This window comes from Salmo salar, chromosome ssa01, assembly GCF_905237065.1.
Source record: "Salmo salar chromosome ssa01, Ssal_v3.1, whole genome shotgun sequence".
NCBI classification, from domain to species: domain Eukaryota; kingdom Metazoa; phylum Chordata; class Actinopteri; order Salmoniformes; family Salmonidae; genus Salmo; species Salmo salar.
The window spans coordinates 138796467-138852758 of record NC_059442.1 but is presented as its reverse complement, the minus strand read 5'-3'; the positions used below and the strand labels follow the sequence as shown (position 1 = coordinate 138852758).

Here is a 56292-nt window from a genome sequence, read left to right as displayed (position 1 = left end):
TCCAATTAACAACCCAAATTGCATTTGTAACAGTAATCAAAATGAAATCTAAACATACACTACCGTTCAAAAGTTTGGGGTCACTTAGAAATTTCCTTGTTTTTAAAAGAAAAGCACATTTTTCGTTCATTAAAATAACATCAAATTTATCAGAAAAACACTTTAGACATTGTTAATGTTGTAAATGACTATTGTAGCTGGAAACGGGTGTTTTTTATGGAATATCTACATAGGCGTTCAGAGGCCCATTATCAGCAACCATCACTCCTGTGTTCCAATGGCACGTTGTGTTAGCTAATCCAAGTTTATCATTTTAAAAGGTTAATTGATCATTAGAAAACCCTTTTGCAATTATGTTAGCACTGTTATCCTGATTAAAGAAGCAATAAAACTGGCCTTTAGACGAGTTGAGTTCCAACTAAAATCAGGTTCCATTAAAAACAGCCGTTTCCAGCTGCAATAGTCATTGTGTATCAGTGGCGGTCACCTTGTTCTATTATATCATATTGGATGACTGTCATTCATATTCCATTCACCCAGCTCAATGTAACATCGATAGGTTTAGGCTACTACATAATACTCAAATTTTCCCTTCTAACCTATGAATGAAAGTTTACAATGAAGGTAAACAGGTCGAGAGAATTTTGTGTAATCAATGTGACAGATAGTGACACATTCAATACCGCCTTGTATCTTGCCTGAATCTTGCCTGAATCTAGCTGATCTAGTGTGTAGTTGCAAACAAGAGTTTTGTTCCGTTTGCTTCTGTTAAAGAAATGTTTTTCAACAGAATCGGCGCAATGAATACACACCTGATCACACGCAAACACACTTTCCTTTCATTGCAGCCACATACAAACAGCTTGTTGTATATACAATTCCTTCTCGCATCTATCTACTTCAGTGCACAACACATCAGCTGTCTGTGACCAGGCAAAAAAAAACTTTCCAAACCAAACCTTCATATCCTGACCGTTAACTGCTACACACAGCCTATATTGTTGTCACCATATTAGCTAACTTCATAGTCAACATAGCTACTTGAACTAACATGCTGACCAGACCGCTCGCGCGCGCGCGCGTCTGCGTGCGCCAACTCATGCATGTTGATTTTGTCCACCCACACCAGGCGCGATCAGGACAAGCAGGTTGAATCAACTATATTAATTCCAAGCCCTGAATTAATCTCTCCTCCTTCAGGCTTCTTCTTCTTCTTCTTTGGACTTAAAATGGCATTTGGAAACCAACTTTAAGGTGCATTACCACCACCAACTGGACTGGAGTGTGGACCTTAGTTAATCTTTCAATCACTCACATGGGTATATGCTCCTAAAAACCAATGAGGAAATGAGAGAGGCGGGACATGCAGCCAAGTTCTATTTTAGCCCCTGGCTATGCAGACGCTTGTTGACACGCATGAGCAATCTGGGTGCAATGATTGAATAACATGTATGTGTACATTTATTTTGCAACGCTCATGCACACGACACGAGTGGAGTGGTCAGCATGTAACACGTTAGTAAAACCGCTACAATCATGCAGTATAGTGTACCGTCAGCAGAAAGCAGTTTAGTAGTTACACCGGCAGGCCCCAGTGGCAATACATTAATAAAACCAAAAGCTTACCTTGACTTAGAAGAGTTCCAGTGTTGGATAGCCATAGCCAGCTAGTTAGCATAGCATCCCTTTCTGTTTGAGCCAGGTGCATTCAATGCTAGCTAAGTAAGTGAAAGTGAAAAAAAACATACTACGAAATATCTCTCTCTCTCTCTCTCTCTCTTTGAGTCAACAACTCATCACATTGTATGCACTGCAGTACTGGCTACTGTAGCTGTAGCTTATGCTTTCAGTCAGTGCTTAATTTGAGCCGGATCCTGCCGGAACAGGATCCGGCACCTCTCAGATTTGACTTATTTTGTTCTGGCACCTATTTGCCCGGAACCAGTACCTCTCGCAGCATGATTTATTAATTGTTTTACTGTTCGCACTGTAAACATTTTAATAAAAGCGATCAGAGTTAAATCAAGTTGCCTCCTCGTTATTTCTCTCCCCCCCCAATGAAAAACCATCATGTAAAAGAGCGGGGATCCTTCTGTAGTGAATGATTTGTCCCAAATACAATGCTTCTAGTTTTATAAATATATAGGGCTAACTTATTCCTTGCCACCAATTCTGAAACTAACTGCAGCTCTTTGTTAAGTGTTGTAGTCATTTCAGCTTCTGTACTAGCTGACGTGTATAGTGTTGAGTCATCTGCATACATAAACACACTGGCTTTACTCAAAAGCCAGTGGCATGTCGTTAGTAAAAACAGAAAAAAGTAAGGGGCTTAGACAGCTGCCCTGGGGAATTGCTGATTCCACCTGGATTATGTAGAAGAGGCTTCCATTAAACCCTCAGTAGAGTTGAAAATGTGATGGACACCCATTTTTTATTTGATACATGGGAATTTAACCTAAAACGTTATTTTTATATACACGATATCATCACGCACAGGCTTTTATTTACTATAAGTCAGTTCGATGGAAACACATTTCTGGTGGAAAAATGCGCATATTATCTTATGCAGATGTTAGAATATTTGCATGAAAATCTGTCGCAAATTGGATGGAAATCTAGAAAATATCTGATTTAAAAACATTATGGGTTCAGATAGCAGTTTTCTGCTCCATGAAGGCTTGCTTGCTAGCTAGCCAAGTCATTTGTTGTACATCCTTAACATGCTTTTTCCTAGTCAATACATGCATTCCGTGTCTGATTACTATCAATTCAACAACCTCTCTGTATTGTGTTGCACCATTGGATTTAGGGGCTATGTTACCGGCTAAAGATGCACTATGCTGAAATCGCTCTTCCATTTCCTGGTTTCTAAAATTCTAATATTTTGCCTAATTTCAGTTTATGTGACAAAACAAGCACGTATACTGTAGAGAATTGTACCATCTAAATATCTTTTCCATAACCAAAAATATTGTATTTTCAGCTGTTTGAAGCTGGTGTACAAAACCAAAACTTAAGAAAGGGAAGCATAGAAACGGTACACATAGAACATATCTTCCACTTCTTAGAAATGTGTATTATAGATCTAACAAGTCTACGTGAATTTGGTCTGGAGAGAGAAGAACAGTCTGTGCCAAGGGTGTCTGGAGTCTTTGACAATTTTTAGGACCTTCCTCTAACACCGCCTGGTATAGAGGGCCTGGATGGCAGGAAGCTTGGCCCCAGTGATGTACTGGGCCGTTCACACTACCCTCTGTAGTGCCTTGTGGTTGGAGGCTGAGCAGTTGCCATACCAGCCAGCGATGCAACCAGTCAGGATGCTCTCGATGGTGCAGCTGTAGAACCTTTTGAGGATCTCAGGACCCATGCCAAATCTTTTCAGTCTCCTGAGGGGGAATAGGTTTTGTCGTGCCCTCTTCACAACTGTTTTGGTGTGCTTGGACCATGTTCGTTTTTTGGTGATGTGGACACCAAGGAACTAGAAGCACTCAACCCGCTCCACTGCAGCCCTGACGATGAGAATGGGGGCGCGCTCGGTCCTCTTTTTCCTGTAGTCCACAATCATCTCCTTTGTCTTGATCACGTTGAGGGAGAGGTTGTTGTCCTGGCACCACATGGCCAGGTCTCTGACCTCCTCCCTATAGACTGTCTCGTCGTTGTCAGTGATCAGGGCTACCACTGTTGTGTCAACTGTTGTGTCATCAGCAAATTTAATGATGGTGTTGGAGTCGTGCCTGACCGTGCAGTCATGAGTGAACAGGGAGTACAGGAGGGACCTGAGCACGCACCCCTGAGGGGTCCCTGTGTTGAGGATCAGCGTGGCGGATGTGTTGTTACCTACCCTTACCACCTGGGGACGGCCCGTCAGGAAGTCCAGGATCCAGTTTCAGAGGGAGGTGTTTAGTCCCAGGGTCCTTAGCTTATTGATGAGCTTTGAGGGCACTATGGTGTTGAACGCTGAGCTGTATTCAATGAAAAGCATTCTCACATAGGTGTTCCTTTTGTCCAGGTGGAAAAGGGCAGTGTGGAGTGCAATGAAGATTGCATCATCTGTGGATCTGTTGGGGCGGTATGCAAATTGGAGGGGGTCTAGGGTTTCTGGAATGATGGTGTTGATGTGAGCCATGACCAGCCTTTCAAGGCACTTCATGGCTACAGACGTGAGTGCTACGGGTCGGTGGTAGTTTAGGCAGGTTACCTTAGTGTTCTTGGGCACAGGGACTATGGTGGTCTGCTTAAAACATGTTGGTATTACAGACTCGGACAGGGAGAGGTTGAAAATGTCAGTGAAGACACTTGCCAGTTGGTCAGCGCATGCTCGCAGTATACGTCCTGGTAATCCGTCTGGCCCTGCGGCCTTGTGAATGTTGACTAGTTTAAAGGTCTTATATCGGCTGCGGAGAGCGTGATCACACAGTCTTCCGGAACAGCTGGTGTTCTCATGCATGTTTCAGTGTTATTTGCCTCGAAGCGAGCATTGAAGTAGTTTAGCTCGTCTGATAGGCTTGTGTCACTGGGGAGCTCTTGGCTGTGCTTCCCCTTGTAGTCTGTAATGGTTTGCAAGCCCTACCGCATCCGACAAGCGTCATAGCCGGTGTAGTACGATTCGATCTCAGTCCTGTATTGACGCTTTGCCTGTTTGATGGTTCGTCAGAGGTCATAGCGGGATTTCTTATAAGCTTCCCGAGTTATAGTCCCGCTCCTTGAAAGCGGCAGCTCTAGCCTTTAGCTCAGTGCGGATGCTGCCTGTAATCCATGGCTTCTGGTTGGGGTCTGTATGTACGGTCACTGTAGGGACGACATCATCGATGCACTTATTGATGAAGCCAAAGACAGATGTGGTGTACTCCTCAATGCCATCGGAGGAAACCCGGAACATATTCCATTCTGTGCTAACAAAACAGTCCTGTAGCTTAGCATCTGTTTCATCTGACCACTTTTTTATTGATCTAGTCACTGGTGCTTCCAGCTTTAATTTTTCTTGTAAGCAGGAATCAGGAAGATATAATTATGGTCAGGTTTGCCAAATGGACGGCAAGGGAGAGCTTTGTATGTGTTTCTGTGTGTGGAGTATAGGTGGTCCAGAGTTCTTTTTCCTCTGGTTGCACATTTAACATGCTGATAGAAGTTTGGTAAAAACTGATTTAAGTTTCCCTACATTAAAGTCCCCGGCTACTAGGAGCGCCGCCTCTGGGTGAGCGTTTTCTTGTTTGCTTATGGCGGAATACAGCTCATTAAATGCTGTCTTAGTGCTAGCCTCTGACTGTGGTGGTATGTAAACAGCTACAAAGAATACAAATGAAAACTCTCTCGGTAGGTAGTGTGGTCTACAGCTTATCATGAGAAACTCTACCTCAGGCGAGCAATAGCTCGAGACTTCCTTAGATATCGTGCACCAGCTGTTGTTTACAAAAATACATAGACCACCGCCCCTTGTCTTACCAGACGCCGCTGTTATATCCTGCCGGTACATTGTATAACCAGCCAGCTGTATGTTGATGTTGTTGACTCCGTGAAGCATAAGATGCTGCAGTTTTTAATGTCCTGTTGGTAGTTTAATCTTCCGTGTAACTCGTCGATTTTATTATCCAAAGATTGCATGTTTGCAAGCAGAATGGAGAGAAGTGGGGGTTTATTTGATCGCCTGCGAATTCTCAGAAGGCAGCCGGACCTTCGGCCCCTTATTCTCCGCCTCCTCTTCACGCATATCACGGGGACTGGGGCCTGTTCCTGAGGAATCAGCGTATCCTACACGTCGGGCTTGTCAGTTGAAAAAGAGGATTCTGCTAGTCCATGGTGAGTAATTGCAGTCCTGATGTCTATAAGTTAATTTCGGTCATAAGAGACGGTAGCGGCATTATGTACAAAAATAAGTAATGTACAAAAATAAGTTAAAAAATAAGTTACAAACACCGCAAATAAGTGTTTAATAAAACACAATTGGCTGGGGGCACGTAAAACGTCTGCCATCTTCTACGCACCATTTTTTTTATTGTGTAAAAATGCACAGTTGTTATGATGATGGTTCAAGATAATCTTATAATTGTTATGAAAACAAAATGTGAAGTATGAAATTACTAATTAAAAGTTAATCTGAGACAATTTGATCATGCTTATGAATATGTAAAACAACATAATGATGGCATATTGAAGTGCCCAAACAATACATTCACTGATTCACACACATTGACACACCCTGTCAATCTATTCACACACATTGACACACCCTGTCAATCTATTCACACACAGGGAGGAAGTTAGCGAGTTATCAGGAACAGCAACCGTGTGCTATTGGCTTGGCTTTCTGTGTAACAAATGGTGTGTGCTGCCCAGTTGACATATAACTCCATATTTGTATTATATTCCTACTGTTCCCACAGAGCTGTCCATTCTGAGTCAACCTAGAACCATGACCCCACTTGTCCTGTTCTACCACTGACCAACTGCTTTTAGACCCTACTGCAACTCCCCACTTGTCCAGCTATCGTTTCTTTCAGGTCCTTCCTGAGTTGTTTGATTGGACTGCTGACTCAGCCAAGGACCAATAGCAGCGTTTCCCAAACACGGTCCTGGGGACCCCAAGGAGTGGACATGTTGGGGTTTTGCCCTAGCACAACTACACAGCTGATTCAAATAATCAACTCATAATCAAGCTTACATAGATCTATATATTTCAATTATGTGATATACATTTCATGTTCAATAAATTTAGTTCCATGTTGCTAATTGTAGGCTACTGCCTGTAATTTGTGCATCAATATATTTAGTGATGTGTAACAACATGTGTGCAACAAGGTTATTATAGTTTGTGGGGTGGGGAGGAGAGGAAAGGGGAGGAGAGGAGAGCTACAAAGTCTCCTGAGAGACTTGAAAATCGGGAGATAGCAGACATTCATACACTACAAGGTATGTGAAGACTGTTATTCCCTTTCCTTGGGAGAAGAAAAACAGATACAGTTGAAGTCGGAAGTTTACATACACTTAGGTTGGAGTCATTAAAACTCATTTTTCAACCACTCCACAAATTTCTTGTTAACGAACTATAGTTTTGGCAAGTCGGTTAGGACATCTACTTTGTGCATGACACAAGTGATTTTTCCAACAATTGTTTACAGACAGATTATTTCACTTATAATTCACTGTATCACAATTTCAGTGGGTCAGAAGTTTACATACACTAAGTTGACTGTACCTTTAAACAGCTTGAAAATTCCAGAAAATGATGTCATGCTTTAGAAGCTTCTGATATGCTAATTGACATAATTTGAGTCAATTGGAGGTGTACCTGTGGATGTATTTCAAGGCCTACCTTCAAACTCAGTGCCCCTTTGCTTGACATCATGGGAAACTCAAAAGAAATCAGCCAAGACCTCAGAAAATAAATTGTAGACCTCCACAAGTCTGGTTCATCCTTGGGAGCAATTTCCAAACGCCTGAAGGTACCACGTTCATCTGTACAAACAATAGTACGCAAGTATAAACACCATGGGACCACGCAGCCGTCATACCGCTCAGGAAAGAGACGTGTTCTGTTTCCTAGAGATGAACGTACTTTGGTGCGAAAAGTGCAAATCAATCCCAGAACAACAACAAAGGACCTTGTGAAGATGCTGGAGGAAACAGGTACAAAAGTATCTATATCCACAGTAAACGAGTCCTATATCGAGTCCTATAACCTGAAAGGCCGCTCAGCGAGGAAGAAGCTACTGCTCCAAAACCGCCATAAAAAAGCCAGACTACGGTTTGCAACTGCACATGGGGACAAAGATCATACTTTTTGGAGAAATGCCCTCTGGTCTGATGAAACAAAAATGTAATTGTGAAAAACTGAGTTTACATGTATTTGGCTAAGGTGTATGTAAACTTCTGACTTAAACTGTATTTGTATTTATGGATCCCCATTAGTTGTTGCTAAGGCACCAGCTACTCTTCCTGGGGTACTCTAAGGGCCGACTATAGTACAGTTTTAAAATGAGCTCATTAATTAATCATGACTTATACGAGGGTAGGAAATCTAGTGTTGCGTGTTTGTTTCGTGTTTGTGTATCCTTCTGTTCAGTCACATTTAAGAGAATATTTTGCCTAGAGTGTGCAGTGTCTAAAACATTCATGACGAGCGAGAAGGTGACAATTGCTAGTGGAACATGGAATGTTTGTAAGCATTCAGAGTGCTACATGTAGTCTGATCTCCCTACACAACACAGAAATCAGGAAACTGTAGAAACACAACGTCTGATTTAGTGCATCACAACACAGAAATCAGGAGCGATTAATTCTATTCAGGTTTTTTCATTTTTTTCAAATGTTTTATTTTGTGTCAGTTTGATAAAAACATTTATATTTTGTTTTTATATCTATTTATTTCATTTTCACTTTTGGTGTTAGGGACAGAAAGTAGCCTTATGCGTAGGAGGCTAGGAGCCATTTATGTGTTGTAGGCCTATAGATTGTTTTGACACTAGGGTGCAATGATATTGTATAAGGTGATGGGACAGGACCATAGACTTGGATAGACATACCATCTCTGTATCTGTGTCATAATGGCTGAGGTGAACTAACATCCCTGTACAGTTCTCCCTCATAACTGATGCCGTACAAGACCTGGATAGTTCAGCCCTGAGCTCCACTGTGCTCACTAAGTATATATATAACTATTCTGCTTTCATTCATGGTTAAATTGCAAGGCAGATGGCTGTAGACTGTATCATGTCTCAATGCTGTCTGATCTTGAGGATAGAAACTAAGAGGTCCATTATTTTAGGCTTTTTTTCACTCACATTTCTCATTCTCACATACCTATGTTACAGTTGTCTAACAATATCACAGAGAGATGATTTGCTTTTGGTATCACTGAGACTGTAGCTTCTTGTCATCAGTTATTTTTAAAATAGAAAGCTGACCGACACAGGAAGTAGTGGCGATGCCGCATGCTCGAGTTTGTGTTCTGAAACGACTGGTGACAACTCTGTCCCACAACTCTGTCCCACTTTAAAGTAACAACTTATAAAGCATTAACGGAGTCTTCATAAGCACTATATAGATGCTTTACAACTAATTTATAAGCAAAATCATACCACATAAAGGGTAAAATAAAAGGTATTTACACTTGGTACTTTGCCAAATGTGTCATAACCTCCTTGCCACCCTTAATATAGCGAGACATTTTGGGACAGACAACTCTGTAGCACTGAGGGTGTATATTCATATAAAAAGATCAATAACAGGAAAGGAGAAAAATAAAGATACATTTAAAAAGAGTTTATCTTTTTCTCAGACTTCCTCATTCAATATCATATTCTATTTACTTCTCAACCCATCTTTCACTTTCGTCTTCTCTATCGGCATGGTAACCTTGCTTCTCTCTCTTCCTGTCTGTTATGGAGTTTCTATGAATAATAAGCACATGCATTTGTGTCATGTTCATTATGGAAGGCCATCCTTTACTGACAGGTTCTTTCAGCCCGTTCCTACTACATATGCTTGTCACGTCCTGACCATAGTAAGTGGTTATTTTCTATGGTAGAGTAGGTCAGTGCGTGACAGCGGGTGTTTGTCTATGTTTTGTATTTCTATGTTCAGTTTCTAGTTTGGTATTTCTATGTTGGTTTTGTTTGGTATGATCTCCAATTAGAGGCAGCTGGTCGTCGTTGTCTCTAATTGGAGGTCATATTTAAGCTGATGTTTGTCCAACCTGTTTTTGTGGGTGATTATTTGTGAGTAGTGTTTGTTTCTCCTTTGCGTCACGGTTTGTTGTTTTGTAAATTTCAGTTATTTGATGTATTGCATAGTTTCACGGATTAAATAAATATGTGGAACGAAACACACGCTGCACTTTGGTCCGATCCTTTTGACAACCGTGACAGAATCACCCACCACCAAAGGACCAAGCAGCGTGGTATGGATCAGCAGGACAAATGGACTTGGGAGGAGATATTGGACGGGAAAGGACCTTGGAGGCAGGCTGGGGAGTATCGCCGTCCTAAGGAGGAGATCGAGGCAGCAAGAGCAGAGCGGCAATACTACGAGGCGCTATGTCCACCAAGAGGCAAGTGCGAGAGGCACCCCCAAAAACTTTTTGGGGGGGGGGCACACGGGGAGATTGGCAGAGTCATGTTGGAGACCTGAGCCAACTCCCCATGCTTACCATGGGGAGCGAGTGACCGAGCAAGCACAGTGTTATGCGGTGATGTGCACTGTGTCGCCAGTGCGCACTCACAGCCCGGTGCGCTCGGTGCAAGCTCCTCACCGTTGCCGTGCTAGAGTTGGCCATCAGCCAGGAAGAAGTGCGCCGGCTCAGCGTATCTGGTCTCCAGTGCATCTCTTCGGCCCAGGTTATCCTGCGCCTGCTCTACGCACAGTCCCCCCCGTTCACCAGCACAGCCCAGTTCGTCCTGTGCCAGCGCTCCGCCCTTGCTGGGCTCAAATAACCATCTAGCCAGGACGGGGTGTGCCAGCCCTAAGCTCCAGACCTCCAGTGTGCCTCCACGGCCCAGTATACCCTGTGCCTGCTCTGCGCACCCAGTCTCCTGTGCGTCTCCCCAGTCCGGTGAGACCGGTTCCAGCTCCATGTAGGAAGCCTCCAGTGATGATCCATGGCCCGGAGCCTGTAGGGATGATCCATGGCACGAAGCCTCCAGTGATGATCCATGGCCCGTAGCCTCCAGTGATGATCCATGGCACAAAGCCTCCAGTGATGATCCATGGCCCGGAGCCTGTAGGGATGATCCATGGCACGAAGCCTCCAGTGATGATCCATGGCCCGGAGCCTGTAGGGATGATCCATGGCACGAAGGCTCCAGTGATAATCCATGGCCCGGAGCCTCCAGTGATGATCCATGGCCCGGAGCCTGTAGGGATGATCCATGGCACGAAGCCTCCAGTGATGATCCATGGCCCGTAGCCTCCAGTGATGATCCATGGCACAAAGCCTCCAGTGATGATCCATGGCCCGGAGCCTGTAGGGATGATCCATGGCACGAAGCCTCCAGTGATGATCCATGGCCAGGAGCCTGTAGGGATGATCCATGGCACGAAGGCTCCAGTGATAATCCATGGCCCGGAGCCTCCAGTGATGATCCATGGCCCGGAGCCTCCAGTGATGATCCATGGCACAAAGCCTCCAGTGATGATCCATGGCGCGGAACCTGTAGTGAAGATCCATGGCACGGAGCCTGCAATGACGCTCTCCAGTCCGGAGCCTCCGGCGACGCTCCCCAGTCCGGAGCGTCCGGCGGCAGCCCGCAGCCCAGAACCTCCGGCGGCGGCCCGCAGCCCAGAACCTCCGGTGGCGGCCCGCAGCCCAGAACCTCCGGCGATGATCTACAGTCCGGTGGTACAGAAGCAGAGGGATCAGCGGGTGGAGCTGGGGTTACGCCCCGAACCTGAGCCACCTCCTCCACAGGGGGATGCGCTGCATAAGAAGGTTCTGGGTACTGCACCTGAGCCGCCATAGACATTAGTCACCCACCCTACCCTCCCTTTGTGTTTTTTTTTTGTTGGGGGGGTTGTTGTTTGGGGGGGTTGTTGTTGTCTTGTGTAGGTGCAGTCGGAGTCGGCACCTTTGGGGGGGTACTGTCACGTCCTGACCATAGTAAGTGGTTATTTTCTATGGTAGAGTAGGTCAGGGCGTGACAGGGGGTGTTTGTCTATGTTTTGTATTTCTATGTTCAGTTTCTAGTTTGGTATTTCTATGTTGGTTTTGTTTGGTATGATCTCCAATTAGAGGCAGCTGGTCGTCGTTTTCTCTAATTGGAGGTCATATTTAAGCTGATGTTTGTCCCACCTGTTTTTGTGGGTGATTATTTGTGAGTAGTGTTTGTTTCTCCTCTGCATCATGGTTTGTTGTTTTGTAAATTTCAGTTATTTGATATATTGCATAGTTTCACGGATTAAATAAATATGTGGAACGAAACACACGCTGCACTTTGGTCCGATCCTTTTGACAACCGTGACAATGCTTGCCTAAACCATATAGCACCATTATACATCACCTCCAAGTCTCTTACTCATAATTTTTATAATGCATCATTCAACAACAAAAAACATTCAACAAGAACCTTGGCGTGATCCTGGACAACACCCTGTCATTCTCCACTAACATCAAGGCGGTGACCCGATCCTGTAGGTTCATGCTCTACAACATTCGCAGAGTACGACCCTGCCTCACACAGGAAGCGGCGCAGGTCCTAATCCAGGCACTTGTCATCTCCCGTCTGGATTACTGCAACTCGCTGTTGGCTGGGCTCCCTGCCTGTGCCATTAAACCCCTACAACTCATCCAGAACGCCGCAGCCCGTCTGGTGTTCAACCTTCCCAAGTTCTCTCACGTCACCCCGCTCCTCCGCTTTCTCCACTGGCTTCCAGTTGAAGCTCGCATCCGCTACAAGACCATGGTGATTGCCTACGGAGCTGTGAAGGGAACGGCACCTCCATACCTTCAGGCTCTGATCAGGCCCTACACCCAAACAAGGGCACTGCGTTCATCCACCTCTGGCCTGCTGGCCCCCCTACCACTGAGGAAGCACAGTTCCCGCTCAGCCCAGTCAAAACTGTTCGCTGCTCTGGCACCCCAATGGTGGAACAAGCTCCCTCACGACGCCAGGACAGCGGAGTCAGTCACCACCTTCCGGAGACACCTGAAACCCCACCTCTTTAAGGAATACCTAGGATAGGATAAAGTAATCCTTCTAACCCCCCCCCCCCCTTAAATGATTTGATGCACTATTGTAAAGTGGTTGTTCCACTAGATATCATAAGGTGAATGCAACAATTTGTAAGTCGCTCTGGATAAGAGCGTCTGCTAAATGACTTAAATGTAATGTAATGTAATGTAACAATGAGCTAACTTAATTACACCACTGATAACATGTAAATAATTTCCTACAGATTCACTTGAAACATGCCCAGTGAAATGCAGCAGGCTGAGAAGAGTGATAGGCAGTAGGTAGAGAGAGAGAGAGAGAGAGATGAGCGTCATTCAGGGGGTTCTGTCGCTTTCTGACATTAGCTTCTGACTAGAGGCGGATGATTCTGATGGCCAGAGAGAGCGAGAGAGAGAGAAAGAGAGAGAGAGAGATGAGTGTCCTTCAGGGGGTTCTGTCGCTGCCTGCCAGTAGCTGCTGACTAGAGGCGGATGATTTTGATGGCCGGAGAGAGCGAGAGAGAGAGAATTATAAATGTATCTCACTTCGCTTTAGCAACAGTGGCCTTGTCATTCATGCTAATAAAACTTGTCTGAATCTGAGAGAGAGAGAGAGAGAGCAAGAGAGAGAGAGAGAGAGAGAGAGAGAGAGAGAGGAGACAGGGAGACTCCAACAGAGAGAGATTTTGGGAGGGGCAGGAACTAAGATGTGGATCCCAGACTGAAAACCCCTGTCATTGTGCCCAACCAATGCCAACGTGTAATGCACCCAGATACAGACCAGTATCAAATGAAGGGGAATTGGACAATTATATCAATCTCTACACTATATATGATCTAGGAAATACAGTGAATATTCAAAACATTAAGCTCTTTCCATGACATAGACTGACCAGGTGAATCCAGGTTAAAGCTATGCTCCCTTATTGATGTCACTTGCTAAAGCCACTTCAATCAGTGTAGATGAAGGGGAGGATACAGGTTAATTAAAGAAGGATTTTTAAGCCTTGAGAGAATTGAGACATGGATTGTGTATGACACAACTGTGGGAAGCATTGGAGTCAACATGGGCCAGCATACCTGTGGAACGTTTTGACAGCTTGTAGAGTCCTTGCCCTGATGAATTGAGGCTGTTCTGAGGGCAGAAGTTGGGGGTGCAACTCAATATTAAGAAGGTGTTCCTAATGTTTCGTACACTCAGTGTATATGGTGGTGGGGGAAATGGTAGCAAATGGACCAGATCAACATAGAAACTTTGGCTCCAGTGAGTAGCTTCACGTATCCTTCATAACGTTGTCATTGTCATATCCTTCTTTGTTTTATGCTAGGATTCTGGAAGCTGTTAGCTATAACTCCCTCCATTTCTCCGTCCCTGATCACAATAGTCGTCCGGGTTTGGCCGGGGTAGGCCGTCATTGTAAATAAACATTTGTTCTTAACTGACTTGCCTAGGTTAAATAAAAATAGAAAATACATCTTCTGCTCAGTCTGTGGGCCAGCTCTGACTCAGCACTCTATTAAAAGCCCAGTGCAGTCAAAAAAGTGATTTCCTATGTTTTATATATATTTCCAAACTTGTTTGAATAATACTGTGATATTGTGAAGATGATAATAATTCCCTTTTAGTGTAAGAGCTGTTTGAAAAGACCGCCTGAAATTTCAGCCAGTTTGGTTGGGATGGAGTTTTGGCATGCCTGGTGACATCATCAGGCGGTAAATTAGTTAATAGACCAATAAGAAAGAGAGTTCCAAACCTCTCTGCCAATAACAGTTAGTTTTCAGTTTTCCCCTCCCCTCCCCACACAGACCACTACCAGACAGTTATAGCAATTGTGGCTTGAGAAATTGCAACAATTTGCTACAAACACAGTAAGGTACTTAATTGTTACCCAGAAATGATTTTATACTGAGATAAAAATGGCTGCATTCAACTTTTAATACTGCCTGGCTACCTGCCAGATCCTATAGAGCTCCACAGTGGAGGTGTCATAATACCCATAAGACCTAGTGGTCAAACAGGGAAATGGTTTCAATCATTTTTCCACCATTCATTTTTCACATTGAGGATTTTAGTGTTTCGTGTAGGCTTACCCTGGTGTGACGTTTTGATAACCGTGTAAATCTCTCAAGGTGACTTTTATCAAAATATTCGGCTCTGTTTACTCTCAGATGAAAAAATGGTAATAAGCATCAAAGTATACATCATGCACAAGTACAAATCCCTGCAAGCTCCTGCATGTCATCTCTAGCTTTTGAGAACAGGTATTGTGTCAATTTAAAACTAGTACAAGACAGTTCACAGAATTGTCCATTAACAGAAATTAAGCCAATTTATTCATTACTACATTTAGTTAACATTAGATAGTTAATCCAGAGATTCTTACCTTTGCCTCAATTTGTCAGTCTCATCCAGATTATCATGGTATTTGTAGTTCTTTATGATAGCCACATTAACAGCTAATTAGCCATTCATTTTTTTTGGGGGGGGAATACAGGCAAATATATTGATAAAAGTCACCTTGTCCTAGAGAGATATACGCGGTTATCAAAACATCATGTGAGGGTAAGCCTACTCGAAACACAGCCCTTATTATAAGTGTTTCTTAAATCCCCTATGGGCAAAATTAATGGTGTAAAAATGATTGGAACCATTTCCATGTTTGACAGCTAGGTTTTATGGGTATTATGACTCCTACTGTGGTACTCTATTGCTCTTTGCAGTCTGTCCAAACTGGAACTGGCATCATTGTCATTGGTTGTCATAACATGATGATGATGATGGTAATGTGATAGTGAGATTGATGACTGTGATGATGACGATGATGATGATTTTGGTCAGCATAGTTTTGATGATATTGACGTGATGATTCAAAGATGTGCACAGTGCACTCTACTTGTTATGTAACTATGTACTATTGCTATACTTGTGTGCTGCTGCTAATGTTAAACATTAGTATTGTACATATTTACATCGATGGCTGTCAGCCCATGAATGATGTACAAGTCCATTGTTATTCAGTATCATTGTGTATGTGGATTTTACATGTTTCTTATGTCTCATATGCTCCTCTGCTGCAAAACCAATTGCCTTCTGGGACAAATAAAGTTGAAACTTGAACTTGACCTTGAAAGGGTCTGATATGTGAAAAAATACTTCATTTTTAATCGAAATCTCACAAAATGGATCAATATACAGGGGTGCTAATGTCACACATTTTTACGTGTTCTATGATTAAATAAGTGTTTAATAAATACTTAATAATTAATACTATCCTCTAGAAATATACTTCTCAAAAAAATAAAGGGAACACTTAAACAACACATCCTAGATCTGAATGAAAGAAATAATCTTATTAAATACTTTTTTCTTTACATAGTTGAATAATCAATGGAAATCCAATTTATCAACCCATGCAGGACTGGATTTGGAGTCACACTCAAAATTAAAGTGGAAAACCACACTACAGACTGATCCAACTTTGATGTAATGTCCTTAAAACAAGTCAAAATGAGGCTCAGTAGTGTGTGTGGCCTCCACGTGCCTGTATGACCTCCCTACAACACCTGGGCATGCTCCTGATGAGGTGGCGGATGGTCTCCTGAGGGATCTCCTCCCAGACCTAGACTAAAGCATCCGCCAACTCCTGGACAGTCTGTGGTGCAACGTGGCGTTGGTGGATGGAGCGAGACATGATGTCCCAGATGTGCTCAATTGGATTCAGGTCTGGGGAACGGGCGGGCCAGTCCATAGCATCAATGCCTTCCTCTTGCAGGAACTGCTGACACACTCCAGCCACATGAGGTCTAGCATTGTCTTGCATTAGGAGGAACCCAGGGCCAACCGCACCAGCATATGGTCTCACAAGGGGTCTGAGGATCTCATCTCGGTACCTAATGGCAGTCAGGCTACCTCTGGCAAGCACATGGAGGGCTGTGCGGCCCCCCAAAGAAATGCCACTGCACACCATGACTGACCCACCGCCAAACCGGTCATGCTGGAGGATGTTGCAGGCAGCAGAATGTTCTCCACGGCGTCTCCAGACACTGTCACGTCTGTCACGTGCTCAGTGTGAACCTGCTTTCATCTGTGAAGAGCACAGGGCGCCAGTGGCGAATTTGCCAATCTTGGTGTTCTCTGGCAAATGCCAAATGTCCTGCACGGTGTTGGGCTGTAAGCACAACCCCCACCTGTGGACGTCGGGCCCTCATACCACCCTCATGGAGTCTGTTTCTGACCGTTTGAGCAGACACATGCACATTTGTGGCCTGCTGGAGGTAATTTTGCAGGGCTCTGGCAGTGCTTCTCTTGCTCCTCCTTGCACAAAGGCGGAGGTAGCGGTCCTGCTGCTGGGTTGTTGCCCTCCTACGGCCTCCTCCACGTCTCCTGATGTACTGGCCTGTCTCCTGGTAGCGCCTCCATGCTCTGGACACTACGCTGACAGACACAGCAAACCTTCTTGCCACAGCTCGCATTGATGTGCCATCCTGGATGAGCTGCACTACCTGAGCCACTTGTGTGGGTTGTAGACTCCGTCTCATGCTACCGCTAGAGTGAAAGCACCGCCAGCATTCAAAAGTGACCAAAACATCAGCCAGGAAGCATAGGAACTGAGAAGTGGTCTGTGGTCCCCACCTGCAGAACCACTCCTTTATTGGGGGTGTCTTGCTAATTGCCTATAATTTCCACCTGTTGTCTATTCCATTTGCACAACAGCATGTGAAATTTGTTGTCAATCAGTGTTGCTTCCTAAGTGGACAGTTTGATTTCACAGAAGTGTGATTGACTTGGAGTTACATTGTGTTGTTTAAGTGTTCCCTTTATTTTTTTGAGCAGTGTACATTGTACATCTTGTGGTATATTTTCTATCCAAATAAATGCAATCTATTTTTTCCTCCTGAACCCATACAAAAGATTTCAACTCTAACCATACAATAGCCACCTGAACCATATTGTTAAGAAGACAGCTTCCAAGTCTAATTTTAAAGCAACTATTGGAAGTCTGGAGTAGTCTATGATTGAGTTATCATAATGGCACAGTGGGCTGTTTATGCTCACATTTTATTAAGACATTACATAGTCCTCCAGACAGAGTCCTCAAGTCCTTAGGAAGATCTCAATCGCATAATCCTTGCGTCCTCACTACTCTCTCCTTATCTCCTTCTCAAAACCCATTGGAGGAGATCAGAGGGGAGGGACCTCTGGCTTTCTCATCCAATGGGTTTTGAGAAGGAGATGAGGAGAACGGAGTGAGGACGCAAGGAGTATGCAATTGAGATTTTCCCTTTGCCACTAAGTGCCAAAAATAGAATGCAATACAACTTTGTCAGATCCTATACTCCAAAACTAACTTCATCAAAATACACACACACACACACACACACACACACACACACACACACACACACACACACACACACACACACACACACACACACACACACACACACACACAATAATGACAGCATTGATTCACCCAATCATTGTGTCAGTATTTTAATGGTTAAAAATGACCGATTCATTGATTTAATTTCATTGTTAATTTAATTCATAAAAGGCTGTTTATGGACAGAAATTCCATTAATCGAAACGTGATTACATGTAGAAATGTGTAGTTACGTCACATTGTTGAAAAAAACCAACCCAAAGAATCTTGCTTTATTAATCTCGCCTATAGCTTGATATCTGTAGGCATACTAACTGCATCTAAAGGTGAAAGGACTTGAACCTCCCTCTGACTCATCCTCAGACATGTTTATGCTGCCAGGCAATAGCCTATCTTGCCTGGAGCAACTCTGAGAGAGACTGTAGCTGTTTTCCTCCGCCATGATACAATTTTTTTCAGAGCATTTCTGACATATTCAAGCAGGATGTAGAACAGATCCTGTGCATTGAACAAATCATAATATTTAGTCCAGTATTAATTTGTACAGGGACAATAATAAGTGAAGTGTCACTGTGTAAAATTAGACAGTTATGGTTATTTCCATGTGATTTTAATGATGCAATAGGTTTTTGTATTATGTGTATTTCTCTATTTCAATATTATCCCCTCCCTAAGCTACAATAGTTTATATCTGCAACTCCTATCACTCCCTTAGAGACCAATCCATCAATTTACCCCTAAGAGCAGGGAAAGTAATTAACACCTTTTTCACATCTTACTGACAAACCATCGATGAGTGCATTGTGGGCAAATGCAAAAGCCTATGAATGTCAAAACTGCCCTATATACATAGACATGGAATCACTGGTCACTTTAATAATGGAACACTAGTCACTTAAATACTGTTTACATCCTGCTTTACTCATTTCATATGTATATACTGTATTCTATTCTACTGTATTTTAGTTAATGCCAATCTGACATTGCTCGTCCTAATACTTCTTAACTCCATTATTTTACTTTAGATTTGTGTGTATTGTTGTGAATTGTTAGATACTACTGCACTGTTGGAGCTAGGAACACAAGCATTTCGCTACACCCGCAATAACATCTGCTAAATATGTGTATGTGACCAATAAAATTTGCTTTGCTTTGATTTGAACAAGGTTTGTCGTTCCAATGCACCAGTCTAGTCATTCAAATATCTTGATAAGTGCGCCCTCAAGAGGGCATTTTAAGCTCTTACTCTACTATGACGGATTCTCAATCCATATTTTGTGAGGGTCCAATACTCGCAAATGACTCTGTTATTGCTCTGAAATATCACTGTGTTGGTCTTTTAAATTGGATGTGTAGGTATTGTGCACCTTTGTGTCTCACTACAAGTATTAATCAATAGTTAGTTTCTGTATGCTGTCTCAATAAAGGCTATGTGATACCATTGTCGTGGTACGTGCCACATATTGATAGTAGTTTGGCCAAGGCTTCTGTCTACTTAACTAGACGGGTCCGTGGATTCTAAACACCAGGCACCGTCCTCATAGCACCATGACACAGACATACGCACAGATGCACTTAAAGACACAGACGCGCAGTCACACAGGCACACAGGCACACAACACAAAAACATGCACACACAGATTTATTTAAAAAAATATATATATTTCACCTTTATTTAACCAGGTAAGCTAGTTGAGAACAAGTTCTCATTTACAACTGCGACCTGGCCAAGATAAAGCAAAGCAGTGCGACACAAACAACAACACAAAGTTACACATGGAATAAACAAGCGTACATATGTGGGCAAACACAGATAAACACACAAACACACATACACTGGTTTGAGTGACATAAAATTGAATTAACCTTTCATTAGTCCCATACTCATAATCACAAGGTTTCAGTAGAGGTCAGATAGGATTAGTAGACAATGACGTGATTCTGCTCTAAATCATAATCTGAAAGAACATCAGCAACTACAACATAACAAGACACATAAGGTACCGTCACACACACACAAACCAAACTCACGCACGCACGCACACACGCACACACACACACAAATAGATAACCTTAGCAGCATCCACCCATCCCAGCTGCCTTTGGGATGTAGTGGAGATTCCCCTTAGGTTAATGTGATTACCCAGATCATTGTCTACTTTGCTCTTCCTACCCTCCCGTCACTCACTGCCGCCATTGTAAATACATGTTTTCTGCTCACTGGAGGTGCACTGTTGGCATCGGGTTTGCCATTATTGACCAAGACAGTGATTAAAAAGCATGCGATACAGTGCTGCTGGCTGCAGTTTGTCTCCTCAACCACTGAACTTGATATTGCAACCGTAAGATCACTGCAATTTCGAAGAGGTCGATGTCAAGCATAGCATTGGTACTGACTCATTGCTCTTCATGAGAATTACTTGTTTTTGCCCATAAATTAAGGCATTCTCTAGTGCACAGTTTTTTTTTGCAATGACATAAAATAATATATGTTTTCCACAAGAAACATGACATGTTTTGATGCAAGAAGCTCTCATCCTATTCATCACCAAATCATACAAAATAAATAAGACATGGAGAAAAACTCAAGGGGAAACATATCACAAATGTGATATCAGTGTACATTGAATATAAGCAAATACAAGTTCATAAATCTCTGTAACTGAAATGTAATGTTCTAAAAAGGACGCCAGGGGTCACTGCTCCATTTTCTTCGTCATATCCGTATACAACCACACCAGTCGACGAGAGCAAGGACTTTCTTTTTCAGGCCGGGTAGGTTGCCCACCAACAACTCAAGTAAACGGTCAAATAGATTAAGAGTCGGCAGCACAATCACCAGCCATCCTTTGAAGAAACCTAATATTTAGGAATTAAATCTCCTTTATTGATCACACGAAATACTAACAAGTAAAATCGGTGAGTTATTAATGTGATTTGGGGTTATATGTATGTTTTTGCATTGACTTCTTCGACTGCCCAGTTTTATTGTTGCTTTGTTCTGGGCAGCAGCCATTTTTAATAATCTTGTCCTATATATTTATCGCTGCCTGCCGTGGTCCTGAAATCTGGAAAATTGCTTATATACTTTGTTCTCAGCTCAAAGGCAAGGGTTTCATTATAGCTACGTGTTCTAGTCTCAGATGCCAAATTTGTGCGTTTTCTGGGGATTTGTTTTTGGAATACAAGACAGGAACTTCATCTGATTTGCCGTCTCACAATCTTCGCTAGCTAGTAACGTTAGTTGTTAGGTTAGCTAATTTAACATCTAGCTAAATAACTTCGGTGTCAATATTATTTTAAACTGAGATATCAACACCTAATCAATTATTGTCATGATTAAGGATTAATGGCAATGTGTCACCGCTGTTTTTCACGAAGTCGCAGACATAAACAACGCAATGTTTACATACTGTGATGCTGTGCAGACCAAGCGTGTAGCTTGCTAGCAAGCTAACAAGCTAATTCAGTTCGGATGGCTAACTAGTTAGCTCGCCCCTGCCTGCCACTACGTTTGACCAGTACGTTATGATTTCACTATCAACATGGATTCATCCATGGCCTAATTCCCTCTGTTTTAACTAATATTGTAATTGATAGACATAAGCCAATATGTATTGTGTAGCGAGCATCAACCATGTTTTGCAATTATATTAGCAAACGTTAACTAGCTAGCATCCGTATAAAATAGCTGGCTAACATCACTGCAAACTGCCATTTTAATTATGCCTTGGTGGTAGCTAGAAAGCTGTGTTGTTTTATTTGGGGGTTTGTTGCCTTTGAACCGTTTGTTTGCTGATGAATATCTGATTATTTGGATCCATCTTTAAAATAATTGAGTGTTAACCCGGAATAATTGAACTAGCTATTCTGAATGTCTTTTTTACCATCAATATTAACCCGCTAGAACTGATACGCGTCAAGAAATAACGGCGACAAACACACTGGAAAACTTTAAACGAAAGATTACAGAATTAGGTTGTTGTTAAACATTCTGATTTGTACAATCCATCCAACTAAAAGTCTTAATACGACATATCACTTTACATTTGTATTTTGGGAGGAATTTATATTTTATCTGAATTTGACCGAAGTCATGTTGGAAAAGTGACGTCAAGGGAAGAGTACAGGAGTATGCAGCGTTCAAAACAACTGGGAACTCGTAGGTGAAAACGAGCTCCGACTGGGAGAATTGTTTTGAATGGTCATCCAACTCGGAATTCGAACTCGGGCGTCGTTCTAGAGCTCTGACGTCATGACTTGGCCTCGTATTTTTCAGTGTTCCCAGTTGTTTTGAACGCTTTAGCTCGTTTTGCATGGCCTGATGCACATCAAATCAAATTTTATTGGTCACATACACACATTTAGCAGATATTATTGCGGGTGTAGCGAAATGCTTTTGTTCCTAGCTCCAACAGTGCAGTAGTATCTAACAATTCACCACAATATACACAAATCTAAAAGTAAAATAATGGAATTAAGAAATATATAGATATTAGCTGAGCAATGTAGGAGTGGCATTGACTAAAATACAGTAGTATAGAATACAGTATATACATATGAGATGAGTGAAGCACTATGTAAACATTATTAAAGTGACTAGTGTTACATTATTAAAGTGGCCAGTGATGCTATGTACATAGGGCAGCACCCTCTAAGGTGCAGGGTTGAGGAACTGGGTAGATGCTGGCTAGTGATGGCTATTTAAGTCTGGCATTGAGATAATGTTTTTCAGTCCCTGCTTTGATGCACCTCTACTGGATGATAGTGGGGTGAACAGGCCATGACTAGGGTGGTTGACGTCCTTGATGATCTTTTTGGCCTTCTTGTGACACCGGGGTGCTGCAGGTGTCATGGGAGGCAGGTACTGTGTCCTCAGTGACGTGTTGAGTAGACTAGTCCCATTCTCAACCCTCTGGAGAGCCCTGTGTTTGCGGGTGGTGCAGTTGCTGTACCAGGAGGTGATATAGCCTAACAGGATGCACTCAAATGTGCATCTGTAAAATGTTTGTGAGGGTCTTAGGGGCCAGGCTGAATTTCTTCAGCCTCCTGAGGTTGAAGAGGCGCTGTCGCGCCTTCTTCACCACACTATCTGTGTGGGTGGACCATTTCAGATCTTCAGTGACGTGTACGCCAAGGAACTTGAAGCTTTCAGCCTTCTCCACTGTGGTCCCGTCGATCTGGATAAGGGCGTGCTCCCTCTGCTGTTTCCTGAAATCCACGATCAGCTCCTTCGTTTTGTTGATGTTGAGGGAGAGATTATTTTCCTGGCACCACTCTGCCAGGGCCCTCACCTCCTCCCTGTAAGCTGTCTTGTCGGTAATCAGGCCTACCGCTGTTGTCGTCTGCAAACTTGATGATTGCGTTGGAGGCATGGGTGAACAGGGAGTACAGGAGCGGGCTGAGCACGCACCCTTGTGGGGCCCCTGTGTTGAGGATCAGCAAAGTGGTGTTGTTTCCTATCTTCACCTGTGGGTGGCCTGTCAGGAAGTCCAGGAACCAATTGCACAGGGTGGGGTTCAGACCCAGGGCCCCAAGCTGAATGATGAGCTTGGTGGGTACTATGGTGTTGAAGGCTGAGCTGTAGTCAATGAACAGCATTCTTACGTAGGTATTCCTCTTGTCCAGATGGGATAAGACAGTGTGCAGTGCGATGGCGATTGCATCGTCTGTGGATCTATTGGGGCGGTAAGCAAGTTGAAGTGGGTCTCAGGTAAGGTAGAGGGGATATGATCCTTAACTTGCCTCAAAGCACTTCATGATGACAGAATGACAGAAGTGAGTGCAACAGGGCGATAGTCATTTAGTTGAGTTACCTTTGCTTTCTTGGGTACAGGAATAATGGTGGACATCTTGAAGCAAGTAGGGACAGCAGACTGGGATAGGGAGAGATTGAATATGTCCGTAAACACTCCATCCAGCTGGTCTGCTCATGCTCAGGCCGCGGTAGGGATGCCATCTTGGCCTGCAGGCTTGCAAGGGTTAACACGCTTAAATGTCTTACTCACGTCGACCACGGAGAACAAGAGCCCGCAGCACTTGGGAGCGGGCCACGTCGGTGGCACTGTGTTATCCTGAAAGCGGGCAAAGGTGTTTAGCTTGTCCGGGAGCAAGACGTTGGTATCCACAACGTGGGTGGTTTTCCCTTTGTAATCCATGATTGTCTGTAGACCCAGCCACATGGGTCTCGTGTCTATGCCATTGAATTGTGACTCCACTTTGTCTCTGTACTGACGTTTTGCCTGTTTGATTGACTTATGGAGGGAATGACTACACTGTTTGTATTCGCCCATATTCACAGTCACCTTGACGTGGTTAAATGCGGTGGGAGCACACCCATATCCACTTCGACAGGACTGCAGTGGAGAAGGTAGAAAGCTTCAAGTTCCTCGGCGTACACATCACCCATGATCTGAAATGGTCCACCCACACAGACAGTGTGGTGAAGAACTCTTCAACCTCAGGAGGCTGAAGAAATTTGGCTTGGCACCTAAAACCCTCACAAACTTTTACAGATGCACAATTGAGAGCATCCTGTTGGGCTGTATCACCGCCTGGTACGACAACTGCACTGCCCGCAACCGCAGGGCTCTCCAGAGGGTGGTGCGGTCTGCCCTCCAAGACACCTACAGCACCCGATGTCACAGGAAGGCCAAAAAGCATCAAGTACATCAACCACCCAAGCCACGGCCTGTTCACCCCACTATCATATATATATATTACTCTCAATCACTGGTCACTTTAATAATGGAACACTAGTCACTTTAATCATTTTTACATACTGCTTTACTCATTGCTTATGTATAAACTGTATTATATTCTACTGTATTTTAGTCAATGCCACTCCAACATTGCCCAATGTAATATGTATATATTTCTTTATCCCAAGCTTACTTTTAGATTTGTGTGTTTTTGTGAATTGTTAATTACTACTGCACTGTTGTAGCTAGGAACACAATCATTTCGCTACACCTGCAATCTGCAAAGTATGTGTATGTGACCAATAAAATGTCATTTGATTTTGATATTTTTGGTTATGCTATTTGATTCTAAGTTCGGACATATGAAGTTTGTATGTGAACTATTTCTAAGATGCATTGTTTTTTCGAAACTCACTTCGTGCATAAGAGGGTGCTGCCACATGCACAGATCACATACACCACTGGAACTCCTATTTAAGCTGTTTACATCAGGGATGCAAACTGGTCACCTTTTGGCGAATTTCGCCGTTTTGAATCCAAAATAGGTGACCTACGTGATTTGTGTAGATCCGATGAGACAAGTTTGGGAGAGGGGGCGCAGCCAATCGTTTACATAACAACAGAATGCAGCGCAGCCCGCGACTGAAGAAAGAAGAGACAACCAATTTACTAGTTACAGCATCAGCGTGCGCTCTGGAAAGTCAGCTTGCCATTTACAGCAGCACATCCCCACACATGTAGCCTTGCGCACTTGATTGACGTCTATAGTGGCCACTATAATAGAGCAAAAATAGAATGTCTGTTTGTTTCATTTTATTTCTACTTTAAGATGTTTTTTTCCCAAGTGCAATATTTATGTGTCTGGTCACAAGCGCTCTATTATAAAGGCTGTCATGGCTAACTGCAATATTAGTGTATTGTTTTTTTTCCTCAAGACTTGAGTATCATTTGCAGTAAAGTCTAGGCAACAAATAACATTAGATTGCTTTCTTTACATTTTTTAGCTGTGAGTTAGGTTCACATGAACCACTTTTTATTTTACACAGAGGCTGATCTTGTAGATCATATTCTTTGTTGTTAAAACCTGCCTTTCCCCCTAGCAGGGATTTTTTTGGCATATTTCGGTGCCAAAAAAGTGTCACCTTTTTGGGCCCTCAGCACTTTGCATCCTTGTTACCTATCCTAATATTTTAAAAGATTTCTCATAAAAGCAGGTGTTTTAATCTGCGTCTGCTTATTTATGAACTTACTGTTTAAAAACCTGCAATATGTACATTTTCTGTGACCCGACCAAAATTCACATAGAAATGGAGTTATCGAGCTGTCATTCTCGTTTTAAAGCAAGTCTAAGAAGCTGTAGATATATTCTGTGTGTGTTATTTCTATGCTTTCCGTTCTTAAGTTTTGTTTTTGCGTGTTTTACTTTAGGTTTTGTACGCCAGCTTGACTTTTTGGTCCACAAGCCACTGTGGCAGGTAGAAATACTTTTCCCCCGCCAAGCGTACACCAAAAAATGGATGAGCATGCTTTGTAATATTTCTAAAACAATAATGTATTACTAGTAAGAGGTAATGTGGTATTGTTTCATTTCATTTTTTTTTTTTGTGACCTGAGTCTTTTAACCAAAATATCACAGATGAGACAAATGTTCACCTGCCCCTTAAGGGCAGGAGGTTATGGTGGTAATGCGTCTCGAGTCATGTTTGTGCCTGTGAGATTGTCTACTAGCAGTGTTGTATTCTCTTCCCTAGCAGTTGAAACTCAAACATTTGAAAAACAACCTAGCTTGTGAACAAAACAATGTAAATAGCCAAGAATAGGCTATATAGGATTTGTAGTTCTTTGACTTTGTGCAATTAATTAAAGCAATAAATATATATATTTCAATCTACCATAGGTGCCCTTATTTGTGAGGCATTGGAAAACCTCCCTTATTTTTGTAGTTGAGTCTTTGAAAATTCTTTGAAATTCACTGCTCAACTGAGGGACCTTGTATGTGTGGGGTACAGAGATGATGTAGTCATTCAACAATGGTGTGCAATAGTGGTGTTTAACACTATGCAACTTAATTCCATTTTGACATTATGGGGTATTGTGTTTAGTCCAGTGACACAATCTCAATTTAATCCATTTTAAATTGACTAACGCAACAAAATGTGGAAAAAGACAAGGGGTGTGAATACTTTCTGAAGACACTGTAGCTAGCTAGAACATCAGGTTACAAATAACAGCTAGTGGCTATTAAAATGTCCGGCTGCATGTAGGCAGAGAGGAAGAGGCGAAGAGATAGGGTTCACTCCCGTCAATCTGTACCCAATAAGCAGACCACCCGCATTTGGGACAATGACTCCCATTGTTAGGGCGGCGACAAGAACATAGTCATTATACACAGTATCTCTGATGTAGGCTAGCGATCCTACATTGATGTGACTCTTGAAATTTACACTGGCTGAGATTTGAAAGGATCACTGGCATGGTTGACTCAATTTGGTTGATGGATGTCTGTCAAACTGTCTAGCATTTCAAAGTCTTCTAACAATAGTCCGATGCAGTATTCGTTTCATTCAATTGAATGTCATTAACGAGTTTTCAGTTGAACAGATGAACTCTTTATCTAGATTGCTAGTATTTCAAACGCAATCTCAGGAGATAAGCCGAATATGTCTGGTTGATGTCATGTTCATTTTTGAATCCGCATCAATGGACTAGGAAGGGATATAGGGGTTCTCACAAGGGGTTTTATGTAGAAAAGCAGAGTAGAGCAGACACTTTTTTTAAAATATATATATTTCCGCAATGTCATTGAATGCAAAGATGGTATCAGCAGAAATGCAGTGCTCTGAGCACTGTATTCACTTTCAGAGAGATGATGCAATATGCATCCATTGGCTGATTATCACTTTGAATTGGCACATCCATTCTACCAATTCTAGTATCGTTACTAATAATAAACTCAATACTCAGTGGAGGTACCCCAGGCAACCTTTCAATTTGAAGGCTGGAACCTGAAGCGGCTTCAATGTAGGCGTACTCTATTCAAATTTCTAAGTGGTGGCATCAATGTCTGGTTCTTCAGTCAGATCAGTATCAGCAGGTTAACCGGTATCCATTTTTGTAGATGCATGTTCTTTCACATCAGAAAACACTATTTCTAGATCACAAATTGCAATAGGCCTCATCACAGTAGGGTTTTGTTGAAGTAGCTCCAGTAATTCAAAGTCTGTTAACGAGTAGGCCTAGATTGCGTGGCTGCCCAATTCTATTCATGGGTTGCGTGTTTTGTCACAATATTGTTTTGAAAGTTTGTTTTGGACTTATGCCCCACTGAGCATTCTACTCAATGCGTCATCGATGAGCACTGATGAAGATTTGATCAAAAGTGCATTAAATTGACTTGGAAATTAGAGTGACGTTCAAAGGGAGGCAAATAATTTGTAGGAAAACCCTTCGTCATCATTTTGATGTCACCAGATTGACTTTATATGCAGTATAATGTCAGCTAGCTAGCTAAGATTGGAGGCCACTGGGTTTTAGCTAGCTAACGTTAGCATTGCTAGCTATTTTTGACGAACTTTGCTAGCTGTTGGCAGCATTGCCATCTGTATGTTTGATGACATGATAATGCTGGCAAAGTTGTTTCCTACTAAATATTTGACTACTTTTAACAATGTCATCGTATTTCCAGGCATTATAGAGTCAGAGGAAGGCCCATAAAATTGTCAGACTCAAGTCGCCCAAGTGACTGTTCTCTCTGCTACTGTACGGCAAGTGGTACTGGAGCACCAAGTCTAGGACCAAAAGGCTCCTTAACAGCTTCTACCCCCAAGCCATAAGACTGCTGAACAATTAATCAAATGGCCACCTGGACTATTTACATTGACACCCTCCCTTCCATTTGTTTTTACAATGCTGTTACGCACTAGCTATGCATTACCCATACCTACATGTACAAATTACCTCGACTAACGTGTACCCCCTTTTATATAGCCTCGTTATTATTTTGATACTTCTTTATTTATTTTTAATATATTTTCTTTGCTCTTTCTTGAACTGCTTTGTTGGTTAAGGGCTTGTAAGTAAGCATTTCATGGTAAGGTCTACCTACTCCTGTTGTATTCGGAGCATGTGACAAATAAAATTGAGATTTTATAGTGCAATTTAGACTAAACTGTAGTTAGCCTCCATCTAGAATGACTGGGCTTATCACCACTTTAGGGCACCGCTATGGCGCTGCCGATGGAGGGCGGCTTCAGAACGTTCATAACAATTGCACCTCCATCACTTTATAAAATGTTGTTTACTCTACCCTGAAAGCCCGGGAGCAGCTCTCTAGAGCAGTAGTCTCTCTGAAGTCCACTGTGATCCTGGCTGTGTCTGTGGTTACAACTGGTTTCCTATCCTTATCTCCTTTCCCTTAACACTCCTATTCTAAGCAGGACTATGGCATTGGCATTCCTATTTCATTTTCCACTTCTCTCACACCAGTTGTCTTGAAGGAAAGGAGGATTTCAGAAGAGTATTATTTGGACATATTTTCCATATATGTTCTATGTGGAACCATCTGCATTTGTCTGGCAGTCTTCCATACTCCTAGTAGCCCTAGTCTTTGCTGTCTTTGAACGTTGTTGCTTTGAACCGTCAAAGTGGTAGACTGCGTCCTCTACTGCCCTGTTGTTATGGCTATAAACCCCCTTTAAATATTTCTGTGTGCCTTGCTGCGTGATTGTGAAGCGTGATGCTTTCCAGACCACCCTAGATATTATGTACTTAAAACTATGCAGAACTGGTCGTGTATTTGGATGTGCCTGACTGACCATTTAATCAAAATGTTTTATGTGAATATTTAGCCCCCCAATGTTGTTTTGATCAATGACTGTCTTCTCAGTCTTGAACGAGCAGTCTAGCTAAAGAAATTGCTGCATTTAGCCTTTGCTGTGGAATGTGTAGTTAGCTAGTAGGCCTTGGTTTTTGTTTAGCAATGAGTTTGGGGCTCCTTTAAACGTTGTATTTGGGAAATTGAATTAATTTCCGTCACACTGTAGAATAGTTTGGATATTCTTTTCCAATTCTAAGCTGCTGTAGTTTGTTAGATAACATTCTATCCTCTCTTCTCTCTCCAGAAAAAGAAGGCACAAGAAGAGGCGCATAGAAACATTTTCATACTCGATGACATTACATCGCAATGTCCGATCGTTTGGGGCAAATAACCAAGTCCAAGGATGGGAAAAGCAAGTATTCATCACTCAGCCTATTTGATAAGTACAAGGGAAAGTCTATAGAAACTCAGAAAACCGCAGGTAAGTCGTTGTCCATTCTTTCTCAAGTACTTCTGTGTTCAACTCCTATGTGCATGGCTTTAAGTATTTGAATGGCCCATGAAGCTTGACCAATACATCAAGTTTGCAAAGAGCTTTATTCACACCTCTCTCCTTCCCTCCGTCTGTGTCCGCTCCCTCCCCCTCTTCCTTCCAGCAGTTCCGCGACATGGCTTACAGAGTCTTGGCAAAGTGGCCGCAGCCAGGCGCATGCCCCCACCTGCTCACCTGCCGAGCCTGAAGTCGGAGAACAAAGGAAACGATCCCAACGTGATTATCGTGCCCAAAGACGGAACAGGATGGGCAAACACACAGGAACAAACCGATCAAAAGAGGTAGGTGAGAGAGCCCAGGATGGACATTGGGAAAGGTGGTCTGGATAACAGATGAATGCATTTATACCCAACTTCTTGAAGATTGAAAATCCGTAGACACAGCAATCTTGCCATTTCAATCAGCAACTGATGTAAATTGACGAAACCAATTTAGTGAACACTGGTCAATCAGTGCTATTGATTCAATTAAGTTCCAGGGAGAAATAGAAGTTGGCAAACAACGGCCTAATGATTTATACTCTCAGTAGTTTAAAATGGCTGTCGTCTCACTGATCTGAAAACTGACAAGTGATGTGCATTAAATTCTGTGATGTAATCATTTTTTACAGGTCATTCCAGATTAATTAGTGGAGATGAGGAAAGGATGCCACTATAGACTATTGAGATGCACTCTTGGATTAATGTTTTGCCATGATGCAATATGTTAAATGAATTCAATAGGTTTTGTATTCTGAGAGAACAAGTCATCTTTTACACATCCAAAGGGTAACATTGGATGATGCAAGAATGGGTGATGGAGGCGTTGGTGAGCAAAGAAAAGGGTATTTGTTCACCTGGTACACACTTTGCTGAAGTTTGTGTTTCTGTACACTTTCCAGTGCAGTCTGCGTGCAATTTATGGATGTGTTGAAACACGTACACTACCGTTCAAAGTTTGGGGTCACTTACAAATGTCCTTGTTTTTGAAAGAAAAGCAATTTTTTTTTGTCCGTTTAAAATGTTATCAAATTGATCAGAAATACAATGTAGACATTGTTAACCTCTGGGGTATGTGGGACGCTAGCGTCCCACCCGCGGGACACACTATTCAACAGCCAGTGAAATAGCAGGGCGGCAAATTCAAAACAACATAACAAAATGTACTTGTCCTCTTGCTCAGTTGTACACCTGGGCCTTCCACTCCTCTTTCTATTCTGGTTAGAACCAGTTGTGCTGTTCTGTGAAGGGAGTAGTACACAGCGATGTACGAGACCTTCAGTTTCTTGGCAATTTCTCGCATGGAATAGCCTTCATTTCTCAGAACAAGAATAGAAGTTATTTTGTTTCTGATCAATTTGGTGTTATTTTAATGAACAAAAAAATGTGCTTTTCTTTCAAATACAAGGATATTTCTAAGTGACCCCATACTTGAACGGTAGTGTACGTCTCGATCACACAGACAGCTTCATTGCATTTTGGTACACCAGAAGTACATTCATTTCCAATGGAACGCTGCGTTTGACTTGCAGTGTTGCAGTACGTTCTGTGTGGTGCATACGTTTGTGTGTCAAACTGTATGTGTAAACGGCTTGACAGAAATGGTAGCAGAAGTTGAATTTTGAACTTTTGTTGCACACACATCCAGATGATGCTGCGTCCATTTTACGCAATGCCACTAGGTGTTATCAAGGCATTAGCCCCATGTGCAGCTGCAGGAAAGAGCCTTGTGTCGCAGACTTGAGAGGCGTTCGTGTTTGCTACCTCAAGGTTAGCTCACATGGAGGCTGTTGAGCTGTCTGTGTGTGGGAGTTGATTGGTGGGAAGTGACCACTCTGTTGTTTAGTGTGTATGAGTCTGTGGGTGGCTGGAGGAGTGAGAGCAGGAAGACTGAGGAGCTAACATACAATGAGTATATGGCAATGTTGATTGAACACCAAACATATGGCATTTATAAAACCAGCATTCATGTTGCAACTTTTTAGTGTTATTTGCATAGCAGGCATGACATTTTTCACACTGATCCCATGTGGCTCAGTTGATAGAGCATGCAATGCCAGGGTTGTGGTTCGATTTCCATGAGGCACCTGTATGAAAAGTAAGAAAAGTGTGCACTCACTACTTTAAGTCGCTCTTGATAAGAGCCTCTGGCTCAATGACTAAAATGTAGTAATTCGATAACAGAAAAGTGTGTCGGTTTGTGTTATGTTGCCTGGTAAGCGAGAAAGAATAGAGTGGGAGTACTATTTCTAATTCTTCACTGTTTGGCTGGGGTAAATTCATCAAGAGTTTATAGCTGGGTTACAAGTGTCCAAGTTCTGTAACGTGTAAAAGTGAAACTTTGCGCAGTATGGCATGTCTGTATCAAGATTTATATGTATCTAGTCTATCTCTGGAGTGACGGTTCCCTCTCTCTCACCTCCCTCAGTTCCATTGCATCAACAGCACAGCTGCTGGAGTTGCAGCCACAGCTGGCTTTGCAGAAATCTGTCTCCAATCTTCAGAAGCCCACACCGGTAGCCAGTCAGGAGGTGGGTTTGGCCTCTTGATTTTTGTCATCTACATCTTTCGGTTTCACTTTGAATTGTGATTGTTTTTGTCTTAGTGACTGCCTTTAACCTCTCTTGGGTATGTGGGACGTGACCGTCCCACCTGCGGGACACACTATTCAACAGCCAGTGAAATAGCAGGGCGCCAAATTCAAAACGACAATCTCATAATTCAAATTTCTCACACATACTAGTATTATACACCATTTTATTGATAGGACTCTCGTTAATCCAACCACATTGTCCGATTTGAAAAAGGCTTTACGGCGAAAGCAAAACATTAGATTATGTTAGGACAGCGCCTAAAAAATAAAAGCCACACAGCCATTTTCCAACCAAGGAGAGGCGTCACAAAAACCAGAAATACAGCTAAAATGAAGCACTAACCTTTGATCTTCATCAGATGGCACTTATAGGACTTCATGTTACACAATACATGTATGTTTTGCTCGATAAAGTTGATATTTATATCCAAAAAACCCATTTTACATTGGCCCGTAATGTTCAGAAATGTTTTTCCTTTAAAAACTTCCAGTGAATGAGCACATCAATTTATAGAAATACTCATCATTAACGTTGATAAAATATTAAACTGTTATTCAAAGAATTATGGATAAACATCTCCTTAATGCAACCGCTGTGACAGATTTCAAAAAAGCTTCACGGGGAAAGCACACTGCAATAATCTGAGTACTGCGCTCAGAAAACAACAGCAGGCAATACAGATACCCGCCATTTAGGAGTCATCTAAAATCATAAATAGCATTAGAAATATTCACTTACCTTTGATGATCTTCATCAGAATGCACTCCCAGGAATCCCAGGTCCACAATAAATGTTGTTTTGTTCGATAAAGTCCATAATTTATGTCCAAATACCTCCTTGTTGTTAGCGCGTTCAGTAAGCTACTCCAAATGTCGGAAGCGTGCTGAAAATGTCACGACGAAAAATCAAAAAAAGTTATATTTACGTTCGTAGAAACATGTCAAACGATGTATAGCATCAATCTTTAGGGCCTTTTTAACATAAAACTTCAATAATATTCCAACCGGACGATTCCAATGTCTTGAAAAATGTAATGGAACACAGCTACCTCTCACGTGAACGTGAGCCAATGAACTCATGTCCTTTCCTGAGTCAACAACTTCCAACTTCCTTTGTTCGCTCTCTGTTCACCATAGAAGCCTCAAACAACTTTCTAAAGACTGTTGACATCTAGTGGAAGCCTTAGGAAGTGCAAAATGAACCTTTAGTCACTGTGTGTTAAAAAACTACAACCCTCAGATTTCCCACTTCCTGGTTGGATTTTTCTCAGGTTTTTGCCTGCCATATGAGTTCTGTTATACTCACAGACATCATTCAAACAGTTTTAGAAACTTCAGAGTGTTTTCTATCCAAATCTACTAATAATATGCATATCCTACAGTCTGGGTAGCAGGCAGTTTACTACGGGCACACTTTTCATCTAGACATCAAAATACTGCCCCCTACCCTAGAGAAGTTAAGAAGCAATGTATCCCTTTGAAAATGGCCTATTTGGCATCGATATGAGTCTGAAAGTTATTCTAGTGTCAAAATTGACTACAAAGTGTAAATAGGATAATTTTAGTCATAAAGTCAATCTTGTCTAAAACGTTTGGAACATCCGTTCGTCATACTAGGTAAATGAAGGTTGGGTTTTGATGTCTGTTTGCCTACTAACATGGGGTGAAGAGCTGCAGTGATTGCTCTCTAATCAGTAGCATAGATGGTTAGACTAGCAGCTTCAACTGTTTACACACGTTGTGCATTTTCTTTACTTGCGAAATACCTTAGATGTAAAATTGAGCAACTAAAACATCCTCGGTCAAAACGTCAAAATTCATTACAGATAACTCGAGTAATCTTCGATTCATTCTGGGTATTTTAAGGAAGTGAAATAGGCTTCCAAACCGAACGCAAAATTGGTCAGGAAACACACCTCCAAGACTGAAATCTCTTTTAATTAATACAATTTCCTCTGTTGTTTCCACAGAGCACAAACACAGGTGGACCAAAGCAATGGGCCCAGCTAAATGGAAAGGCCATAGAACTAGATGGTGAGTTGGAATGGAAAACTCGACTGCTCAAAATCACTGTCTCTTTGGTCAACATTGATGGGGGTGCTATCAGACGTGTCAATTTACTGCATGCCTCCACCTCATGATTTTCCATCAGCCTCCGTTTCTTTTGACTCTGCTGTGACTGACAGCTGTGCCTCTTGTTTCCATGGCGACAGCAGGTTTAAGGGCCTCAAACCGACTGCAGCCCTTCTCTCACGAGGAATTTCCAACGCTGAAGGCTGCTGGGGAACAGGACAAGGCTGGCAAGGAAAGAAGCGCCTTCGATCCGTCGTATGGGCCCGGACCAAGCCTCCGCCCCCAGAGTGAGTGCAGTGGACATAGCTGTGGTGGCACAAACATGTACTCCAGTTCAAAAGGAATCCACATGCTTTTAAATTATGAATAGTGGAGCAGCCTCACAGCATAGTTTCTAATAAGTGCAGTGGGAAAATCTTGTGCACATACTTTAAAAAACTGAATACACTGCAATTTCACCTTATAACTCTTAAGACACAGGCTTGTTTTCTCAAATTCGTTTTCCTCTTGTCTTTCCAGATGTGACAAGTTGGAGGGAGGGTGGTGGGAGGAACCTTCTGCCCTCATCCCTGCCGGCAGGCCTGCCCTCAGATTCCGAGGGCAAGGCCAGCGGCGTAGCTGAGACTGGGAGCCCCCCTCCACCTCTTCCCCCCTCTGCCGCCCTCTCTGCCTCCATGGTCAGTCCCACCCCTGCCACCGTTGTCAGCGCCCCTCCAGTCCTAGAGCCCAAGGAGCCCTCTCTGCGCCCCGCCCAGCCCCTCCGCAGGCCCACCCCCCCTGCCCTGAACCATCACCAGCTCCACCACCCTACCACCACCACCACCTACCACGACATGCTGCCTGCCTTCGTAAGTAGCACAATATTGCTCTTAATTTATTTTCACTTTATGACACCTTAATGCAAGGTTCTGTTCTGACTACGCTTTTTGTCTATTGGTTTTCAGATGTGCCCCAAAGAGACTCGTGATGCTCCCGGCACTGCTGAACACACTGGCCCTGTCACTGTGGTCGCCCCAGTTCGCTTTGACAACCGGCCCACCTTCAGACAGCCCTACCCCAACATCAACCAAGAGCCCGTCAAGTAAGTTGTCACCTGCATATGCCTACTGTCTGGAAGCGATGCTCAGTTAAAATAATGAAAGATTAAAATGGATAATACAATTGAAGATTCTGTGAATTCATTTTTTTTCTTTGCAAAAATAATCGCAGACCTCTCACCTCCCCATGTTCCTATTCTCCTTGTAGCGGTGAGGTTAGGAGAGAAGAAAACCGCTTCATCCGTGGGCCCTCTCGCAACCCCTCCTCCAGACCCATCCGTCGGCCCGGTGACAGACCCCCTCGTCCGGCCATCATCAACCCAGAGGACCTGAAGGACCTGGATGAGCTGGACAACGACTGTGAAGACGGCTGGGCAGGTGGGGGGGCTTTCTGTTATCGCATCATACAAAGACTGAAACAACATTTCTGTGCATGTGCCCCAGCGGAACTAGATTGACCTTGATAAAAATGTTGCTCTCTCACCATTCCAGGTATCCATGAAGAAGTGGATTATGGCGAGAAACTCAAGTTCAGTGACGATGAGGAGGAGCACGCCGAAAAGAACAAGATGTGGTGAAATTACCCCCACCCCCTTTGTGTTTGTGACTGAATAGAATATTGTTGGTGTTATTTCTGTAGTTTTAAGAGCAGTGACCTTGTAGCAGTGACTGATTGTGAGCTCTATCTCTGACCCAGGGCTGAATGGGAGAACCAGCGTCGCGAGCACCAGTTGTCGCTGAGCTCAGGAGAGGGGGCGTACCCCCAGGAGGGCCCCGAGGAGGAGGCTTACCTGGCATTCCAGGAGCAGATGGCCCACAGGAAGATCAACAGCAGGTTCCCCTCTGGAGAACCACAGGTAAGGTCGTACCTGAGTCCACTATGCCTCAGGCTGCTACCCTTGCCTGGTCCCCCTAGCCTTCAATACCACTGATCTCTGAAGTTTTGAGTTTAAAGAAATATGGCAGAAGCCCGTCCAGTCATTTCACCTATCAGTGGTCATGAAGTCTTCAGACAATGCACATGACTATTATCAATAACCCTTGATTGAAATAAGACTCAACAAATCACCTTGTAGTGATTAAAAAGTGAATGTTTAATTACAACTTCCAGGGTAGAAATGCAGAAGCACATATGGAGATATGGTGGAGGTCACTGTAAGATGAACTGATGTTTAGGCATTAAAACATAAAGAGTACATACACCTGTAGGAAGAGAATAATTGAGTCCATTGTACACAAAACCCATGTAGTCCCCACATTAACACCCCCGAACCCTCCTCTGTGGCGTCTCTAGGCCCAGCAGAAGAGCTCCGGGCCTGGCATGGCACACCAGGGTGAACCCCTGGACGACCAGGAGGAGCGCCAGGGCCCTGCCCGGGCCAAGTTTGTATCACCGGAACTCTCGGAGGCAGTGGAGAGAGCTCGCCGGCGCAGGGAGGAGGAGGAGAGACGCGCCCGTGAGGAGAGACTCGCCGCCTGCGCCGAGAAGCTCAAGAGGCTAGACGAGAGGTTTGGGAAGACGGAGAGACAGTTGTCAAGGTCTGAGGAGGGAGCGAAGGATGCAGAGAGCAAGGAGGCAGCACTGTCCACTGGGAGAGAGAGCAAAAACCACCAGGAGAGCTGGCAATATGGCACGAAAGGTAACACCAAACCGCCATTACTGTTTGTTTAGTAAACATGTATTTATTCAGGTTGATCAGTTAAAAATACTAACTTAAATTCTCAGTCATAGTGTGCACTTACTGTTGAAATTGAACATTTTACTGAATGGCTATCACTGAACGACGTGTAGGAAACATACAGGGTTGCCAGGTCTAACAAAAATTTCTAGCCCCAATGACCTCTGAACCTGCCCACAAGTCCTGAAAACTAGCCCCCGAAAATGTTTGCCCCGACAGGAGTTGCCAAATATATCCAATAAACCCTTTTCCCATAACGTTATTGAGTGAATTAAGAAGGAATATTGATGTCATTTTTAATGATGTAGGTTAAGAAGCAAAATTCGGTTTCCATCAAAATAGTTCTTCCGAATTTAAGAATATATTGCAAGAGAAAATATGAATTGCCCTTATCTCTCCAGATCATTTTCCATCAATGGATGTCGATTTAACTTGTTTTGACTGCTATGATTAAGCAATAAGGCCAGAGGAGGTGTGGTATATGACAAATATATCAAGGCTAAAGGCTGTTCTTAGGACATAAGAATGCAGTCTACTTTAAACCACCTCCTGAGCAAATTTCTCCAAAGAGCTCTAGTGCTCCCGAAGTAGTTTTCTAATGCTTTGTCGCTGTTATATCAGTTTTAGCGCATTTGGTCATTACGGAGACGCCCTTTTCCATAAAACCTATCTACAACTGGTAAGTTGTCATGACGTGTGCGCATGCTGCTGTCTCTGTGACTCAACTGCCTCTGCTGCAGCACTCTCTCAACCTGTGCTGTCAACACACACACACCCCTTCGGCCCTCCCCCAATCCACCATTCACTCATTCACTCACTCAATAACAGCTTGCTCACTGCCTGATAGTCAGCAGCAGGTCACAGTGAAATGTATATATTTTTAAGAGAAATGACATGGTGGCCGCTGTACAGTTTAGAGGTAGCCCAAAAACCTGCCACCCGTGACCAATACATTTTCACCCGCGACACTGTTTTCAAAGTAGTCCAATTTGGCTGGAAAACTACAAACATGGCAACACTGGAAACATGGGTAGCTATGTAAAAGTAGGATTATAACCCGCTCCCTCTCCTCTCCTGTCCCAGACACTGAGTGTCCCTTGGAGCACTCCCCCGGCCAGCAGGACTACAGGGAAGAGGGCACCTTGGGCTTTGCCCCCTACCGCAATGAGGACGAGGGCGGGGCTGATCCCACTTCTCCCTTGCCCGACTACACAAACCACCAGGCCTCCAAACCCCTCCCGCCCCGCTTCCAAAAGCAGCAGCAGGTGAGCCGCCCGGCCGACACCATCTGATGCTTTCCCAGCAGCCCCTTCCCTCCAGCCCCAAAAATCCTTATCCCCTCCCTAATTCCTGGCGGGATTAGCGGCTTGAGAAAGGCCCGTCAGAGTTCACAGGAGCAGGTGTTTTCCGTAACGACGGTCGTCGGGTATTATGAAGGGGGCCAACGGGTGTGTTTGTTTTATTCTGTTGTGTAGTGTTTTAATGAGTTCTGTGGTGGATGCACAGCAATAGGCAATTGACAAAACAGGAAATAACCACTCGCTGCATATAGTACACTTCTTTAAATGCATCTAGTCACTTTTTTATGTGAGGTGAATAATTGTACCAGTGTGTGAACATAATGGGTTCATGCTCTATGTCGTCCCTCCCCCTCTCAGGACCAAGTGTATAAAATGCAGCACTGGCAGCAGTCTGGCCACCTCGCCCCCTCTGGCTCCAGCCACCCCCCCGAGGGGATACTACCCCCCACACATGCTGGGCTTCGACCCCCGCTGGATGATGATGCCCCCCTTCTTGGACCCCCGCATGGCCCAGGGCCGCTCCCCCCGTGGACTACTACCCCAACGCTGTCCACTCTTCAGGTGAGACCTGAGAAAATAGTATTGTTTTACTAAAGGGAATGATGAATTTCCTGATTTCATTTCTTAATTCACTTTTTAGTTTAGTGACATCATGGTCAAACTTTCTAGATTGATATGGATCTCCAAATAATCCTGCATCTGTATCATCACTAACTGTAGAATACCACCTCTGTGTTTGCGTAGGAATGATGAAATCGATGATGCAGCCAGACCACCTGAACAGCCCAGGGTCCGCCTCTGACGATGGCTGCCATCCCAGCATGCATCAGGAGAGAAAGGCCCCCTCCACCGAGCCCTACCCCGTGTGGAACCAAGATGGCTACCCCCCTCGCAGTTTCACCCCACCCTACCAGAGACAGCACGAGAGCTCAGACAGGAGCCAGCCAGACGACCGGAGTGACAGGACATGCTCCCAGCAGGACTTGTACGAAGAGAGTGGCAACGAGTGCCTAGACAACCCATCTGGTGACCTCTCCCATCAGGCCTACCACCAGAGCAAAAGTCCCGACAGGGATCACCACCCGCACGACCAAGGCCTGCTCTCCTCAGCCCCAAGCCGGCCCCAGCAGCAGCATGTAGACAGCGACTACCCCAAACAGGAGCCCAAAGACAGGTACCTGAAGGACGGCACTGAACCCTGTGACGAACTCTTCGACACCTCCAAGGAAAAGGTTTTTGACTCAGACTTCCATAGGCGAGATGGAGGCCAGAAGAAGGAAGTTGGTGTTGGTGGTCAGAACCAGTGGTCTGATCCTGGCTCCAGCTCCCCTGCCAGCAGTGTAAGCCAGCCCTCTGAGACTGGCGGTAGGACCCTGACCCGCAGGACCGGTCCCATCAAGAAGCCTGTGCTAAAGGCCCTCAAAGTGGAGGACAAGGAGAACGAGAAGCCCAAAGTGGAGCCTGAGGAGAAGGTAGTCCCTTACCGCCTGGAAAAGGAGGTGCTCACTAACGTATATGACCTGAAGAAAGACAACCAGCCCCTAGTAAGTAACAGACGCTCGGCTTCACCTGCTATCGAGAAGCAGCCAGAAGAGAAGCAACAACCACCAGCTCCTGCTAAAATAGAGAGGCCAGCCAGTATCCACAGTGAAGATTTGCCGAAGGAGAACAGCTGGGACAGCGGAAAGAGCCAGTCCTCCAGAGACAGCCAGGAGAGCAGGGAGCCTGGTGCACCACGACGCAACAACTGGATCTTCATCGATGAGGAGCAGGCCTTTGCCGGAGCCAGGGGAACGGGTCGAGGTCGGAGCCGTGGCGGCTTCAGGGAGTTCAGTTCCAGAGGAGGCCGGGGAGGCCGAGAGAACCCCAGAGGAGGCTACAACAACAATATCAATAGCAGGGACGCCGCTGCAGCCCAGAGACGAGGCAGAGGACTGCCCAGGGACTTTGTCAAAGTGGAGGACCTGCAGAGGGGGAAGCCGAGGAGGCGCAACGTCAGCGAGACTCTGAGCGAGACCTCAGAGTACGAGGAGCTGCCCAAGCGGCGACGCCAGAAGGGCTCTGAAAACGGAGAGGGTGGCAGCTACCCAGAGCAGGGAGAGACCAGGAAGGCCGACCGAGACTCTTGGAGGTCCAACAAGGTGTACACGGAAGAACAGGCAGCCAGTGATGCCCGCGACAAGGCCAAAGCCAGCAGCAGGGGGTTCGGAGGCTTCGGCCGCTCGCTGCCTCCCAGACTCGATACTGGCAGGGGCTACAACACCAGCCGAGGGTTCAACAACGGCTCCAGAGACATCTCCACCTGGAGGGGGCGGGGGACTCAGTTTGGCAGTGGCGGTGGGCCCATGCAGGAGAACGGCTACGGCCTGGGCACCGAGACCTATTCCAGGAGACCACCTGCAGAGCGTGAGCCCCTCAAATACATCCCCAAGTTTACTGGCTCTACTGGTTCCTTCATGGAGAACGGCGCTGAGGACCGCAGCGGGGAGGGCGAGTACTACATAGACAGCGACAACCCTGGACAACAACCGTTGAGAAGACGGAGGCCGCCGCGCCAGGACAAGCCCCCACGTTTCCGCCGACTACGTCAAGAGAGGGAGCCCGGCAGCGGCCAGTGGACCAGCGATGAGTACATCAACGGATCGGAAGGATTCGCAAACCCCTGGCCGAGCCGCTCCAAGGAGGGAGGTAAAGAGGACAGCTGGTCCAGTGGCCACTACTCCGGAGGGGGGGGTAGGTCCGGTGGTCAGCACGGCCAGGCGGAGGACTGGGAGACTGGCTCAGAGAACAGCGACTTCAGCGACTGGAGGGAGAAGCGTGGTGGAGGGCAGCAGCAGCAGGCCCACGGGGGAGATGGGCACTCAGACTCAGGCCACGGGGATCCTGGGTCTGGAGAGAAGAGGGAGCTGGCCAAGAGGAGTTTCTCCAGCCAGCGCCCCCTGGTGGACCGGCAGAACAGGAAGGGTGAGGTGGATGGGAACAAGATGACACGCTCTTCAGAGAACCCTAATGCTCTGCCCTCCTGTAACAGGAATGACGGCTGGCAGAATGGAGGGTCCTCCAACCATAAGAGGTGAGTACTGTGCTAACTTTGGCATATGCAAACTTGGTGTGAGAACGTTCAACAGAACTGTTGATATTGTTTTTTTCTTGACTTAATTGTTTCAAAACATCCTCAAGACATCAATATACTGGAGCTTCTAAAAAAAAACCTTAGCAACACTTTCGCACAATAATACGTTTTAAGTGGTAACACCTGACTCATGGAATGTCTCTCCCTACTTACAGCAGGAGCCCAGAGGAGTCAGGCCCAGTCTACAATGTTGAGCAGTCTGAGGAAGGCCACCAGGCCAACGAACCCTCGGGGAAGAAGCTGGACAAGGAGCTGAAGCCCAGGTCTGTGAAGGGAGACCTGGCCAAACCACTGTCTCAGTACGACCTCAACAGCTACCCCAGTGAGTATGCCAGGCACCAACTTCATAGTAACACATACTTGAGTCAATTAAGCATTGCTCAAATGAAATCTTAACCAGGGGTCTCAACCTGGTGGGCCAGATGACTGATTTAATGTGGCACACGTGTGTCTTCCAGTTGAGGGGGATTCTGGGGGTCCTAGTCCAGACGGGTTCCAAGACCTGTCCAAGAAACAGCTGCGGCGCCCACAGGAAGACGACAGAAGGAGAAAGGAACAAGGAGCTCCTGTAAGTTGACAGAACATTCAAATAAGCCTGAGACATTTAAATAAATCTTAACGAACAGTCTAGAGAATAGACACAGTTTTGAGTAAAATCAAAATAATTCCAAATCAAAGTGTATTTGTCACGTACGCCGAATACAACAGGTGTAGACCTTAAGTGAAATGCTTACTTACAAGCTCTAACCAATAGTGCAAAAACGGTATTAGGTGAACAATAGGTAAGTAAAGAAATAAAACGACTGGCTATATACAGTAGAGAGGCTATAAAAGTAGCGAGGCTACATACAGACACCGGTTAGTCAGGCTGAGGTAGTATGTACATGTAGATATGGTTAAAGTGACTATACAGTAGGGGGGGGAAGTATTTGATCCCCTGCTGATTTTGTATGTTTGCCCACTGACAAAGAAATTATCAGTCTATAATTTTAATGGTAGGTTTATTTCAACAGTGAGAGACAGAATAACAACCAAAAAATACAGAAAACCGCATGTCAAAAATGTTATAAATTGATTTGCATTTTAATGAGGGAAATAAGTATTTGATCCCCTCTCAATCAGAAAGATTTCTGGCTCCCAGGTGTCTTTTATACAGGTAACGAGCTGAGATTAGGAGCACACTCTTAAAGGGAGTGCTCCTAATCTCAGCTTGTTACCTGTATAAAAGACACCTGTCCACAGAAGCAATCAATCAATCAGATTCCAAACTCTCCACCATGGCCAAGACCAATGAGCTCTCCAAGGATGTCAGGGACAAGATTGTAGACCTACACAAGGCTGGAATGGGCTACAAGACCATCGCCAAGCAGCTTGGTGAGAAGGTGACAACATTTGGTGCGATTATTCGCAAATGGAAGAAACACAAAAGAACTGTCAATATCCCTCAGCCTGGGGCACCATGCAAGATCTCACCTCGTGGAGTTGCAATGATCATGAGAACGGTGAGGAATCAGCCCAGAACTACACGGGAGGATCTTGTCAATGATCTCAAGGCAGCTGGGACCATAGTCACCAAGAAAACAATTGGTAACACACTACGCCGTTAAGGACTGAAATCCTGCAGCGCCCGCAAGGTCCCCCTGCTCAAGAATACATATACATGCCCGTCTGAAGTTTGCCAATGAACATCTGAATGATTCAGAGGACAACTGGGTGAAAGTGTTGTGGTCAGATGAGACCAAAATGGAGCTCTTTGGCATCAACTCAACTCGCCGTGTTTGGAGGAGGAGGAATGCTGCCTATGACCCCAAGAACACCATCTCCACCGTCAAACGTGGAGGTGTAAACATTATGCTTTGGGGGTGTTTTTCTGCTAAGGGGACAGGACAACTTCACCGCATGTACCAAGTTGCGAAACGTCAGCCTCGAAACCTTAATGACTTGGAGAAGATCTGCAAAAGGAGTGGGACAAAATCCCCCCTGAGATGTGTGCAAACCTGGTGGCCAACTACAAGAAACGTCTGACCTCTGTGATTGCCAACAAGGGTTTTGCTACCAAGTACTAAGTCATGTTTTGCAGAGGGGTCAAATACTTATTTCCCTCATTAAAATGCAAATCATTTTGTAACATTTTTGATAAGTGTTTTTCTGGATTTTTTTTGTTGTTATTCTGTCTCTCACTGTTCAAATAAACCTACCATTAAAATTATAGACTGATCATTTCTTTGTAAGTGGGCAAATGCACAAAATCAGCAGGGGATCAAATACTTTTTTCCCCCACTGTATATGATGAACAGAGTAGCAGTAGCATAAAAGAGGGCTTGGTGGGTGGCGGGACACAACGCAGATATCCTGGTTAGCCAATGTGCGGGAGCACTGGTTGGTCGGCCCAATTGAGGTAGTATGTACATAAATGTATAGTTAAAGTGACTATGCATATATGATAAACGGAGAGTAGCAGCAGCGTAAAAAGAGGATGGGGGGGCACACAATGCAAATAGTCCGGGTAGCCATTTGATTACTTGTTCAGGAGTCTTATGGCTTGGGGGTAAAAACTGTTGAGAAACCTTTTTGTCCTAGTCTTGGCACTCCGGTACCGCTTGCCATGTGGTAGTAGAGAGAACAGTCTATGACTGGGGTGGCTGGGGTCTTTGACAATTTTTAGGGCTTTCCTCTGACACCGCCTGGTATAGAGGTCCTGGATGGCAGGTAGCTTAACCCCAGTGATGTACTGGGCCGTACGCACTACCCACTGTAGTGCCTTGCGGTCAGAGGCCGAGCAATTGCCCTACCAGGCAGTGATGCAACCAGTCAGGATGCTCTCGATGTTGCAACTGTAGAACCTTTTGAGGATCTTAGGACTCATGCCAAATCTTTTTAGTTTCCTGAGGGGGAATAGGCTTTGTCGTGCCCTCTTCAGGACTGCCTTGGTGTGTTTGGACCACTCTAGTTTGTTGTTGATGTGGACACCAAGGAACTTGAAGCTCTCAACCTGCTCCACTACAGCCCCGTCGATGAGAATGGGGTTGTGCTCGGTCCTCCTTTTCCTGTAGTCCACAATGATCTCCTTAGTCTTGGTTACGTTGAGGGATAGGTTGTTATTCTGGCACCACCCGGCCAGGTCTCTGACCTTCTCCCTATAGGCTGTCTCGTTGTTGTCGGTGATCAGGCCTACCATTGTTGTGTCGTCTGCAAACTTAATGATGGCGTTAGTCGTGCCTGGCCATGCAGTCGTGGGTGAACAAGGAGTACAGGAGGGGACTGAGCACGCACCCCTGGGGAGCGCCAGTGTTGAGGATCAGCGTGGCAGATGTGTTGCTACCTACCCTCACCACCTGGGGGCGGCCCGTCAGGAAGTCCAGGATCCAGTTGCAGAGGGAGATGTTGAGTCCCAGGATCCTTAGCTTAGTGATGAGCTTTGAGGGTACTATTGTGTTGAACGCTGAGCTGTAGTCAGTGAATAGCATTCTCACAAGTGTTCCTTTTGTCCAGGTGGGAAAGGCAAGTGTGGAGTGCAATAGAGATTGCATCATCTGTGGATCTGTTTGCGCGGTATGCAAATTGGAGTGGGTCTAGGGTTTCTGCGGTAATGGTGTTGATGCGAGCCATTACCAACCTTTCAAAGCACTTCATGGCTATGGACGTGAGTGCTACGGGTCTGTAGTCATTTAGGCAGGTTGCCTTTGTGTTCTTGGACACAGGGACTATGGTGGTCTGCTTCAAACATGTTGGTATTACAGACTCAATCAGGGACATAATTGCTAATGGTTTCATGCAAGCAGCGATACTTCTTTAACAACATACTGTTTTTCCCTAAATATCTCAATCATATATTATGTTAAGTATAGTTGTACATGACTTGAGGTGCTGTGTTGTACTTAATCTATGGAAAAAAATATTTGTTTGCCACACTGCAGGTTCCGGTAAAGAACAGACCGATCACCTCCAAGATGCCCCCGCGGTTTGCCAAGAAGCAGGGTGGCATGACCATTGATCAGCCAGAAGAGGGACTCTCTGCCAACAACCTGGGCACAGAAATCTGGGAGACTAACAGCTCAGGTAGGAGTAGGGGCAACACCCCATCCTTCACACACCTCATCTTCCACCCCATCTGATAATTGTTTCCCATACTCAGCTTTTCCCTCCAAACTACATAGGAACATTCTTGTGTTGTCAACTGTATAACATAATACAGTGGTTCTTACATTGTTCTATTCCTTCCCTCAGCTCTGTCAATCCAGTCATCTGGAGGAGATTCGTGGACCAAGCAGGTCTCCTTCACAGGCAGCGAGCCCAACTCTGAGGATTCTGACGCGGGCCCTGAGCAGAGCAAGGAGCAGCACAAGCCAGGTCCCATCGGCAACGAACGTTCACTCAAGCACCGCAAGGGCTCGGAGGGTGTGGAGCGTCTGGAGGGGAGGCCCATCACGCCCGTCAATGGCGTGGACCTCCATGTGGACACAGTGCTGCCTGTGCCACCCATCGAATTTGGTGTCAGTGCCAAGGACTCTGACTTTAGCCTGCCACCCGGTTCCACCCCAGTGCCCGTGTCCAACCCCGTCACCAAGCTGCAGGACGCCCTCGTCAGCAACGTGAGTACAAATATACTGAGTTCAACTGGATTCCCATTGTCACCTCATGATTATGAGGTGGGCTATTAAAAGGAATCCTTCAAGTGCTACACTTGAAGTGGCTTGATAAAATAAATATCATAAATGAGATGTAAAATGGACAAAAGATGTCATTGGCTAGTTGTTGATGTGTTAATAACATTGTGTGTGTGTAGCCGGCCCTGACCCAGGCCATTCCCATGCTGCGTAGAGACCACCTGCAGCCTGGCATCAACCTCAACCCCATCTCTTTCCCCAGTGCTGACCTCACACTCAAGGTACACACCCCACTGCCTCACACTCTCCACACTCCAGACATCTCTAAATACTAGTCTTGTTAAAGAAATGTAATTCTCAGTTACCTACCTGGCTAAGTAAAGGTTAGATCAAATAAACGTTAGTAAACACAAAAGATTTGTGATTTTACTGATCATTTCTATCCCTTCGTCCCCTCTTTCTCAGATGGAGTCGGCCCGTAAGGCGTGGGAGAACTCCCAGTCTCTCCCCGAGCAGGGCTCTCCTGGTGGGGGTGCCTCTGGCGCCCAGCCCCCTTGCAGTGTGGGCTCTTCCAGCGGGGTGAGCTACAGCTCTTTCGGAGGGGTATCCATGCCCCCCATGCCCATTGCCTCCGTGGCGCCTTCCATGTCCATGCAGGGTAAGAGGACACTCGCACATTAAACATTGACATTATTGCTATATTTGCCAAAAGGCTATGCGTTGTATGAAATGTAAATCTGTGCATTATTATTATACCTTTGAAATAACAATTGTATTTCCCTCTCTGTAGGTAACCATGTCCCCCCGCTGTATCTGGATGGCCATGTCTTTCCCAGCCAGCCTCGTCTGGTGCCCCCAACCATGACCCAGCAGCAGAGCTACCAACAGGTACTAACTACACTTACAAGTATAGGGTCTTACAGGATTTTATTCCAATTATTTTTCTTTATGTACACTACCGTTCAAAAGTTTGCGGTCACTTGGAGCCTGTAATCGAACCCACAAATGCAGATGCTCCAGATACTCAACTAGTCCAAAGAAGGCCAATTTTATTGCTTCTTTAATCAGGATAACAGTTTTCAGCTGTGCTAACATTATTGCAAAAGGGTTTTCTAATGATCAATTAGCCTTTTGAAATGATAAACTTGGATTAGCTAACACAACGTGCCATTGGAACACAGGAGTGATGGTTGCTGATAATGGGCCTCTGTACGCCTATGTAGATATTCCATAAAGATCTGCCATTTCCAGCTACAATAATCATTTACAACATTTAGAATGTCTACACTGTATTTCTGATCAATTTTATGTTATTTTAATGGGGGGGAAAATGTTGCTTTTCTTTCAAAAACAAGGACATTTCTAAGTGACCCCAAACTTTTGAACGGTAGTGTATAAAAATAAAAATAAATACATTTTGGGCAATAATCGGTGCCTCCTGGATTTGGAGTTTTTATGACACTTGCCAAAAATGCTTGATTTTGCTGGGTCACTAATGACATTTTTGCATGGCAATTTGTGATGTCCAATTTGTCATGAAAATGTGCTGGTGAGGGGGTAAACTGTAATATTATAATTCACTCCTTCCTGTGTGTGCACGCAGGCGGCGGCGGCTGCCCAGCAGATCCCCATCTCCCTACACACCTCTCTGCAGGCCCAGCTCGGTCTCCGGGGAGGCCTTCCCGTCTCCCAGTCCCAGGAGATGTTCAACTCCATTCCCTCCTTCAGGTCCCAGGTGTACATGCATCCCAATCTGTCCCAGCCTAACCCCATGGTGCTGTCAGGCGGTGGCCCCCTGAAGGGGCCCTATTCGGCCTTCCCGGGCATGCAGCCATCGGACATGGTCAAGCCCCAGTCGGGCTCCCACTACCAGCCCATGAACGGCAGCCAGACCATGGTCTATGACGGCCAGATGAACCAGGGCCCTGGCATGAGCTCCTCCCAGCTCATGGACTCCCAGCTCATCCAGGTAAGGGGAACAACTCTGTCAGTGGCACCCTTAGTTTGAAGGAACAGTTTGCTTGGCTTCTAATGGAAACATTATACTCTCTTCATTCAATGTTTCAAAGGCCCGAACAATGATCCTCCCTCTCTCTCTCTCTCGCTCCAGGTGACCATGCCCTTACCGGGCTCCCAGCTGCGTTATGGCTCTGCCCAGCAGCACCTCATCCTGCCCCAATCCATCCAGCTCCAGCAGGGCCAGAACCTCTCCGTCGGAGCCGCCCGCAGGATGCTCCCCCCTGGCTCCCAGCCCCCTGTCATGACCGGCAGCAGAGAGGTGAGCTCCACAGACCCACCAAGTGTCCCTTCCAACAATGTTACAGCTTAACTACCCTAATGATTGGTAAATGTTAGCTTTAGGTTGGATTTGTAAACATTTCATGTATAAACAAACAAAAATGCACATTGAATGTAGTGAAACCCATCCCTTTGAAATAGAAGGGATAGTTCACCTAAATTACAAAATGACTTGAATTTTTTGCAGAATTTCCCAATGTCTACTGGTCCGTATACTACTTACAAGGTAAGGAACAACTGTAGTGAATTTGTCATTTGGGTGAACTATCACTTTAATGCCACAACATTTCATAGGTTGCACAACATTTCATAGATGGCATTGAGATGTTCTTACTTGTATATTTAATGGGGCTGTTTGTTTTTTGTCCTCCTCCAGACCTCCCAGATGGAAATGAAAGGCTTCCAGTTCTCTGACAAGCCCAATCACTCCCAGGGCATGCCTGGAGGATACAACAGGTGAGCTGGAACAGCTAAATGTCACCTTGAAACTTATGTTAGATCACAAAACGTCTTCTCTTAGTTCATATCCTTATAAACGTGTTCATTTTATTGTAACATGCCAAAGGATTCTACATGGTTCGCTGCCAGTAAAATGTTTAGACTTGTCAAGAAACTGACAGCACAGCTGCGTTTTCTTCTAGTTTGTCCAATATTTAATTAAACATTTAGTGATCATATAATGGCATTAAAGTGATGATATAGATGTAATTGGAAGCTAATGGTAAATCTATCTCTGTCCCTTTCTCCCATCAGACCAGGGTCTGCCAGCCCCAGTGGGAAGCAGTCTGGCCCTGTGGGCCCTCTGCCTGGGCATTACACCCAGCAGGTATGACCCAACACATAGTCATACACACATTAGGTACATACACGCACCTTGGTAGTACTAGTTACTGTTCATTCTACAATCAACAACTAGGTCAACTGACAATCAAAGTCCTCCAGTGCACTTGACCCACTTTCATACACACAAACACAATTTTACAGGCTCTTAACAGTAGCAGCCCCCCCCCACCACCACCACCACCACCAACATACACAAAGGTCATGACACACAATCCCAGCTGCCCATACACACTCATATAGCCTCCCCCTCCCATTTCATTGGAAACAGAAGACCTCATCCATGCAGGCCGTTCAGCAGCGAGGCTGGGCTTGCAGTGGCCCTGGCCTGACCTGTAGTTGCTGCTACAGAGACCCGGCCACCGGCTGGTATGAGGCCCTGCTGTGCCCCCTACACGGCAAGGTTATAGAAACCTCAACTCAATCATTCTGCTTGTTCAAATCACTGTGATGTTGCACCATTTGAATGACTAATCAGTTTTGACATGCAGCTTCCCTGAACTGCTCTGGCACAATGGCCTCTCAAGACCCTAGTGTACGTTTGAGTCACGAGCATAAAGCAATTTGATGAAATGTCATTTTAGAATTCAGTCTGGAAAATATTTGTAGCTTTGCACACATCTCCGCAACCCCCTTAATATTTGCCTAAAGAAAAATAACCATGCATATATACTGAGACGTTGCCATGCTAACAGTGTGTGTGTGTGTTCCACCAGGTCCCCCCTCCCCAGGGCAGCATGGTTATGCACATGCGTCCCCCCACCACCGGCCCCTTTCCCACCCCCATCCAGAGACCTGTCATGCAGGTCAACAAGACAGTCATCATCCGCTCCCCCCCCATACCCCAATCCCGGGCGCGAGCCACCCCACTCCACCCCCCCCCCTCGGCCCCCGAGCCCACCGTCAAGGGGCCGGAGGATGGCATGAAGGTGAGCCACCCACTGTAAATATAGGTAATTAGAATTTTATCCATTTCGTTTTTTGTTTTTCTTCAATCCAATGTGCCAATGTATGAAATCAAAGCCATATATGGAGAGAGTTTGGTAGTTGCCGTTTCTGTCAAAGATGGTAGGTTTCCGTCGATTATGACCTCAATTTATTTTGATTGGTTAAAATGTGTCGTGACGCCAATTACCACTGTCAGCACCTCAACTCTCCATGTCTGTTAAGAAGCAACTAGGGTCTAGTTGTCAAAGTTGCCCTGAACAGACTACATATGGCTCTGAATGAACTCAACTGGATGCACTGCTATGAACTATTGTAATTAATAATGAACATATTGCGTCATAACCAGTAATATGGTACCTGAGGTAAAAATTTCTCATCACAAGATTCATTTGTCTTTAAACTCATCTAGGGAACTGTATTTAATCAAATGGTGCTCATAGACATAGGTAGCCTAATCTTGTAGGCACGTAGTATCATTTACTGATATATTACGATAGGGACAAGTACAAAGACATTGAACAAACAATCGTCCGATGCATTGCAGGAGTGTTTCTAGTTTACGCTAATTTAACACCCGTCCCTAGATGGGCATCTATGGAAACAAAAGGAAAGAAATACGTAATCACATATCAGGACTTTATCACAATTATATGCACAAAGAAAATGTCACAGGCGATAAATAAATGCTGTAAATCAAATATCATACATATTTACCTCTAATATTTACAACTTGGATGTAAGAGGGTCATGTTGATGACACACCGCAAGCAGTTCATACATGAATGCTCTGGTGTTTCTTTTGAATGTGTTAAAATGTTACACAAATAATGTATTAATCTTCTCCAGTGCATAATACTTGTAGCAAAAAAAACGGATGCTTGATAATAGATTTTTTTCTAATGGTGTCTAATTCTTGCTATTAGACCATTTTGAAATTAGATTGTTTTAACTATTTCTCTCCTTGTGACATTAGTGTTATTGTTTTGTTGTCCATTTGAAAACGATATGAAATGTTAACCTTGAGTTTCTCGTGTGTGTTTTAGAGTAAAGCCCTGCGAAATGGGCACCAGCTGGTGGGTGAGGGGAAGGCAGTGTCGTGGGGCCTGATGACCAGCAAACTCCAGGAGTCCCTTCCCGGCTGGCAGGGCAAACCAGCACCATGCACCTGAGCCATCAAACCCCAGGCTGTCAAAGTGGAGGGCAAGGCGTGGCAACGGACCTTCAACCTCCACCCAACCTGCCTTTGGAAGGCACAACCCCGTGCACCCTCTTTCGACTCACCTCCCAGCCTTCTATTGCCAACCCCCAGATCGGGCGCCAAACTGAGGAGCAAGCAGGCATACTGTACCAACTCCCCGAACTATCATAACCGGACACTTATTATTATTAAACACCGCGTGTGTGTGTGTGTGTAAGCAGACTCGAGGTTCTCCTTATTTATTAACATTGTCCTTTTTCGAGAGAAGAATGGTGACAAAAAAATATGAAATAAATGCACGTTTTCTGTGTTGCTCTGCACCCGAAAAAGGAAACGAACAGCTCCTGCAGATAGTTCACCCCGTTTTTGCCACAATACGTTTTTGGACTATAGCCCTGTAGAGGAGGCAGACACTTGACATGTCACCACAAGAAAGCAAATCTGTAAGTGTAAAAAACAAACGTGTCCTTTTCCCTCACTTTCTGAAGAATTTTGCTGGTAGTTTTAATCTTTTTTTTCTTTTTTAAGTAATCATTGCCTGTTTGCTCTATTATTAAAGGACTTCAAAAGACAGATTTTAAGGACATTGTGTGTAAACATGGAAAGGTGTGAATTGGGGCGTGTCGCCCTCAGAGACCCCTGGGTTACTTCACACAGCTCGTGAACTGTGACAAAACTGCTTCGATTTTTAGAAAACGTTTCCGTTCTTTTTTTAAAGGCTGTTTTTTTGCTTTTGTTTTGTCGCGCTCTCTCCTATGTGTTTTGTAAACAGAAGCAAAAACGAGGACATTTTCGAGAAATCGTCTTGCCTCATTTGAAGCTATCCTAGCGTTGATGCAGTGTGTGCATGTGATGTGCTGAATGTGTGTTAATTGTAGAGCCTAATCCAGGACCCTATCGCAACATTTCAAAAGACAGCGGACACTGCTGCCGTAGTGTGAGGTTTTGATCAACCCCAGCTGGCAAAAAATATGGTTTATTCTATGGTGTTGGGGGGTATCTATAGTGTTTGGGAGTGACGACAGGCTTCATTGACTTACTGTACGATCTCAACAGCTGATTGAAATGTTGCTTTTTATTGCTATACATTTGGTTGTAATGAGTTGCTGAAATCTGAATTCACATCTGATACATGTCAAGTGCTTTTATATTCCCTCTCCTATAGTGTTTTTGCTTTTGATCCTAGAGCTATTAAACACTACTCTATTGTTTTTTTTTTTAAAACACATACTCTATGGAAAGGTGGAGGGGTTAGTGAAGGAATGAGTAGGCACACCTCCCTAGTGAACATTCAGCACCATGTAAGGTCTCTGGGGTGGCGCTAGCAATAAACGCAGCCTAACTCTCAATCAGGGTCCAAATATCTATTTTTATGTTACAATTTCACGACAAAAGAGGGTGTTTAGAATTGCTTGATGAATTGATGTACTTTCTTCGCCTAGGTTTTTTGGTGAACGCTGCAGTTGTTTTGGGCTCTGAAGAAGGAAATATTAAAGCATTTGTTTTGTTAGAAAAATAATATGAACTGTTGGCATCTGTGATAAAAAAAAAAAAATGGGCACTATGACGCCAATGTCATAACTGGTTATAAATGTTTCTGCGTATTAATGCTCCATGACACTACAAAATGTTCAGACTCATCTTTTATGGCAGTGTTTCACTGACGTCTGTACATGATGCATACCTGTTCAACTATATTCAGAGTTATGGTCAGTCGGGGAGGGTGGGAGTCTAAAAACATGTTTGATTCATATATTGTATCACTAATAAAAGGGTAAGTGTTTCAAAGGTCACTATGATGCTCTCACAGGGTGGACTGCTTTCACTTGTGGATTGGCTTATTGGACATTGATGGCTTTTTGCCCATCTCTACTGTGCTTTTTGCTGTGACAACCCTGTCAGTTTTTGGACAGAGACTGGAAGGTGTACACTGAAACGGCTTATACACACCTGAGAAACTTCATTTGGTTTCCGCCTGCTCTCGTCTTCACTCATTACTGTACCTACACCAAGATATCGTCCTGGTGCTTTTTTTGTTGGTACTTTTAGGATACATATTTCATTTGTCAGAGGACCTGTGCACTCGAACTGATCATACTATTTATCCTACCTGATGTTTATCCTTTCAGATATGTGATCATATTCGCCCTTTCCTTATTGAGAGAAAAAATAAAGCAGTTGTGCTTTTTCAAAACTCTTGTCCTTGTTAAATTTGTATTAAAGTCGGTCAATTGGATGAGCAATTTATTGGCTTATGTGGATTGTGTGTATATATGTATACACACACACATTCCACACAAGCCAATACATTGCTCATCCAATTCTACTGGTCAAAAGTTTTAGAACACCATTTTTCCAGTTTTTATTGAAATTCACAGTTTAATGTCTAATTGTACTCTGAAATTAAAGCATAGAACAAACAATTGGAGACAAAAGAAATCATGGAATCGTTTTGTTTAACACAATTTTACTTTTGACTCACCAAAGTAGCCATCTTTTGCAGACATAACAACCGAACACACTCGTGGCATTCTATCTACAATGTAAATCAAATATTGTTCGGAAAGTTCTTCCCAACACTGTAGCAGAAGTTCCCACAAATGTGTTGTACTTGTTGGTTGCTTTGCTTTCACCTTTCTGCCCAGTTCATTCTAAACCAGCTCAATGGTGTTTAAGTCTGGAGACTGTGCTGGTCATTCCATGATTTGAAGTCTAGTCTTTTCTTCTAGGTAGTTCTGACATAGCCTGGAGGTGTGTTTTGGGTCATTACCTTGCTGTAGGATGAACCCCATAGCCTGGAGGTATGTTTTTGGTCATTACCTTGCTGTAGGATGAACCCCATAGCCTGGAGGTATGTTTTGGGTCATTACCTTGCTGTAGGATGAACCCCATAGCCTGGAGGTATGTTTTGGGTCATTATCTTGCTGTAGGATGAACCCCTGACCAACTAGGCGTACACCAGAGGGTATTGCATGGCGCTGCAAAAGGCTGTGGTAGCTGTTGTGGTTCAGGGTGCCACACACTCTGCAAGTTGCCAACTCTGGATCCAGCAAGAGAGCCCCAGACCATCACGCTTCCTCAAATATGTTTGACAGTTGATATCACACACTGAGGAATCATCCTTTCGCCCGCTCGATGACGTACAAAAACAGCGTGATGAACCGAAGATTTCTCCTTTTCTGTGAAGTGTGTTTTATATATATATATACTGCTCAAAAAAATAAAGGGAACACTTAAACAACACATCCTAGATCTGAAGGAAATAAATAATCTTATTAAATACTTTTTTATTTACATAGTTGAATGTGCTGACAACAAAATCACACAAAAATAATCCATGGAAATCCAATTTATCAACCCATGAAGGTCTGGATTTGGAGTCACACTCAAAATTAAAGTGGAAAACCACACTACAGGCTGATCCAACTTTGATGTAATGTCCTTAAAACAAGTCAAAATGAGGCTCAGTAGTGTGTGTGGCCTCCACGTGCCTGTATGACCTCCCTACAACGCCTGGGCATGCTCCTGATGAGGTGGCGGATGGTCTCCTGAGGGATCTCCTCCCAGACCTGGACTAAAGCATCCGCCAACTCCTGGACAGTCTGTGGTGCAACGTGGCGTTGGTGGATGGAGCGAGACATGATGTCCCAGATGTGCTCAATTGGATTCAGGTCTGGGGAACGGGCGGGCCGGTCCATAGCATCAATGCCTTCCTCTTGCAGGAACTGCTGACACTCCAGCCACATGAGGTCTAGCATTGTCTTGCATTAGGAGGAACCCAGATCCAACCGCACCAGCATATGGTCTCACAAGGGGTCTGAGGATCTCATCTTGGTACCTAATGGCAGTCAGGCTACCTCTGGCGAGCACATGGAGGGCTGTGCGGCCCCCCAAAGAAATGCCACCCCACACCATGACTGACCTACCGCCAAACCGGTCATGCTGGAGGATGTTGCAGGCAGCAGAACGTTCTCCACGGCGTCTCCAGACTCTGTCATGTCTGTCACGTGCTCAGTGTGAACCTGCTTTCATCTGAAGAGCACAGGGCGCCAGTGGCGAATTTGCCAATCTTGGTGTTCTTTGGCAAATGCCAAACGTCCTGCACGGTGTTGGGCTGTAAGCACAACCCCCACCTGTGGACGTCGGGCCCTCATACCACCCTCATGGAGTCTGTTTCTGACCGTTTGAGCAGACACATGCACATTTGTGGCCTGCTGGAGGTCATTTTGCAGGGCTCTGGCAGTGCTTCTCCTGCTCCTCCTTGCACAAAGGCGGAGGTAGCGGTCCTGCTGATGGGTTGTTGCCCTCCTACGGCCTCCTCCACGTCTCCTGATGTACTGGCCTGTCTCCTGGTAGCGCCTCCATGCTCTGGACACTACGCTGACAGACACAGCAAACCTTCTTGCCACAGCTCGCATTGATGTGCCATCCTGGATGAGCTGCACTACCTGAGCCACTTGTGTGGGTTGTAGACTCCGTCTCATGCTACCACTAGAGTTTAAAGCACCGCCAG

The 56292-nt window shown here is 44.5% G+C and overlaps 1 protein-coding gene across 1 annotated transcript; it reads left to right on the top strand.

The window, feature by feature from the left end:
- Window positions 1-20742: 20742 nt before the first annotated feature.
- Window positions 20743-53973, top strand: prrc2b (proline-rich coiled-coil 2B). The gene is given in 31 exon segments (XM_014133027.2): window positions 20743-20943; window positions 29846-30022; window positions 30198-30375; window positions 32501-32603; window positions 34636-34699; window positions 34879-35025; window positions 35258-35586; window positions 35683-35819; window positions 35984-36153; window positions 36268-36349; window positions 36473-36632; window positions 37070-37415; window positions 38538-38719; window positions 39113-39148; window positions 39150-39278; window positions 39280-39316; window positions 39500-41828; window positions 42044-42210; window positions 42347-42456; window positions 45806-45947; window positions 46116-46480; window positions 46675-46776; window positions 46961-47153; window positions 47286-47383; window positions 48099-48464; window positions 48606-48773; window positions 49170-49249; window positions 49547-49619; window positions 49905-50036; window positions 50350-50562; window positions 51625-53973. Coding segments are annotated over 30 exon segments (6879 nt in total). The 5' UTR covers window positions 20743-20943; window positions 29846-29907; the 3' UTR covers window positions 51751-53973.
- Window positions 53974-56292: the final 2319 nt, after the last annotated feature.